At 41.5% G+C, this 55,034-nt stretch overlaps 1 protein-coding gene across 2 annotated transcripts; it reads left to right on the top strand.

The window, feature by feature from the left end:
- Positions 1-3,234: 3,234 nt before the first annotated feature.
- On the top strand, positions 3,235-54,038 carry CLIC1 (CLIC family member 1). Of its 2 annotated transcripts, none has more exons than XM_089514935.1 (6): positions 3,235-3,515; positions 49,067-49,176; positions 49,381-49,506; positions 49,625-49,731; positions 51,049-51,230; positions 53,693-54,038. In XM_089514935.1, the coding sequence occupies exons 1-6, from the start codon at positions 3,477-3,479 to the stop codon at positions 53,852-53,854; spliced, it is 726 nt and encodes a 241-aa protein (XP_089371061.1). In that variant the 5' UTR covers positions 3,235-3,476; the 3' UTR covers positions 53,855-54,038. The 2 variants fall into 2 exon arrangements, with proteins under 2 accessions (XP_089371061.1, XP_089371071.1); XM_089514945.1 differs by lacking the exon at positions 3,235-3,515 and adding an exon at positions 29,557-29,741.
- Positions 54,039-55,034: the final 996 nt, after the last annotated feature.

Raw genomic sequence — 55,034 nt, 5'->3', positions numbered from 1 at the left:
ATTATTTCTGCAATGTAGATGAGGCACTAGTCCTACACCCAAACCACTATATAATCATATCTCAATAAATAAAACTCTGACAAAGAATCTCTTTTTTACAAAGTCTTTTTATGTCCTGTTCAGCCACCCCACTTTTCCTCCTCATCCTCTGTCTAGTTGTTAAGTTTTTAAAAATTAGCATCAGCAGAGGGAAGATGGTAAAGGAGGGATGGAGAAACAAACTTTCAGTTTTGTGTTGCAGGAGTGTGTCTGCAATAAACAATACAATAAAGCTGGAGGCGGGAAAGGATGGGATTCTGCTCCAGCTGATCCTATTGTAGCTGTGTGCACTTGCCTACATGGGACGAAATAAACAACAGCTTCCTCCAGAATCCTTTACCCAGAAAATACAAACTGCAAAACAGAGAGAAAAGGGGAAAGCAGGGAAGCCTACCTTAATAGCTACCCTCAGCATTTTAAAAAAGCGTAGATCTATAAGTCTGGCCACCACAATGAAAATCAAGGGGAAAAGGTAGAAATTGGTGAAAGAAAAAAAAAGGTTGGAGAAGTTTTCATGTGGTCTCTAGAAGGTTCGAAATATTTTTGTTTACCCAAGCAAGGCTCACCTGATTTGATTGGGTTTTTTTACGTATGTATATTGTTAGTTTTAAATAAAAGGTTTGCTAGAACATGTTGAACCATTCCTTTTTTCTTTGCTGATGCAGGAACCCGTTCCTATTCCTTCCATGTTATTTCAGGTCCAGGAACACATCTGCTTTGTTAACTGAAGTATACCCGTACTAGAGAACCAGGGTAGCATAGAGGTTTGAGGATTGGACTATGACTCTGGAGACCAGGGTTCAGTTCCCAGCTCAGCCATGAAACCCACTGGGTGACCTTGGGCAAGTCATAAGCTCGTAGCTTCAGAAGATAGCAATGGCAAAAACCCCACTGAGGACACACCCCATGGTAGGGTCTCCATAAGTCAGAAATGACTTGAAGGCAAACAACAACTTGAAGGCAAAAAGTGCACTGCAGTAATAATCCAGTTTGAGACTCAGTAGAAGGCAATGGCAAAGCTTTTCTGAACAAATCTTGGCAAGACAACTCTATGATAGGTTCACCATAGGGGTGCCATAAGTCAGAAATGACTTGAAAGCACACAACAACAATATGTATACTACTATGTTGGCTGTCTCCACCTCCATACTTTCTCATAGAACATCTATAGCAAGGTATGGCTAAGTAAAATGCAGTGTCCCGTATGTAGTCAATGGTAAGGAGTTCTGAATTTTGTAGATTGCCAATACACGGGGGGCTACACACTTTGTGCACCTTTGTGCTACATCAGGGCTGGGAAGATGTTGCTTCACTCCAACCATCCCCCAAACATCTATGCCAGTGGTAATGAATAATGGGAATAATAGTCTCTAGCCAGGGTAGTGGTGTGGTCTGAGCACTGGACTGTGACTCTGGAGACCAGGGTTGGAATTTCTGCTCAGCCATGGAAACCCTGTGGAAGACCTTGGGCAAGTTGCACTCTCTCAACATTAAAGGAAGGCAAAGACAAAGACAAATCCTGTCTGAATTTTTTTTGCCAAGAAAAAATAGTAGTTTTTGCTGCTATAAGTAGCAAACAAACTGAAGGGTCACAACAAATTCCTTCATGATCTATAGGGTCACAAGTTCCCCAGTCTGGTATTACAGGATTATTTACCCAAAATATACCTTATGAATAATCACATTGGCAGCCTTTGGATTAATATACATACCTGCTCCTGATGAGACTGATCCACTCATGTATTTTAGAGACCCTGAGACAGGTCACAAACAACTGTAGTTGAAATGGTAAGTCTGCAAGACTGCAATGGACCCTGAAGAAACTGTTAAAAGCGACGAACAGAGAACCATCACTTCTGACTGGGAATCACCTAAGTCTCAGCCCCAAAGTGTTGCTTCTGGACAGACAGGTTTCTCAAGTGTGAAGTTGAAGGCTTTCAAAGCTGGTATCCATAGTTTATTTTGTATTTTTGGGCTATGTGGCCATGTTCTGGAATAATTTATTCCTGGCGTTTTGCCTGCATCTGTGGCTGGCATCTTCAGAGGATGGTGGCATGAAAGTGAGTGGGGTATATATACTATGTGACCCTTGGTTGGGGGAAAATGATTTAATTGTTAATATGTGTGTCCTGGGCCCAGTACTGTTCAACATCTTTATCAAAGACTTGGAGGAAAAAATTGGGGGAATACTTATCAAATTTGCAGATGACACCAAATTAGGAGGAATAGCTAATACTCCAGAGGACAGGATCAAAATTCAAAATGACCTGAATAGACTAGAAAGCTGGGCCACAGCTAACAGAATGAACTTCAACAGGGAGAAATGTAAGGTACTGCACTTAGGGCGAAAAAATGAAATGCACAGATATAGGATGGGGGACACCTGGCTTAAGGAGACAACATGTGAAAGGGATCTAGGAGTCCAAGTAGACGATAAGTTGAACATGAGTCAACAGTGCGATGCGGCAGCTAACAAGGCCAATGTGATTTTAGGCTGCATCAATAGAAGTATAGTGTCTAGATCAAGAGAAGTAATAGTGCCACTCTATTCTGCTTTGGTCAGGCCACACCTGGAATATTGTGTCCAGTTCTGGGCACCACAATTCAAAAAGGATGTTGAGAAACTGGAGTGAGTCCAAAGGAGGGTGACTAAAATGGTGAAGGATCTGGAAACCATGCCCTATGAGGAACGCCTTAGGGAGCTGGGGATGTTTAGCCTGGAGAAGAGAAGATTAAGAGCTGATATGATAGCCCTATTTAAATATTTGAAGGGATGTCATATTGAGGAGGGAGCAAGTTTGTTTTCTGCTGCTCCAGAGACTAGGACCCGGAGCAATGGATGCAAGCTGCAGGAAAGGAGATTCCAGCTCAACATTAGGAGGAATTTCCTGAGAGCAAGGACTGTTCAACATTGGAACAAACTCCCTCGGAGTGTAGTGGAGTCTCCTTTAAGCAGAGGCTGGATGGCCATCTATTGGGGATGCTTTGATTGGATTTCCTGCATGCAGAATGGGGTTGGACTGGATGGCCCTTGCGGTCTCTTCCAACTCTATGATTCTTTGCTTCTCCTTAGCAGCAGCATCCCAGTTTGGCTGGGCCAGCGCCCTCCCTTTGCCTCTCCCTCCTTTGCCTCCTCCTCCTCCTCCTCCTCCTCTGCCCCATCCTCTGCTCTGGGTGACTCAGAGAGAGAGAGAGAGAGAGAGAGAGAGAGAGGACTCAGTTCCTGGGCGGGGCCCAAAAGGCTGCGGAGGGAAGTTGGTCGAAGTTGCAAAAAGAAGAAAAAGGAGAAGCAAAAAAGGAAACGAAAAAAGAGAGACTCTCTTGTCTGCTTGCCTTCCTCCTCCTCCTCGCCCTTCATCTCTGGGAAGCCCTTCTTTCTTTCTTTCCTTCCTTCTTTCTTTCTTTCCTTCTTCCTTCCCTCCTCCTCCTCCTCCTCCATGGCCGAAGAGCAGCCTCAGGTCGAGCTGTTTGTCAAGGTAAGGAGCTTTGCTTCCCCCTTTCCCTCTCCTTTTTTGGTTTTAGTGTTATTTGGGAGAAGAGGAGGAGGCAGATTTTGGGGGCAGGAATGAAAGAGCTGCCAAGTTTCTTAAGGTCCAAAGCCCACGGCAGAAATGAGCCAGTTTCTGCATCCACACTGGAGAAGTAATCCGGTTTGGCATCGCTTTAACTCTTTGTCTGGCTCAAGGCTATGGAATTCTGGGAGTTGGAGCGGAGCTCCGCTCTGGGCCCCACAACAAACTCCCAGAATTCCAGACAAAGAGTTAAAGCGGTGCCAAACCGGGTTACTTCTCCAGTATGGATGCAGCCAAAGACACCCAAAAAATGGAGGCGTGAGGAAAAAGCTGCTTTTCTTTGGCAAAGTTTTGCCTTTTTCCCTTAAAAAAGGCCTTCCTCCTTCCTGATGGTGGGCTGTTTTCAGCCTCAGGCTGCCAGTCCTTTGCTCCCCCAACTTGGGCTGCATCTGCACTGCAGGAATGATCCAGTTTGACTCCGCTTTAATGGCCACAGGCTCAATGCTATGGAAGTCTAGACATGGTCGTTTTGGGAGACTTTTAGCATTCTCTGTTAGATAGCGCAGAGGCCACAACAAACTACACATCCCAGGAATCCCCAGCATTGAGCCATGGCAGTTAAAGTGGTGTCAGAGTGGATGATTTCTGCAATGCGGAAGCAGTCTTGAGACTGGCTTTTGAGGAGGTATCTTTTGGGCTGGGGCCACACCACAGAAATGTTGGCGTTTTCTCTGAAGATGCCAGCCACAGATGCTGGCAAAATGTCAGGAAGAAACTCTTCTAGAACATGGCTACATAGCCTGAAAAACCCACAAAAAACTATGGATGCCGGCCATGAAAGTCTTTGACTTCATAATCCATAGATTCTTTGTGGGCTCATCTACAGTCAAAGAAATAATGCAGTTTGACACCACTTTAACTGCTGCCTCCATCTGACAGAACCCTGGCATGTGTAGTTTGGTGAGGAGTCTTTGGCATAGACGCCTAAAGACAAACTACACATCCCAGGATTCCACAGGATGGAGCTGCAGCACTTAATAGTGGTGTCAAACAGCATTGTTTCAACAGCGCAGATGCACCCTTGGTTAGCCTGGCCTGTTAGTCATGCTTGGAAATGACTTGTTGAAATCAGAGGATTAGGTTAGTCATTCATGACTTGTCCCATTGATTTCAGGAGCTCGGCTTTAAAAGTAACTATGGGCCCAAACAGACAGGCCCAAATAAAGCTGCTTTGGGCCACTTTGGAAGTGTGCTGTTTAAATGATGCATGTGTCCTAAGAAGCATGTGTCCTAAGGACTGGAGTGCAGCTTTGGCACTGCTTCTGGCCTCTTAAGATGTGTGTGTCATTTAAACAGCATACCTCCAAAGTGACGTGAAGCAGCTTTATTTTGGCCTGTCTGTTCCAGCCCTATGTCTGGGGAACCTAAACCCTAATATGGTTTCTTTTGGCTCCCAACCCTTTGGTTCCAGCCCTGAATACTGTGTTTCTTTTGGTATAATGAGAATGGAAAAGGGTTTCAACACTGAAGGCCCAGGAAAAGCGGCCTGTCTGTTGTAGCTTCACTGAAACAAAGGAACATGTGGTGTTTCTGAAAAGGGCCGTCAAATGGTGACAGCTTGTCCAAACGGTTTCCTTGCTGCTTAAACAAATCTACCGTTTCTATGGTTTTTCCTCTCTTTTCTTGTTGTTGAAATGGTGACAGAGGTTGATAGTTTGAAGTGAGACTTCAGCCACTTTGGCAATTAAAGAGAAACTTTCTCAGATTTTCTCTCCCATCCTCGATTTGGGTATGAATTTGAAGGTGATATTAAGTTTAAACCAGACTCTTCCACCATGGTGAGTTTTGGATAGGTTGGACAGCAACTCCTATTATTCCTAGCCACATCAACAACATTGTAGGCTTGCATATGTGGCTGCTTCTTATAGAATCATAGAGTTGGAAGAGACTCCAAGGGCCATCCAGTCCAACCCAATTCTGCCATGCAGGAAGACACAATCACAGCACCCCCGACAGATGGCCATCCAGCTTCTGTTTAAACAACTCCAAAGAAGGAGACTCCACCACTCTCTGAAGGAGTGTCTTCCACTGTCTAACAGCTCTTACTGTCAGCAGGTTCTTCCTAATGTTTAGGTAGAATCTCTTTTCCTGTAACTTGCATCCATTGCTGTGGGTCCTATTCTCTGGAGGAGCAGGAAAGAAGCTTGCTCAATGGCACGCCTTCAAATATTTAAACAGGGCTGTCATATCATTATGGTGGGATCTTCCTTCCCTCCATGTGTCAGTGCCTCCAAGCTAGAATAAGAATACTGCCTCCTCCCACATGTGCAAGTAACTTTTCTTGCAGTAGCCATTTGTTCCATCCTGGGGCCTACTGGCACACACTTCTCTCTGTGTACTTGGTCTGTTTTTCTCTGTGACTCACCTTGAGTTGTGAATTGTCCCCCTGTGGGTGCTTGGAAGCTGACTCTAGGCAGACATTATTGGGTTGAATGGATGGGAGGCAGACAGAACATCCAAAACTATCAGTTTGCCTCCATCCCAAGCTGGAGCCTGTCCAGAGGAAGGCAACCAAAATGGTGAAGGGTCTGGAAACCATGCCTTATGAGGAAAGGCTTAGGGAGCTGGGTATCTTTAGCCTACAGAAGAGATCGTTAAGAAGTGATGTGATAGCCCTGTTTTAATATTTGAAGGATTGTCATATTGAGGATGGAGCAAGCTTGTTTTCTGCTGCTCTAGAGAATAGGACCCAGAACAATGGATCCAAACTAGGAATAGAAATTCCACCTAAACATTAGGAAAAACTTCCTGACAGTAAGAGCTGCTCAACAGTGGAACACACTCCCTTGGAGTGTAGTGGAGTCTTCTTCTTTGGAGGTTTTTAAAGAGATGCTGGATGGCCATCTGCCATGCATGCTTTGATTGTGGGTTCTTGCATGGCAGGGGGTTGGACTGGATGGTCCTTGTGGTCTCTTCCAACTCTATGATTCTGTGATTCTAAATATGGTCCTGCCCTGATTCCCTTGGACCAGTCAAGACCCAACAATTAAGGAAGGAAGGGAGGGATGCCCATGTTATTACATGTTGTAAGTCTTCGCTTATGGCAGTGATGTCCAAACTCTGGATGTCCAGGTGTTTTGGACTTCAGCTCCCAGAATCCCAGACCATTAGCCAAGATGGTTGAGGCTTCTGGGAGCTGAAGTCCAAAACACTTGGAGGGCCAGAGTTTGGACATCACTGACTTACGGTGACCCTAAGGTGAATCTTTCACAGAGTTTTCTTGGCATTTTTCTTCAGAGGGGGTTTCCCATTGGCAAAGAGATGCTCATGGCACTCCCATCCTTTCTTCTCATACTTACACAGGCATGCTCAAGGGAGAACTTTTCCTCTTTCTTGAGAAGGGCAGGCTGGGTGAGCAGTGCACTGACTGAGCCATGGGTTGAGTAGAAAACTTCCTCCAATGAGAAGCAGCTGGTTAGGTGCTTGAGTATCTTAAAGTCGCCTCTGACTTAGGGTGATCCCATGAATTTCATAAGATCTTCTTAGATAAGGAATATGTAAGATGTTTTTGCCAGTTCTTTCTTCTGAAATAGAGCCTACAACAGCACCTGATATTCATTGGTGGTCTCCCATCCAGTACTAACTTGCCTATCCCTTCCTACATCCAGGAGGGGTAGCCTTTGTTCTTTCAGATGTTTTGGACTTACCAGATGACCCAGTTAGCATGGCCAGTGGCAAAGAATTATGTGTGTTATAGTATAAAACATCTAGAGTGCCCAAGTCTCTTCACTGTTCTCTTGAACCAGGGCTGAGAATCATGTGATCCTCCACATGTTCCTGTATTGCAGGTCCCAGCACCCCTCACCATTCTTTATGCTGACTAAAGCTTCTGGGAGTTGTAGTCCAAGCACATGTGGAAGGTCACCTGATTCCCAACCTTGGCCTGAAGGAACAAATTGTCAGTGTTTCAGAAAAAGATATGTGGACCCTTTTTCCAGTTATATCTCATAACATACTGTTTTATTGTTGTTTGTTGTTCCTCCAAGTCATTTTTCAGGGATCAGGGATTTGGCAACCCTAAGGTGAACCTATCATAGGGTTTTCTTGGCAAGTTTTTTCAGAAGGGGTTTGCCATGGCCCTCTTCTGAGACTGCAACTTGTCTAAGGTCACCCAGTGGGATTTTATACTTGATCAGGGATTTGAATCCTGGCCTCCAGGGTCCAATGTGCAAAATACTGTTTTATACCAATTGATAATGGGATGACAGATGATGAGCTAGAAGGGGGATATTTGTGTATTAGTTGTGATGATGAGTCTCTTTGTTGTGCTTTCTACTTTTGCACGAATTGGAGGAAACAAGTCCTATTGATTTCAGTTGAAAGTGATGTTCTCCTTCTGGGAGAGTAAACTGACCCTTTGTGTATGTTCTACATTCATAGGAGAGAAGAGAAAGTGACTTCCTTGCTATTAAAAAAGCACCAAACCTGAAAGCACACAACGATTATGCAATATTTATACAATAATAATAGGGGCTTGGCCATCACTCCTCCTCCAGGGTAGAGAGGTGATACTTTAAACAGCCTTACAAAGTGTAATTTCCAGCTCTAGTTATCGCTGGAGGCTAAGACAAGCCAAAGGGGAGTACTTTGGTGTTGCTTTGTGGTTAACCCACTTTCCTGCTTTCTTTAAAATCATCTGATAATAGTATAAGAAAAAGTGTTAAGAAGTGAAATAATAATCATATTCTGTCTTTCCAAATATCAGATACCTTTCATTCTGTTAATCTGCACATTTCTTGAATGTGACTTCCTCTTCTTGTCATTTTGTGATCCTCCTGACAATGAGCGGAGGGGCTGAGAGGTGTTTGTCAGAGCTTTCTGCCTTCCTCTTATTCCTAATTTGTGCAGCCTTTTTGAGACAACCCAAATATGTAGTCTCAAAGGTTTACCATCTTTGTCTCTATGGATAAAAATGATGGGCTACTACTCCTGGTGGCTGGTTCTATTCGTCTATAAATGACCAACAAGTAGTATGGGAGGAAGAAAATAGAAGTACGGAAAGTGGGCTCTTTTGTTGCCCCAAGCTGAGACTGGTTGTGGATTCCAGTCTCAAGCCAGAGCTTGGAAAAGTTACTTTCTTTGGACTATAATACTTACAGTCTCCTGGCCATCAGGGTCTGTCTGCTTCTTTGGCACTGTAGTATGAGATTGGCTATGTAGTTAACATCCCCAATCTCATACATGAAACTTATTGTCTAGGCAAAGCCACTGGTTCTTCTACCCCACGGAAAGTGTGGTTTTTCAGATATTGTTGGACTTCAGTTCACATTAGCTCTAGCCAACATAGCCAGTGGTGAGGGACCATGGGATTTGTCATCCCCTACATCTTCATGCCTAATCTACATACTATCATGTATGTTGTCCTACTGTTTCCTGGGACTGTCTGAAATCTCAAGCTTGGTTTTACCGTACCATTGGTTACCTGATGCTGCTTTTAGCTGAAGATGCTGGGGATTGAATTTGGGGCCTTCTGCATGCAAAATGTATGCTCTGCCACTGTGCTGTGGCTTCTCTTGTGACACACTTGCTGAAAAGGGTCCCTGTTGGACCCTTCTTCTTAAACCAGTCTCTCATGGCTTTCTGTCTTTTGGGACTCTTCCCAAATTCCTTTTCCCCATTCCTAGCAATCCCCATGCTGCTGAATAGGTTACATCTACTCATGTATAGCAGCCAACTCATTATGCAGACTTGCCATGTTAGTGTGTAAATAGCATCCTGCTAAGGAACTATTTTTATTTACCTTTTTATTTGCTCCATAAAATGCTACATCCTGAGTAAGTATCGCAGCTCACTGAGATTGAAAGCTGCTGAGTTTTATGTATTTGGAGAGTGCTGTTTTCAAAAACTGAAAGAGAAGAGCCTGGGTGGGGCAGCTAGTAAATGAGAAACACATTCTTCTGTGCTGCCACTGGTGCCAAGCAAAGCCACACTTGTTCCTGTCTTATGGTCAGCCTGACTTGGCTCTTTCCATCCTAATGGCCAAAATTCTTATTGTGGTCTACATTATGTATTGTTGGTGTTCTGTGCCTTTTTTCTGACTTACGGCAACCCTATCATGGGATTTTCCGGGAATGTGTTATTCAGACAGAGTTTGACATTGCCTTCCTCTGAGGCTGAGTGTGTGTGACTTGCTCACGGTCAACCAGTGGGTTTCCATGGCTGAGTGGGGAATCAAATTGTGATCTCCAGAATTGTAGTCCAACACTTAAGCCACTATGCCATGCTAGGCTCTCTCACCCAGCTCGATACATAGCAAAGGTACTAAAAACTTTGTGAGTGAATTGTGAAGATGTGTAACAAGATACTAGCAAGAGTGTCCCCATGTGCATTGGGCTCTACTCATTCACATCGACACTCCATAGCCAGTGTTCCAATGTACATTGGGACTGATGCACATCTGTTTAGTTCAGCATCAGTTGCTTTGCCACCTCCCTTATGTAGTAACATAACAGTAGCCTCTTACTGGGTACAGATGTTGCAGAACTGCCCAGTTCTAATCCTCACAGCTATAAACCCAATGTGTCCAAAGTATGATGGCCTCAGTTTAGTCATCTTGGCTTCCAGAGAGAGATCTGCTCTAGAGTCCACGTGTTTGCCTTCTTGGCCATCCCTGGTATTCTCAGGCCCTGTACAGATGGGCCAAAAAGCACATACTCAGTACATGCTAGGGTCGTCCACAGTTTCCCACCAGCTCTTTTCCCAGTGCTCTTTTACGGTGGTGGGGAAAGTGTAGCCTTCCAGATATTTTGAACTTCAGCTCCCACAGTACCTTGTCATTGACAGTGTTGGGTGTGGCTGATAGGAATTGTGGGCCATCTGAAGGCCCAATGTTTCCTATCTCCCTCTTCTTCATGCCTTCTCTGAATAGCTCCCTCATCTTCTGGGGTCATTTTTTGGGGAGCATGGGATAGTCTGGTGTTCTTCCATTCCCTTTGTTTTAAACATCATATTATTGCTCTGCAAGATGTCTCCCTAATTCTATCCACTGTATGACCAGTCTTGTGAATGAACAATTAAATGGACTCATGTGCTAGGTGTACATGCTATACGTCTATATATGTGTGTGTGTGTGTGTATAGGGGTGGGGTGGGGTGGGGTGGGGTGGGCTCTGTGTTTATAACAATAGATATAAAAAGTCATCGCCATACTTTTATTTTACACATTTTTGTTTCTGTCATGTGTTTTTGCATTCTTTCATTTGTTGCTTGGTTTTCTGGTTCTATGTGCACAATTTTTTAGAAGTGTTATAAAAGATTTTTGAAACAAACACTGATAAACTTCCCCTTTTTTTGCAACTTCATCTTTATGGTATCTAAATGATAGACACCAGAGAGTCGCCCCCCTCCCAGCATGATCATTTGAAGTTGGATCATGGGAGCTATTGTTTAAAAAAACTCCTCAATTTTTAAAAGCTCTTAAACATTTGCTGATGATTCTCCTTCTGAGAATTCTTCACTTCCCTCTGAAATTTGAAGAGACAACTCTGTTGTTTTTGTTCTGTCTTGAATCACTGGGTTGCCAGTGGGATTCCCCTTCCTTGCTCGGTCAGGGAGGCTGCTGGTTATGTGTTGTGATCATCCACAGTTGAGGATGACATGTCATACTGCTGATAAGGACTGCAGAAGTCATTTAGCCCAAGCTTCAATTCAGCACAGGATTTGCAGTACAGAATTCAGTGACAGGAGGAGTGGCTGCTCTGACTCTCCTGATGTTGTTGAACTGCACCTCCCATCATCTCTCCCTATTGACTCTGTTGATTAGGCTCCTGAAGTTGCAACCTGACATCATCTGGAAGAGGGAACAACTGTAAATCAGACAGAGGCATATCCATCCTCTGTTTAAAAACCTCCAGCAAGGAAGAGCCTCCTCAGACTATTTGTTCTGTTATTGTATGGCTCTTATCAGGAAGTTTCTCCTCATGTTTATCTTCTAACATGTAAACGTCTGAAGCTATCCTATTCTGTATCAGATGATCAGTCTTCCTCTCCCTGTGATGTCTGCCTCAGGGATGCTTTTTTCAATCTGAAAGCAGAGTTCAATTTCAGAGAAGTTCTTGGGAGGTGCATTCCTTTGGTGGGCAGCGACAAAGAGTAGGGCCAACATTTCAGAATATTTTTGCTTAAAGCACTTACTGTTTAATGAAATGTAAAGAGATCTTGTAGCACCTTTGAGACTAACTGTGAAAGAAATTGTAGCATGATCTCTCATAGACTGGCATCAGATGGCATCTGAGGAATTAGACCAAGTCTGAAAGCTTATGCTACAACTTCTTTTTCACAGTTATTCTCAAAGGTGCTACAAGATCCCTTTGCATTTTGATATTCCAGAATAACATAGCCATGTTTCTCAATTCTACTGGCATGTTTAAATAAAAACTCATTCACACTACATAGTGATATGCTTTAACTGTCATGGCACCATCCTATAGAGTCCTGGGATCAGCAGTTTAATGTGTGTGTTTGTGTGTGTGTGTGTGTGTGTGTGTGTGTGTGCCTCCCTTCAAGTTGCTTGTTGACATACGATGACCCCATAAATTCCATAGAGTTTTCTTAGGCAAGGAATACTCAGAGGTAGTTTTGTCAGTTCCTTCCTCTGAATATAGCCTCCAGCACCTGGTATTCATTGGGCATCCAAGTACAAACCAAAACTGGCCCTGCTTAACTTCCAAGATTAAATAGGATCTTATGTTTTTAGGATATTTAGGAAAAGCATTTAAATTTATCAGCCAAAGAACTCTAGAGCCTTATCAAACTAAGAATTCCAAGATTATACAGGATGCAACCTTGGCAGTGAAAATGGAATCATAGTCTGTATTTGTGTAATATGAAAGAGAACTAAGCCTTAGGAGGACTTCAGTCTGTAAGAATGGGAGGGGCCTCTGATAAAACCTGGGAAAATATCCTAGGATTGTAGAAGCAGGTGTGGCCAACTAGATAATATCCAGAGATCTGGATTGGAAGCCCAGGAGAATGAGATTTGGCCCCAGGGTCTGAGATTCCCCAACCCAGGTATGCTGCAAGGTGTTAGGTAGAAGGCCTTTTCCATCCCAGTATCTAAGCTATTTTGAATGGAGAATGGGATTCTTTATCAGACACAGATTGTTCTCGTTTGCTACTCTACATGTAGTGTCTCTTCTTCACATTACATAGATCTGGCTTTCCTCTTGCTCCAAAAATTCCTCTCTTCTCAGGACAGTCCCTCTAAAGCTACCTTTATATTTGACTGCTCTCCTGGTCCACATAGGTACTGCAGGATTGGTGGGAAAGGAGTGGGACTGTTCTCCCTGTCCTTTGTCACTTTTTTGGGGAGAGAGCAGTGTTCCCCCCCCCCCCCCCCCCCCATTTTACTCACCCACTAAGATTATAGTAGCCTGTGTGACCATACTGCCCATAGTAGATCTGGGTTTCCTTCTTATGCAGCCAGCACGGAAAGGAAATACAGAGTACTGAGTACTTTGTCAGCTAATACATCTATTTCTAAGTTGTTGAGTTTTGGGGACTTATGTACCAAACTCACTTGTGGTGTTGTTGTAGCCTCTCACCTGTGTTGTGACTGTTTTTGGTTGTTGTTTTTTTGTTTAATTGTCCCAACTTACTCTAGAATTGGGACTCAACAGAACTAGCATTACTTCCATGTTATATTCTTATTACCCTGTTGCTGCCTTGTCAAGGGGGGATACAGTTAAAACAAAGTGGTTTAGTTAATGTGTATCTTTTCTTAGCTTGCAGTTTCAAAGCTTGTTAAAATTTAAAAGTTTTGGTGCTTTGGGAGTATATTTAAGAGCACACTGGCACACAGATAGTAGTGTGCCAGTGTGTTCCCCAGTAGCATGGTTTGGGAAGTGATGACTACAACTCCCATGTACCCTTACCAGCAAGACGAATGCTTATACTGATAAGAGGTGGAGTTTCAAACAATGTGTGGAAGATGCACCTGCTGAAGAAGGTGATGATGAAGAATAATAGTATCACTTTATTTTGCTTTGATCAGAGATCACCTGGAATATTGTGGCCAGTTCTGGGCACTACAATTCAAGAAGGATGTTGACAAGCTGGAATGTATCCATTGGAGGGTGACCAAAATGGTGAAAGGTCTGGGAACTATGATTGTTGGTCCACTTTACTGCTGCATTGCCTGTGCATGTGCATGTGACAGTGTTCCTCTGTGGGTTTTGGTAGACGTCTTTTCCCATGCTACCTGGAGGTTGCTAGGGGGTGAATCTGGGGCCTTTGGCACATGAGACAGACATTCAACCATTGTGTTGTGGTCTACTCTCTAAGGTTGGGGATGCTCATCTGTCTGAGCTCACCAGTTTTTATGCCTTACTCCGAGTATTTTCATACCCTCAACATATTCCTAGGTTGCCTTTGCTACCAGTTTATCCTTATTCAGATGTATGCTATTGCTTACTGTATATACTCATGTATAAGTATCGAAATTTAAGTCAAAAAATTGACCACAAAAACAGAGTCAGTTTATCCACAGGTCAATGTTAGTACTGTACTTTAACTCTTATTTTAAAAAAGGCACCATCCCTTGGTGAAAACCAAGAGTATAATCTGTCCTGGAAGCACTGGCCCTGCTCTATTCCCTCAACCATCCAGCCTTTAGGATGAGCACAAACAGTTACGCATGCTGGAACTCTATTAAGTTATTTGGCATTGTTTTCCTTTGCTTCATCCTTTAGATCCTTTGTTACATGGCCCTAAATTTGACCCTTGACCTATCCACGGGTCACATCAAACAACACAATTTTGGTCCCAAAACCTGCCCTTGACTTATACATGAGGTCGACTTATAGTCGAGTATCCTTTGGTAGGGAAAACGTCCTTTGGTCCCATCCCGTGATTAGTGCTGGATGGTTGAGGGAATAGAGCAGGGTTGATTACTTGGGATTCCTGGAGAGATGTCCATGTCAGCAGTATATCTTTGCACTTGAGGATCTTCTCTAGTTCCTTCATAGCTCCCCTTCCAAATCCTGGGTTCCATCTTCAAAATAATCTCATTATGTGTATGCAAATATTTCAAAATCCAATAAAATAAATTTAAATTAGAATTAAAAAAACAAACCCAAACACTTCTGTTCCCAAACATTTTGGATAAAGGAGTCTCAACCTGTAGTATGGTGTCTTTTGCATACCTTAAACTGTTACATTTACTATTACTTGTTAATGTTACTATTTATGATAGGCAGAGAACATTAATTGGTATTTGTATGCTTATTCTAAGAACCAGCGTGGTGTAGTACTTTGAGGGCACCACAATTCAAAAAGGATGTTGAGAAATTGGAGTGTGTCCAAAGGAGGGTGACTAAAATGGTGAAAGGTCTGGAAGCTATGTCTTATGAGGAACGACTTAGGGAGCTGGGGATGTTTAGCCTGGAGAAGAGAAGGTTAAGAGGTGATATGATAGCCCTGTTTAAATATTTGAAGGGAAGTCATATTGAGGAGGGAGCAAGCTTGTTTTCTGCTGCTCCAGAGAACAGGACCTGGAACAATGGATGCAAGCTCCAGGAAAAGAGATTCCACCTCAACATTGGATAAATTTCCTGACAGTAAATGCTGTTCGACAGTGGAACACACTCTTTCCTCAGAGAGTGGTGGAGCTCCTTCCTTGGAGGTATTTAAGCAGAGATTGATGGCCATCTATTGGGGTACTTTGACTGAAAGTTCCTGCATGGCAGGGGTTGGACTGGATGGCCCTTATGGTCTCTTCCAATTCTGTGATTCTATGAGTGTTTGACTATGACTCTGGAGATCAGGGTTCGATTCCCACTTCAGCTTTGGAAGCCCACATGCACTCTGTCCCAGAGAACCCTGTGATAGAGTCACCATAGGTTGGAAATGACTTGAAGGCACAAGAGCATAACAAATGCTTGTTCCGAAACCAAATGAGGAGGTAGCCTATACAAAAATAGTATGGCTTAGTTTTGTTTTTAAGAAAAGGGGAAGTTGCTTCCCCCTTGGCATGAGCACAGTGCCCCATTGCTCTCTTTTCATTAGCATTTGGTGCTAAAAATCCAGCAATATTGTGTTCTTGTATGCAGTCAAGCAGCATTCCCCAAACTAGTACCATCTGAATGTGTTGCACTATAAGCCTCAGCATCCTCAGCCACTATGTCCATTGTAGATGGGGTGGTGGTGACATGGTAATTCAATATGCTTTGAAAATGCAAGTTTTGGGAGAGGTTATTTAATTACACAGGCCTAGAATGGGGAAAAAGCAACAATTTTCTTTCTTTTTTTAAAATAATCTTTATTGAAGTTTACAATATATACACCCATCAAACATTGCTTTTCTATAATCTTGTTACATAACCATCTTGGATGAGTACCACGCAGAGGAAGATGCTAGGGTGGAAGAGGTCACTTGCCAAACAGAGGAGGCAGACAGCTGGAGGAATGTCACAAAGAGAAGTAAGCCGAGAAGGAATTGTTCGGGGAGCTTGCAGCTAGAGAATCGATTCGAAGCTCTTTCCCTTATCAAGGAGGATGAAGAAGAGCAGCATGGACAGACTTCAGGGACGGAGCAGGGGAGCCTGAGAGTCCCACCCGAGGGAACAGTCGCTGCTAAGCCTCGGAGGAGGCGTGTGGTCGTAGTGGGGGACTCCTTGCTGAGGGGTACAGAAGCAGTGATTTCTAGGCCTGACAAGATGTCTCGAGAGGTGTGTTGTCTTCCAGGTGCAAAGATCCGTGATGTGACAGAGAGGCTGACAAGACTGGTCAAGCCTACTGACCAATACCCCTTCCTTTTGGTCCACGTGGGAACTAATGATACTGCAAGACACAGCATTCAGAACATCAAAAGGGATTATGAGGCGCTTGGTAGGAAGCTGAAAGGAATGGATGTACAGGTTGTCATCTCGTCTCTTCTGCCAGTCGAAGGGCACAGTCCAGGAAGGGAGAGGAAAATAGCGGATGTGAACAACTGGCTTCGCAGATGGTGCCGCCAAGAACAATTTGGATTCTTTGATCATGGGCTGCGGTTCCATGAGGAGGGACTTCTTGCAACAGACGGGTTGCATCTCACGCCAGTTGGAAGAAATGTTTTTGCCAACAGTCTCAAGAACTTGATCAGGAGGGCTTTAAACTGAGTTCCGTGGGGAAGGGAGACAATATTAAGGAAGGCGAAAGGGCTGGAGAAAATAGTCAAACTGACATAGAGGAAACAAGAAAAAAAGTGCAAGGACCCAACAGTGGGATGCAAAAAAACTTGCACAAGCAGCAAGTAAAAGGGAACCATGGTCTGCGATGTCTCTACACTAATGCACAGAGCATGGGAAATAAGCAGGATGAACTCGAACTCCTAGTACAACAAAGCAAATATGATATAATAGGCATCACTGAAACCTGGTGGGATGAGTCTCATGATTGGAATGTGGAAATAGAGGGGTATAACCTTTTTAAGAGAAATAGGCCAAACAGGAAAGGAGGAGGAATAGCACTATATGTCAGAGATATTTACAAGATCCTGGACATCAATCATGGAAGCCAGGTGGAGAGCATCTGGATAAGAATCAAAGGGGAGGGAAACAACAAGGATGTTACGGTGGGAGTCTACTACAGACCCCCAAGTCAGACTGAGGAATTGGATGATATCTTTCTATAACAGATGACCACACAGTCAGAAAAGAGAGATGTAGTAGTGATGGGCGACTTCAACTATCCTGATATTTGCTGGAAGTCAAAGTCAGCAAAATCCTCAAGGCCTAGCAAATTCCTCACTTGCCTGGAAGACAATTTCATGGTCCAAAAGGTGGAAGAGGCAACAAGGGGGTCAGCTATTTTAGATCTTATCCTAACTAACAAGGATGACTTGGTTAATGGGGTGCAAGTGGTGGGATCATTAGGTGGAAGTGACCATGTTCTCCTGGAGTTTGTAATACAGTGGAAAGGAGAAGCCAGGCATAGTCAGACACGCATCCTAGACTTTAGGAGAGCGAATTTCAGTAAACTTAGAGAAGTATTGAGGGCGATTCCATGGTCAGAAATACTAAAAGATAAAGGAGTTCAGGATGGATGGGAGTTTCTCAAAAGAGAGATACTGAAGGCACAATTTCAAACAGTTCCAGTGAGAAAGAAAAACGGGAGGTGTCTCAAGAAACCAGGATGGATGACTAAGGAACTTTCAACTGAGCTAAGTTTGAAACGGAACATGTATAAGAAATGGAAAAAAGGGGAAATCACAAAAAAGGAATTCAAAGAAATAGCAGGCATGTGTAGGGGTAAAGTCAGAAAAGCTAAAGCGCAGAATGAACTCAGGCTTGCCAGAGAGGTTAAGAACAATAAAAAGGGCTTTTTTGGATATGTCCGCAGCAAGAGGAGGAAGAAGGAAACGGTAGGGCCACTGCGTGGAGAAGATGGCAAAATGCTAACAGGAGATAGAGAAAAGGCAGAATTACTCAACACCTTCTTTGCCTCAGTCTTCTCAGAAAAGGCAAAGGGTGCTCAACCTGAGGATAATGGAGCAGAGGACAGAATAGGGGAATTTCAGCACAGAATAAGTAAAGAGATAGTAGAGGAACACCTTGTTAATCTAAATGAATTTAAGTCTCCGGGACCAGATGAACTCCATCCAAGGGTATTAAAAGAACTGGCAAAAGTAATATCGGAGCCATTGGCAATCATATTTGAAAACTCCTGGAGAACAGGAGAAGTCCCAGCAGACTGGAGGAGGGCAAATGTTGTCCCCATCTTCAAAAAGGGGAAAAAAGAGGATCCCAACAATTATCGTCCAGTTAGTCTGACATCAATACCAGGAAAGATTCTGGAGCAGATCATTAAACAGAGAGTCTGTGAACATCTAGAAGGCAATGCCATAATCACAAAAAGTCAACATGGGTTTCAGAGAAACAAGTCATGCCAGACAAACCTAATCTCTTTCTTTGATAAAATTACCAGCTTGGTAGATGAAGGGAATGCTGTGGATATAGTATATCTTGATTTCAGTAAGGCCTTTGACAAGGTTTCCCATGACATTCTTGCAAACAAGCTTGTAAAATGTGGGCTAGACAAAGAAACTGTTAAATGGATCTGTAATTGGTTGACCGGCCGAACCCAAAGGGTGCTCAACAATGGCTCCTTTTCATCCTGGAGAGAAGTGACCAGTGGGGTCCCACAGGGCTCTGTCCTGGGCCCAGTGCTATTCAACATCTTTATCAATGACCTGGATGACAGAATTGGGAGCATACTTATCAAATTTGCAGATGACACCAAATTAGGGGGAATAGCTAATACCCCAGAGGACAGGATCAAGATTCAAAATGACCTGAATAGACTAGAAAGCTGGGCCAAAGCTAACAAAATGAAATTCAACACAGAGAAATGTAAGGTATTGCACTTAGGGCGGAAAAATAAAATGCACAGATATAGGATGGGTGACACCTGGCTGAATGAAACTACGTGTGAAAGGGATCTAGGAGTCCAAGTAGACCACAAGTTGAACATGAGTGAACAGTGTGATGCGGCAGCTAAAAAGGCCAATGCTATTTTAGGCTGCATCAATAGAAGTATAGTGTCTAGATCAAGAGAAGTAATAGTGCCACTGTATTCTGCTCTGGTCAGGCCCCACCTAGAATATTGTGTCCAGTTCTGGGCACCACAATTCAGAAAGGACATTGAGAAACTGGAGCGTGTCCAAAGGAGGGCGACAAAAATGGTGAAGGGTCTGGAGACCATGCCCTATGAGGAACAACTTAGGGAGCTGGGGATGTTTAGCCTGGAGAAAAGAAGGTTAAGAGGTGATATGATAGCCCTGTTTAAATATTTGAAAGGATGTCATATTGAAGAGGGAGCAAGCTTGTTTTCTGCTGCTCCAGAGAACAGGACCCGGAGCAATGGATGCAAGCTACAGGAAAAGAGATTCCACCTGAACATTAGGAGGAACTTCCTGACAGTAAGGGCTGTTCGACAGTGGAATGCACTCCCTCGGAGGGTGATAGAGTCTCCTTCCTTGGAGGTCTTTAAACAGAGGCTGGATGGCCATCTGTCAGGGATGCTTTGAATTGGATTTCCTGCATGGCAGGGGGTTGGACTGGATGGCCCTAGTGGTCTCTTCCAACTCTACGATTCTATGATTCTATAAATACAGCTATAGTTCCCCCTCCCCCTGATTGATTCCCGCATATACTTCTTAACAGCTAATCAAAGATATTCCTCTCTTAATCAAAGTCACTTTGTAACTACGATCCTTCCTCACACACTATTTGTGTGTATGTATTTTTCTCCTCTTGAATACCAAACTAGAGATTGCGCCTTTCTACAAGGCTTTCTTCGTTATACCATAGCCAAACTGCTATACAGTGGTACCCCGGGTTACGAAATTAATTCGTTCCGCCGCCGCTTTCGTAACCCGGAAACTTTCGCTAGCCGAAAAGCCCATAGGCGCTAATAGCGAAAGCCGCGATTTCGTGCGAAATCGCGCCGAAAAGCACCAAAAAAATTTTCGTAACCCGAAATAACCTTCGTAACCCGGAACTGTTTTTTTCAATGGATTTTTTTCGTAACCCGGAAATTTCGTAAGGCGGCGCATTCGTATCCCGGGGTACCACTGTATTATTCTATTTACTACTTTATACGGAAAATAAAATATTATAGATTGAGATTACACTTAAAATTGTGTTTATATTAACCATCTGTCTTTACAAAACTTGATCAATGGATCCCATATTTCTTTTGACTCTTCATTTTCTTCTTTTTCTTTTAAGGCCATTGTAATCCTGTCCATTTCTACTATTTCCAATGATTTATTTAGCCAAGTATCTATCGTAGGAACTTCTGAATGTTTCCACACCTTTGCTAATGACATCCTTGCTGTTGTTATCAAATACAAAATAGGTTTTAGATTTTGTCTAATTTCTTTGTTGTCTGCCATATTCAGCAAAAACAGCTCAGGTTCCAATTTCATATCAGTTTGATACATTTTTTGTATGATTTCTCTAATCTTACACCAATAATTTTGCACCTTAGGGCAAGTCCACCACATATGAAAGAAAGACCCGACATTACCATTACATCTCCAACATGTACTCAAACAGTTTCTGTGAATTTTGCTTAATCTGGAAGGGGTCAAGTACCATCTGTGAATCATCTTTATCAAATTTTCTTTTATATCCATACATAATGTGAATTTTAAATCTTTTCCCCAAGCTTTTCCCCATCTTTCCAGATTTATTGTGTGTCCTACATTTTTTGCCCAACTGATCATACAGGATTCAATCCTTTATTTCTCCAATTCTAATTTGAGACAGAATTTATATAGTTTTGAGATCAGCCCTTTCCTTTTGTCGTCTTGAATAATCAGATTTAATTCCGTTTCTTCCCCATTTACTCCTGGTTGCTTATTATCTATCCTATATTGTTCGCTTAGTTGTAAATATGCAAACCATTGAATTTTGATACCATTCTCTTCTAATTCTTTTTTGGATTTCATTATAATTTTCCCTTTTTCTATTTTTAAGATATCTTTGTATCTCAACCAGCTTCTTCCCTCTGCAGGCTAGGCAGGTCCCAGGGAACCCCTTTGTAGTCTTTTTTTTTTTATTCTGAAGGAAACCTTGAATTAATTTTCAGGTCCCAAGGGACCCCTTTGTAAAAATGGTTATATCTACAGCTAAAAAAAAGTTTTATTTTTCCCCCCAGTCACAATTTGTCATGAAACCCCAGGGCTCCAAGGAACCCTGCTTGAGAAACCCTGTCCCAGAGGTCCAAAGAGTAATCTGGTCCCCCAGTTACCAACTGCAAATAGTACTAGTTCCCTAAACCCAAACCAGAAGTCTATTTTGAGTTTATAAAGCCCCTTTTGGGGGCAGATTCTGGGGCAATGGAGATGCTGCATAATATTTTAATTAAAAAAAATATCTGCCCCTGGATATTTCCAGTAACAAAATTATCAGATTTTTTTTAAATAGGAAGGCTTTCTCTTGTGCCATGATTTTAATCAGGCAGAGACCTCCCCGTATTAATTAATTGTGAAAGAAAAATCTTGCACTTGGGGGCAAATTACAAAACAAATGACCTATATTTTGTTTCTAAGAAGCTCAGTGTAAGTACAGTGAGTGGGTCCTTGTTATCCACTGGGGTTTGGTTCCAGGCCTCCCTGTGGATAACAAAATCTGTGGAGGCCCAAGTCCCATTAAATACAACGGCATAGTAAAATGGTGCCCCTTATATAAAATGGGAAATCAAGGTTTGCTATTTGGAATTTATACTTTTTCGGAGTATTTTCAAGCCGTGGATGCTTGAATCCATGGATAAAAAAAATATGTGGATAAGGAAGGCCAACTGTACAAGTCATCTCCTTCCTCTCCAGCTTGAGGATGAATGAGCTCCAAGCCACACTGAGTGATTGGCCTAAGATGCTGTCTTGCAAGAGAATCTTCATAAATATTCTACTTATTCAAGTGATGTCACTGTTCTAGAAATAGCAGAACTAGAATTTTTTCTGGACATTTTATCAGTGTTCTAAATAATGTTTTTTAACATAATAATTTGCTTTAAATGTTATATTCAAATATGTTAAAAGCTTTATGTGGAGTTTATTTTATTGGAATAATAATGCAAAGATAACATGATGTATTTCTTTCATATTTAACAAACAATAACTACACCTGAAAGACCTAGCCATCTTAGTCTGGAAACTCAATATGCAAAGGAATCTTGTAGCACCTTTCAGACTGACTGAAAGAAAGACGTTGGTAGCATGACCTTTTGTATACATGAGTCTACTTCCTCAGATGCCCCTGAAAGAACACTATATTTTTAAAGGGCATATCTAAATAGAGCTGTACATGATACATCCCACACCAACAGTTTAACTTCTTTTCTGCTGCTGAAGAAGCACTGTACGGATACCACAGACTGCTAAAAAGACAACTCAATGGGTATTAGAGCAAATCAAGCCTGAAATCTTCCTAGAAACCGAGATGACTAAATTGAGACTGCCTGCTCTGGACATATGAGAGGATATGGCTCCCTAGAAAAGACAATAATAAGGTAGAAGGCAGTGGGAAAAGAGGAAGACTGTATTACAGAAGGATAGACCATGGCCCTGAGTCTGAGGGACCTAAGCAGGGCAGTTGATGACAGCATGACTTTGAGGTCCCACATTAATAGGTTCACCATAAATTGAAATTGACTTGATGGCAGTTAACAACAAATTACTATAGTACTTTCAGCTTCATTCATGCTCTTTATTAATCATTTTAGTCTGTGTGTATGGTGTGCATTTTTTTCATAGAAAAATGGTAGCATTGGAAAACTTTCCAGAAATATTTCAGAACAGCTTTTCATATTTTCAGATCTCTTATTCAAGAAGAAAGTTTTACAGTACAATATTGACAAACAATGCAGTTTCTCTGTGGGAAAATGAAGGTTAGTTCAGCTGTAAAACAATCACATGGTTTTGGGCATCATGAGTTGTTGACAAGAAGGGAGTGGACAGGATATGCTCCATGTTTTAATGTAAAGCTGGCCAGCATAGAAGTTATTTATGTTAACCACAGCCAAATCTGAAGGCTTGGAGTAAGCAAATATAATATGACCCTCCTCATAATAACCTGTGGCAGTAAGCATTCCTTTTTTTTAATGCTATAGATGCAGAAACTGAAACTAAAAGATAATTGGTGTCCATGGGCATCTGCTGTGACTAAGGCCGAATGGGAAATTTGTCCCGTTGTCCTCAAATACTGTCCTCCTATCTGGAATGTAACAGGTGGGAAGGAACTGAGCAATTGTTTACTGCAGGGTATTGCAATGGAAAACCATTTTTCTCCTTGACAGTGTTTCAGATAAGTCTTTCCTACAGTTTCATACAATATTGCAACCTAAATTGGCCATAATGTTGCTGACTTTTAAAAAAGGCTTTTACCAAACATTGTAGTCTGTCTTCTCTCCTGCAAAGAGAGAAGCGCTTTTGAGACTAACTGTGCAAAGGAAGTTGTAGCATAATTTCCCTTTATAGCCCTCCCATAAACTTAACTGGTACCATCCTCGCCTCAAAGGGAGAGAAGAGGCAGGCACTGCTCCAGCATGCCTAGCCCCAGAAGCATCGGGAGACTCTCCCTCCACCTTAACTGTCATCACCCTGGCCTTGGAGGGAGAGAAGAACTGGCAGTATCTGTTGGACTTGATCCCCTTCCCCACAGTCATTTCCTTCTCCTTTTGTGTCATGTCTTTTTAGATTTTAAGTATGCCTGAAGGCAGGGAACTATCAAATAAACAATCTGTAAACCGCTCTGAGAGGCTTTGCAGCTGAAGAGTGGGGAGTAAATACTCTAGATAAATAAATATATAAATAGCATAAGCTTTCATAGACTTGGTCTGCTTCTTCAGATGCATGATTTAGGATTGATGTGATTTTCTATCTTTTGGTAGCTGATTTCTTCATCTGAGCAAGTAGACTTAAATCTATGAAAGCTTATGCTACAATTTATTTTGCACAGTTAAAGGCAAAACAGATGGCCCCAAAGCGGCAGCTTGACACCACCCCCTTCAGCACTGGATTGGGCTGCAGAAACCGCATGCCACGGGCCTGATCTGGTGCTTTGCTGGTCCTAAAAGAAATGGCAAAATGCTGCTCCTTTTGGAGCCAGAAAAAGGGCGCCTTTGCCACCATAGTGGCACTTTATGGCGCTCCTTTTGGTGTGCTTCATCTGAATGCCGTGCCAAAGGAGCACTGTAATGCTGTCTGCCATGCAGTTGGTTGGGCAGCATGAAGGCGGCTTGGGGTGGAGTTGGGGCGACTCCACATCCCCACTCCACCCTAACACCAGCCCTTTTGGATGGTCTGTTTAGCCCTTAGTCATAAAGATGCTACAAGATCCCTTTGCATACTGATATTCCACACTAGCATGGCTTTGTCTCTGTCTTTTCTCCAGTGAGCCCAAGGTTTTATGTGTGGCTCTTTTCTTCATTGTTTATGCTCACAATGTTTATACTCACAGAGAGGTAGGATATGCTGGAAGAGAGCGAGAGAGAGCATCTGACTGGCTCAAGGTGACCCAGTGAATTTCATAGATCAGTGGGAGCTTGAACCCAAATCTCCTTAGTCCATTGCTCTAACCACATCACCATGCTAGCTCTCATGTTGGTTTTTCTGCTCTCTTTGTTTCCTGAGGCATCTGCTTAGCCACTGCTGTAATATAAGCTTGGCCCAGACAAACCTTCATCTGGTGGAGCAATATAGTTCTTTGTCTGCAGACTGGTTAATTTGCATGGTGAACCTGTCCTTGGATTTCTGCAGCCAAGAATTAATGTCGTTTGAAGAGGAATCCCTTCAAAACAGTTGCCCCCTTCCCCAAATTAACAGCGGTCAGAGATCACCTCTCTGTGGGACCCCTTCACCACTTGGGGAGGACCATGTGCATTATACTATAGAAACTTGCCAAGACAATGAATCAGGCAAGCAAAAATGTTTACTTATGCTCGAGCTGATATAAAAACAACTACAGAGGCTTTGCTAAGAATATCAGTGAATATGGTGTGGGAATCAGTGTGGGAGAGTCTGTGAATTCATCATTTCTTGGGCGTCGGGCTGGCTACATGAGTCTGCTTTCCCAGTCATTGCCCTCCAGACAGGGCAATTTTGATTAAGCGGTGCAAAAATTCTGTGACTAGAGCTTGAGGAAGTTCCTTTCTTGGGCAACAGCTTGTCATATTTCTAAGCCAATGACTGTTCTGGCTGGGGGATTCTAAAGGTTGTTGTCCAAAGAAAGAACTTCTGGCTCTTCATGTGATTATTCCCTGGCTAGCTTTCTGTTGGAGAGCCAGCATGGCATAGTGGTTTGCATGTTGGACTACGACTCTGGAGACCAAGGTTTGATTCCCTGCTTGGCCATGAAACCCACTGGTGACTTTGGGCAAGTCACGTTCTCTAAGCCTCAGGGGAAGGCAATGGCAAACCTCTGAACAAATCTTGCCAAAAAAACCTCCATGATAAGGTCACCTTAAGTCAGAAACGACTTGAACACACAACACCAACAAATCTTTCTGTTGAATCCATGTGTTCCATTTTTGGCAGAAGATTGTACCAGTGTTGCATCATAACACTGGACATTTTGCAAATAAGAATAAGAACAGTGTTTTTTTCCTCATACTGGGGATCACTATTTCAGTACCTCCTACTTTATGCATTTCTTTTCTGAGCAAGGGAGTTGATCTACATAACCTCTGTGGTCCTTTCTACCTCTGAAATTCCATGGTTCTGTTACATGTCACTGTGAACGTTTCTGTTCCTGCTGATAATATTTATTTACATTTCTCCTCTGCTGCATCTGCACTGCAGAATTAATGCAGTGTGACATAATTTTAATTGCCATGGCTCAATGTTATGTAATTCTGGGATTTGGAGTTTTGTGAGCTTTTTAGCCTTCTCTGTCAGAGTTCTGGTACCACAACAAACTACAAAATGACAGTTAAAGCTATGTCAAACTGCATTAATTCTCCAGTGTGGCAGCAGGCTTAATTTATTCTGTTCAACTGATGCATGAAGTGAATTGACTATAATTTGTGTGTGTGTCCTGTGGTTTTTTTTTTAAAAAACCCTAGTGCTATACCTTTTACCATGGAAAAAGGTGCTTTAAACCATGCAGAATTCAGAAATGTTACTTTGTTGAACTGCAGCTCTCAGACTCTCCTCATCCACCATGAAAGAAGTGTGTGTACATAGACGCATGTTATTATTTCGTTGTTACAGTGTTTTTTTCTCACTGAAGCAGTATTTCACTAGTATTTTAATACTTTCAAAATAGGTAAGTGCTTTAGTGTTTATTTGAACATGACTTTGAGATCCTCAAAAGGATACTGAACTGTGCTTTTCACACAGGAGCAGTGCCATGCTCACTGTTCTAAGCAGAGTTTAGTGAAATGAACAAAGAAAGAAGGCCTCATTTCCTCAATAGTGGGGGAAATCCGTTGCATTGCTTCCTGTCAAAGAGCAAAGATTAGTAACCACCTCTTTAGCACACCAGTTGTAAGAGTTCTAGAAACTGATGAAATAAATAGAGTGAGGAGCCACACATCTAGAAGCAGTGCTAGCATAAGGGGGTACACAGTTGTACAGTTTAAAAAAACCCTGATTTTGCCATATTATGTATGGGATACCATTTTATTATCCACTATTTTTAATGGCAGTTGAGCTTCCACCTTTTTTTGTATCCACATGTGTGTGTCTTGGAAACAAAGCTCAGCAAATACCAAGGGTCCACTGTATATAATAATATCATTGTAAAAAAAATGAACTATTCTTCTTCCATAGAAGTGTTTTCCAGGGCACTGTGCAAGCATAAAATTATATATTAATGATATCTTAAAAGTTAAGATACAGTAAAATACCAGCCCTAAGCAGAAAGAGACAGAGATAGACTATCACTAGCCAGCTGTAAATCAGCTAAAACAGCCTTCCTCTAAACCTTGCACAGTCTGTATGTTAGACTAAATCTTCCACTGTTCCTCAGCCTACGTGAGATAGTACTAGATTGTGGAAACCTAAGATTAAAGCTTTACTACAACTGTCACATTGCACAGCAGGGGCTGAAGTCTCTGTTTTCCATCCAAACACCCCAATCCTGTCAGCAAACATCTGCTGTTTAAAGACCATGACAAAGAGGTCTCTGTGAGGATTTTGACTGATGAAAGGTTCAGTTCCAGACAAGATGTCCCCTCCTGCTAAATTATCTGTCTGCCACCATTTTCCAGCTGGTGTCAGCCCAAGTGATCTATGGCTGCCTTCTGGAAATGTCTCAGGTGGGCCCTTTGTTTTCCTAGCCATGCGGTGGAAAAACAGCACTATTGTGATGACTGAATGAGATGACCAAGGTGCAATAATGCCTAGCTAGAAGCTATTTTTGTGCCCTGGAGTGAAGCAAGAGATTAGTGTTAGCGTTTTGTGGGACTGAAAATAAATCAGCAAGTAAGACACTAGTACCAGTATGTCAGTCAACTGGGATATCTAGGTTTAGCACACTGTGTGCAGTTTGCATAGAGCCCATATGGCATTGTGAATAGAAGAGCCTCACTCTATTTCAGATTGAGTCCACCAAGAGTTTGGTAACTGCTTCTTGCTATTGTTATTATTGCTAATGTTCTCCTCTTTCCCAGTAAACTCACAATGATCTATACAGTATGGCTGTGCAACCCTATGGATTGCATAGGGTTTTCTTAGGCAAGGAATAGTGAGAGGTGGTTTTGCCAGTTTCTTCCTTCAAAATATAGCCTGTGGCACCTGGAATTCATTGGTGGCTCCCCATCCAAGCCCTAACCAAAGCTGACCATGCTTAGCTTCCAAAATCAGAGGGTATCTGGTGCCTTTAGGGTATTTGGCCCCCTATATATGGCTCTACTGTTCCTCATTTTCTCCTTACAACAGTTACCCTGAAAGGTAGGCCAGCCTGCCAGAGATAAAGTAAATGCCTGTCCCAAGGCCCTCAATCAGTTTCCTGGTTGAATAGGAACTAGAATCTGTGTCTCATAAGCCCCTTATCACAGCTGGACTCATCATTAAACAGAGGGAGGCAGTTTCCTCAGATGGCAGATGCTATGGTGATAGCAGCAGTGTGCTGGAGGACAAAGGTATGTGCCACAATTTGTCCAAACCCCTTAAGTTAGCCTACAGATCCTGGAGGACCCTGTCCCATTATCAATGTTGAAGAAAAGATTCAGTTGCCAGTCCAGTGCACTTTTGGATATGGAATGAAAGGGGGCACCATATTATTCCTTGCCTCAGACAGCTGAATATTTTGGTCCCATTGTGTTCTTCTTTTTGCTGACGTGAGGCAGACATTTCTGGATGGTTATAATGGAAATGGTAGTCCAAACTACCATTCTGGAGAGCAACAATTGAAGAATACATTGATTTCATGTTGAAGAAAATATGATGAGAGGGGAGATTTGAAGTTTTTTTCATCTCTTAACCATTGTCATCCCTTAGCTGCTGTTCTACATCTTTACTACCATAAAGAGACCATCTCTCCATTATGGAGCATGTGTGTTGTGTGTGTAGCATGTGTAGAACAGCCTAATTTCAGTTTTTGGTATCTGTGGTCAAAAGCATGTCAGAGAAGAAGTCTGTTCTTGAGACCACAGAGAGTTTCCATTGTTCACAGTACATATTGGTATGCTTACTGTCAATGATATGGTCTAGTATAATGCCTATTTTTACAAATTTCATGCTGACTGAAACATAATTGCATTTATGAGCATATTTTTATCAGCTAGTGTTTGTTTTCTAGCATTGCTTAGAAAAAGACTGAAAGTTCCAATTGCAAAATGAGAAAAACTGAGCCATCTCTTAGCCACCTTAGCATGTTGAGTGTCTTCAGGAACAATATCACAATACTGTTATAGTGCTATTATATCACTTTAACTGCTGTGTCTGACTCCTGTGGAATCCTGGGGTTCCTAGTTGGGTGAACTAGTAGAGCACTCTGGCTGAGAATTATAAATGCCTCTCCCTAAACTGCACATCCCAGGATTCCACAGGAGGCAGCTATAGCAGTTAAAGTGGAATAACAGCGCTATAACATTGTAGTGCGGTATTGACAAGAATGACTCCACTGGATTGGTTAGCATCTACATAATCAGATACTTTTAGACATCTATTGCAAAATATTCATGGAGCTGCATTTGGGAGGCCCCAGAAAGGGGAGGTCAAATCGCCTGGCTAGGATAGCCAGTGACCATGTTGGCCATGGGATTTGGAGAGTTGGGTAATAGGGTCCCGATAAGTCAAAAATGCCTTGGAGGCACGCAACAATAGTTGGCCCTCCATATCCACAGATTCTGTACGCATGGATTCAACCATGCACAGCTTGAACATATTTTTTTTTTAATTCTGAAAAGCAAACTTTGTTTTGCCATTTTATGTAAAGGACAGCATTTTACTATGCTGTTGTATATAATGGGACTTGAGCATGTACAAATTTTTGTATCCACAGGGGTCCTGGAACCAAACTCCAGTGGATACCAAGAGCCCACTGTAGTACAAAAATAACATTTCCAAACTTTGGAAATAGATTCAAACTATCAGCTAGCTTCAGAAGTAAGACACGGTCTGACCCAAATCATCTTGCTATCTGAGGCAAAGAACTAATATATTAATCCTAATCTACCAACAGAAAAATCTTGACCAACACAGGTAAGGTGATAAGTACCCTCTGGCACACCTCTGGGTAGCAGGCCAGGCCTCCTACTGACTCATAACATTGTCTTGCAATATACCTTGCTGCTCCTCTCCACCCATAGCCTCCACTAAAAACTGGTGAGGAGGAGAAGGCAAAGGCCACATGGAATACCCTAAGGGCTGCATTACTCCAACCTCTGCTCTAGTATTTATGGTATGCTAAATCAGTATACGTATCAATGTTTCAGTTTCCCTAGAATCCAAAGGGTAGAGCCTTAAGGCAGTGGGGATTACTATGTATTATCCTTCCAGCAACTGAAAACTGTATCAACTCTAAACCTTGATAGCGCCAAAGTGACAAGTTACTTTGGATGGATAGATCCAATAGATAACTAGCACTCCGCCTGCGTATGGTGTGAGCGCGCTGTATTTTGCATGTATACCCTCTAACATTTAACAGATGAAAACTAGGAAATGTGTAGCTGAGCAACTTCAGACTGTGGTCAAGATGGCACAAATTATTCATGTGGAAGAATAGCACATAAACTAGGAAAGGCTGCAGCAGTTTGCTTTTGCCCAAGCCTACTGCAATGGGCAGAGGCTACTCCTTCTCTCTGCTGAGTTAATGGAGTCCAAACTACTTTTGTACTTGGAACTCACTTTGCAGTGAGGGCCAAGGAGAAAAGTGGGGGAAGAAGAAACTGACATTTTTAAAACTGCTGAGAAAATGGGACAGCAAAAGAGTAATCAGGATTGTTCCTACCAAACTGCACAGTTGGAGAGTATGTGTATGGGGGCTGCAGCTGCATACTGCTGATACAGAATATATATATTTATGGATATTTATGCTGTGCTGAGGGGATGTTGGATTATGCCACAGCATGCCACAGAGCTATGGGCTAGTGCTAGTGATCAAAAGGCATTGTATATCATTGTGTATCATGTGGACCCCAATGGCCTGGTAACCCTAATTTCATCTTACATTTTCTAGAATGTTTCACAGTCTGCATAAGCTAAGATCAATGAGCAATTCAGGTTCACTACTTCAGTGCTTGGTTTTATATTTACATTATTTTCACTGCATGTAATAAAACAGTCTGTTTTCTGTTTCCTCCTCCTCGGTTACCAGAATAGTTCTCTCCAAATTAGTATGACATCATTCTGTTTCACTTTCCTTGTTTAGTGTGCCAGTTCCTTTTGGTTCCTGGCTTCTTTATGAGGAGGGAGGGAATGTGTTTAAATCTGTGCCTCTGATTTGCTTCTGCATCTTTCTTCAATCATCCCAAAAGCTATGGCTCAATCAAGCTGGTGAAATGTTGCTTCTGGTTGAACTGTGTCACAGCCAAGGAGGCTGACCTTTTGAGCAGGAGTCTTGGGTACTTCTTGAGAGGGAGGGATGAGATTCATCTTCCTCAACTTGGTGACCTCCAGTTCTTTCATATTGTAGTTCTCATCATCTGTTATCAAGGTCATGCTCTCTGAGGCTTTGGGATGTGAAGGTTGAAAACATCTGGAGGGCACCAGTTTGCATATACCTGTGATAAAGATAGCAAGGCCATTAGAATAAAAAGATGAAAAACAATAAGAAGCCTGCTGAATTGGACCCAAGCCCTTTCTGGTTGAGCATTTGGTTTGCTGAGTGGCCAACCATATGGATCTGGGAAGCTCAGAAGCAGTGCAATAGTATCCTCCTATTCATCTTCCCACTTACAGATGTATGTTACCTCTGATACTAGAAGAATCTGTTCATAGATACAGCTCTCTTTCATGACAAATGTTCACAGTCTCTGCGACTGCCTAGTCTCTTTTCACATCTTGCTAAGATGGCTACCTCTTGTGTTGGCAAATCCCACTATTTATGCATTGTGTGAAATCCAAAAGCCACCTTCTCTTAATACATTTTCTAGGACTAACCAAAACGTGAATACACTTTTGAATACCAGAACACTGGTCAGACATGATGAGGAACAAAAGAGAAGGTGTGGGAACAACCAGTAAGGGCTGATGTTTTCACTTGTCAGTTTTGTTGTTCTTAAGATACAGGAAGCATCAGTTAGACTTAATTAGATTTTTGCCTCAATTGGGTACAAGATAAATTGAAGAATACATACAGGTCTGTTAGAATAAAGCATAATAATGGTGATGTGTATGTTTCTTTTTGAAATAATAAGATCTAGCACTATTTTAATATTGCATATCTGATTTGATGACTATATCAGCAGATGTTTGGATGCTTACATGCTCCCCAAACATCTACCATTTGGCAAAAACAGGCTATGGCACTCACCTACGTTCCTTTAAAATGCTGAAGAGATGGTGTGAGTGGGGCAAGGCTCAATGGGAGAAGAAAGGAAAATCCTCAGGTTTCCCCCCCAATTTTTTAATATATATATATAATCTATATAGATATAGATTATCCTTTTAAAATTTTCTTTAAAAGCATTACATCTTTCCAAATTTTTACCTTAACCACATGAAACTGCATATGTAAATACATTTAGACTATACATATGAGATACTGTAATTTAAAGGTATAATTTTATTTTTGCTAGTTGTTTATGTCACAACTATTACCATTATATTTAGTGATATATGGGAATTATGATTTTTGAGTAACATTATTACAAAAAAATTACTAAGGATTCTGTATGGTGTGGTATGGGAGGAGGTAAAGCCATGAGTTATTGCACTGAGTGACACCAACACTAGTGATGCCACTGTTATGTCACCCTAGATACAGAATCACTAGAAGCCCATATGGGTAGAATAACCTAGTGGCTGGTATCTTGTTTTAGTTGGAGTTTGCTGAATTTGGCATGTTCTAAAGCTACTCTAATTCGTACCCCCTCACCCAAACATCATGTGCTAATAGTTTTCTTGCATGTGTCTAGATTTGGCTGCATATGTGTGAAAATTTGTTGCTATTGGTAGTTTCCTTCAGCTGAAATATTACTGATGACCAGGTCCGAGTTTTAGCAAAGTGGACGCTGATGGACTTCCATCTATGCCAGTAATATGGTCTTGGATACACACTTACCTGGAGGGAGTCATTTTAATTTCCCACAGTGCTTGCAGAAGAATACAGGTTGAATATCCCTTATTCAGAATTATGAAACTGAAAATCCTGGGCCCATTTAGACATCGCAACTTTAATGTGTTCTTCTTCCATCTCTTGGGCCAGTAATAGTTTATAAAATTTAGCTATTTTTTTAGGTTTGTTTGACAAAAGAATGTCATCTAGTTCCGTTTTACCAATGTCCAAGCCAGGATTAATTTTATCTATACAAAATCTTTCTTTTATTTGCCTATAGGTGAACCAGCCTATGTTCAACCCTTCTTTAGTTAGTGTTTCCAGAGTTTTCAAGCTTATATTGTTTGTTGATTTATCTATTGTCAAAAGGTGGTGGTAGTTAGCCCAACCTTTTGGTATGAGATCATAATTTAAATGGAATGCTTCAATAATTGAAACCCAAAGAGGGATTTTAGGAAATAGTCTAGGTTTGAGTTTTTGCCAAGTTGTTATTAAGGCTTTTCTTATACAATGATTTTTAAAGTCCTGATTTGCTTTTAATTTCTCATAAAAAAGATAAGCGTGCCAGCCGAAGACATTGTTGTATCCTTCTAATTGTAATAGGGGCTTATTATCAAGTGTACACCAGTCCCTTAGCCATTTTAAACAGCACACGTAGAAATAGAGTTTTAGATTCCATTCTCACCGCTATCCTGCATTTCTTTAAATCTAACTCTTGCCTTTTTCCCTCCCCGGATAAATTTAGATAGGTCCTTATGCCAGATTTTAAAAGGTTTTTCGTTGGTTAGAATAGGGATGTTTTGAAACAGATAAAGAATACGAGGTAGAATATTCATTTTTATTGTGGCCATTCTATTCATCCATGAGAGGTCTATTTTATCCCATTTATCCATATCTTTTTTAATGCTTTTCCAGGTACTTTCGTAATTGTTTTGGGAGTATTGTTCACATGGGTAGCTGAGATAGTGACACCTTTGGTTTCTGATGGTTCGGTATTCAAAAACTTGGTTTAGTGCACAGGCTTTTTTTAAAGTGCTACTGTATGTACAAAATTATCTTCAGGCTATAGGTATAGGTTCTATGCAAAACATTCAGTAAATGCATGTTATGTTTACACTAGGATCCTGTCTCCAAGATATCTCATTATGTATATGCAAATATTCCAAAATCCAAAACACTTCTGGTCCCAAGCATTTCAAACAAGGGAGGCTTGACCTGTACTTTGTTAGTGGCATTATAGGGATTTAAAAAGGCTTCCTACTTCTGCAACCATTGAGTAAACAGTTCTGGTATACCTTGGCATGATAATAACACTTCAACAACTGCTCAAGAATGACTGGCATTGGGCCTGGCAGTGGCTTCATATGCTTGTTGCCACTACTCTAACCAGTTCTACTTTCCCATTTTCCCTTTATTACAACTCGGTCTTCCTCCAGGATAGTATAAGAAGTTCATTTTCTCCACCTATTATCCCCACAACAACAGCCCTGAGAGGTGGGTTAGCATAAATGTAGTAACTGGCCTAAAGATTGCCCATTGAACTTCAGTGAGCTCAGTGAGGATTTGAATTTGGGCTTCACTGGTTTTATCCCAGCTCAGGAGGGAAGGACTGGGAGACCCCATTGCCACAGAAAGAGAGGGGGAGTTGCCCTACATGCTTCTCTTGGAGGATCTGGACTTCCCCTGTCTGGTCATGTCATTGGGTTCTGGGCAATGTGTTGAAATAGACCTGAATTAGGAAAAGTTAAAAAGGAAAAAATTGAATTGTGTTTCCTTGCCAGTGTGGCGGAGTGGTTTGAGTGTTTGACTCTGGAGACCAGGATTTGATTCCCAGCTCAGCTAACCTTGGCTGACCTTGGGCAAGTCACATGCTCTCAGCCTCAGGGGAAGGCAATGGCAAATCTCCTCTAAACAAATCTCGCCAAGAAAACCCCATAATAGGTTTTCCTTAAAGTCACCGTAAAGTCAGAAACGACTTGAAGGAAACCCCCCCCACACACACATATACCTTAGACTTAGACCTTGAGTCCCTCCTCAATAATCATGCTTGCTGAATGCTAAAGTAATATTTCCATTCTCTGACCAGATCTCCTTAGCAATGATAGCCATAGGCTGCTCAGATCCCCTATATGATACCATCTAGCACCCAGGGGAACTTTAACACTTATGGCTATCTGAGTTTGCTGTGACATCAGTGAGATCTCAGCCAATTGTAGCTGTATAACATGCACTGCCTGAACATGTGCAGACGTGTTGCTTTCCCCCTGATTTTAATGGTGGTGTAGTGAGGCACAACTGATAAATATTCTGTTGATGGATGTGGGATAATCAGCCTTCTCTGGAGTTCCCATGAAAGAGTTCAGGATGGAGACTGGAAGAAGAGATTGAGATGTAACTGTTTCCAAAGTGGTGGTCCATTACAGCAAAGAACACAGAGTCATCTTAAGGACTAACACATCTATTATACCAGGATTCTGGCCCACATTCTTGTCACTGTGGAACGGATTCAAATTTCTGTGATGGTTGTGAAAGCTAGGATAGTGAAGAAAGCTTATCGGAAGAGAATTAACTCATTTGAAAAAGGGTGCTGGAGGGGAGTTGTGGATATCGTGGAGTGCTAGAAGGACAAATAAATGAATATTAGAGCAAATTGGACCTAAACTCTCCCAAGAAGCCAAGATAACTAAACTGAAATTGCTGTACTTTGGGCAGATCATGAGATGATGTGACTCATTAACAAAGACACTGATGATAAGGTGGAAGGCAGCTGGAAAAGAGGAAGGTCCAAAATACACTGCAGAAGTAATTCAGTTTGAGACCTCATTAACTGCCCTGGCTCAATGCTAGGGAATTCTGGGAACTGTAGTTTTGTGAGACATTTAGCCTTCGCTGATAGAGAGTTCTGGTGCCACAATAAACTACAGTTCCCAGAATTCCCTAGCACGGATCCAGGGCAGTTAAAGTGGTGTCAAACTGGATTATTTCTGCAATATGTTTTGGACCTAAGATCACATTGCAGGTGGATAGACTCAATCATGGAATCCACAACCCTGAGTTTGCTAGACCTGGGCAAGACTGTGGATGATAGGATGACTTGGAGGCCTGTTGCTCAGTCATAGGGTTGCCATAAGTTAAGGCCGACTTGATAGCAATTAACAATAGCATCAACAGTCCACATTTTGCTGTTTTAGTTTACTTTTTTTTAAAAAAAGGATATTTTATGTGTGCTTAAAGCTGTACTGCTCCAACCTTCATCCTGGTTAGAAATGTAAATACATAAATATTGAGTTAGAGTGAGGAAGGGTGCCAAGATTCTAGTCTTTAAGAGGAAGGTTCCGGCAAAAGGTGGAGTCTGAGGGCAAAGTGCTCTCTCTCTCTCTCTCTCTTTCTCTCTCAGCATGTGTCTGAATGTGCATACAATATGTGAAGTGAGCCAGAAATTGGCATTCCTAGCTTCTATTAGCTATGCCTATATTTCATGTGCAAATTTCATCTTCAGAAATGCTTCTGTCATTAAAGTTCCTCCTCCTCTCCATGCACTTAGGACAGGCTTCTCTCTAGCTGGGGATATTAAAACCCAGTAGGGTGTTAGGTCCAAGTATTTGTACAGTTCAGACTCATGTCAGGGTGGAGCTCCCTGGGTTGCCAAGCAGAGAAGTTAGCTACAACTTCTCCTCCTTGTCAGGTAGAACTGCCACGTCCCGAGCCTGGCAGGGCATCTGAGTCTGGAAGAGGCACTGCTAAAGGGAAATTTCCACCACAGTAGTATGCACGCACACACACACACACACACACACTGATTGAGTCTCCCTTATCCAAAATCCAAAATATTCTAAAAGGTGAAACCTTTTTCATGGGCTACTAAGATACTAACACCTTTGCTTTCTGATGGTTCAGTGTACACAATAGAAGTTTTCTGTACAAAATTATTTCAAAAATACTATATAAAAGTACTTTCAGGCTATACACTTGTCCCTCCATATTTGCTAGGGTTAGGGGCAGAAGACCCCCGTGAATATGGAAAAACCGCAAATAACAAAAACACCATGTTTTTATTGAGAGGACACCTCTCTAGGTATCTCTAGGTATCTCTAGGTCCTCCAGTGCAACTCTGTGGTTGATGTCCGACAGACACTAACCATAGAACTGCCCTGGAGGAGCTACAAAGGCCTAGTAGAGTATTATCTCTAGGAATCTTTAGGTCTTTCAGTGCAACTTCAAGTTAAAGTTGACCATAGAGTTGCGCTGGAGGACCTAGATATTCCTAGAGAGATCATATTAATCAAATCTGTGAATAATCAAAGCCGCAAATATCAAAGCCACAAATATGGAGGAATGACTGTATATATAATATGTATATGAAGCATACATGAATTTTGTTTTTAGACTTGGGTCCCATCTTCAAGATATTTCAATAGTATTTATCTGTGAGTGCAGGTATTACAAAATCCAAAATTTTTCTGCCCCAAGCATTTCGGATAAAGGAGGCTCAACCTGTATATATTATTTATTTATTCACTGTGCAGTGTTTAAAGGATACCATTTCAGAATCTTAAACCTAGCACCCTTCAGAGATTACCCCTACCATTTAGAGCAGTGGTCCCCAAACTGTGCCCTTTAAGAGATTTTGGATTTCAGCTCCCAGAACCCCAGAATATGAGCATGGCTGAGGCTTCTGGGAACCTAAAGAGCAGTTTTAAGACCACTGATTTAGACTGAGGTAGCCAGTGTAGGTGTAGTGGTTTGAGGACTCTGACAACCAGGGTTTGAATTCCTGCTCGGCCATGGAACCCAATGGGTGACCTTGGGCAAGTCACACTCTCTCAGCTTCAGAGGCAAAGGCAAGTCCCCAAAGAAATCTTGAAAACCTTGTGATAGAGTGGCCTTAGGGTCACCATAAGTCAGAAATGACTGGAAAGCACACAACAAGAATACTGCTGCCGGAAACAGGTGTTTCAGTGGGGAGCGTGGTAGCCCCCTGGCTATTTATCCTGAGGTGTTGGCAATCTTCCACTTGCTGTGTATTAGTTTGCATGCACAATCCCTGGCATCTCCAGATCAGGATAGGACATAGTCCTGCTTGAAACCTTGGTGAGCCGTGGGTGCCAGTTAAAGTTAACAACATTGAAAGGAGCAAGGTTCTGACTCAGTGTGAGGCAGCTTCCTGACTTCTTAACTGTCAGTCTCTTTTGATTTTGAGCTAGGCAAAAGCAGCCATGTTAGTCTAAGCCGTGTTAGTCTCTTGCAGCATATAAAGGAGGAGGGGGGAAGACAAAAAATCAGTGGAAGTTCATGAAAATAAAAACCAGTTAGTCTTAAAAGTACTGCCGTGCACCCCTCCCTTTAATCTTTGCTTCAGATAGCATTCAGGCACCTGTGTCTGGGTGCCAGGGATCATGTACAGTATGTTCAAGAGAGGATGAAATATTGGGAAAGGATGTTTAGTCCTTTTAGCTAAATCCTGTGAGGTATCAGGAAAGGACATAGTAAAGAGATCTACTTTTCTAGTTCCAGGTGTCCTAAACAGTCCTGCTGCTGAATCCTAAAGGTGTAATGGAGACAATGGCAAGAGTAAAGACTGTCACAGAGTGGAATGGCCAGATTTATTCTCTGTTGCCTCAGAGGGTAGGACCAGGTCGAATGATATTAAGTTACAGGAGGTAGATTTAAGACAAATTTTAGAAGGAGCATCTTAATAATAATAATAATAATAATAATAATAATAATAATAATGTTTATTTATAGCCCGCTTTTCCAAAAGAGATCAAAGCGGGTTACAACAAGGGTATAAAAATTATACAATTTGAACAAACAGTATATACACATCATAAAAACATCTTGGATTTGTCTTGAATTTTGAAAATGTAAAATCTTGAATTTTAGAAGGAACGTGGTAAGAGTGCTTTGGCAGTGGAATTAATTGCCTAGAGAGATGGTGGGATGTCTTTAAAAAAAGGCCGGATAATTACCTGCTGGGGGTGCTCTAGCTGATGATCCTGCTTTGAGCAGGGGATTGACCTGCTGTGGCCCATGAGGCCTTTTCCAACTCTATGATTCTGTTATTCAAATCCAACAGATCACTTTAGAGGAAGCATATACAGTGGATCCTCCACATTTGCTCGGTTAGGGGTGTAGAGCACCTGTGAAAATGGAAAAACTTGCAGTTAAAAAAATAAAAACCACTATCTTTTTAAACCTGAGAGAATACCTCTTTAGGTCCTACAGTGCAGCTCTGTGATCAGCATCTGCCAGATGTTGGCTATATAATTGAGCTGGCAGACCTACAGATGCTTAGAGGAGTGTTCCTTGAGCACAACTCTATTGTCGGCTTATGGCAGAGTTGTGCTGTAGGACCTACTGTATATACTAGACTATAAGTCAACCTCATATAAGTCAAGGGCAGGTTTGGGGGCCAAAATTATGGATTTTGATATGACTTGCTGATAAGGGGAGGGTAAAACTTAGGAACATGTAACAAAGGATGTAAAAGATGAAGCAAAGTAAAATGATGCCAAAAGCTTACAAAATTCTGCTCACCCTAAAGGTTGGAAAGATGAGAGAGGGTTGGTGCTTCTTTTAGGTGCTCCCAGAATGGACAAAGCATTTGCCTTTTTCCTCTCGACTCAGAGAAAGGAGGTGACTATATATGTATATGTATATGTAATATATATGAGTTAAAGTACAGGACTTACATTGACCCATGGATAAGTCGACTCATGGTTTTGGGGTCAATTTTTTGACCAACATTTCTAGACTTATGCATGAGTATATACAGTAGATATACTTAGAGAGAACATATTAATCAAATCTGCAAAGGTCAAGGCTGTAAAAGTAGAGAACTGACTGTATTTGACTCACACCTGCATCTTGCAGAACAAAATGCTATCCAGGAATGAAGGCTGTGATGAGTCAAAATGAAGGCCAGGATTTCTGAGTTCCCTATGGATGAGTAGTGGAACAGACTAGCTATTTAGAGTGGATCAGATGTATATGATTGTAGTGGTTTCTAATGGGTCCCATGTTGCTGCAGTGGTGAACCCAATCTTGAGTTTTAGTATGAATGTTAAAGGAGTGATTCAAAGTGCTGGGCAGAGTTCAGAACCTTGGATAAATCCTTCAAAGTTCAGACAAAAACCCAGAGCAGATTCATTGCCTTACTGACATGGAAGTCAGTGCTCTGTCAGTGCCTATGGCCAGATCCTATGGGTTATTTAGGAATGGCTCTGGCATGAATGAAGACTTCTGTATTCTTTTCCAGAGTGGAATGTAAAGATAAGCAAAAGGGCAGGGTGCATATGTAATTTCTCACTGCCTCCAATGGAATTTCCTTTCAGTTGCTTGAAGGCTGCACTGAAAGCTGCCTGGCAAAGTTTTTAAAGTTCACAATGACATCAGCTTGGGAACTCCCTTCCTCACTGCCACTCTCAACTCACACTCATGTCTCCTTTCCCTGAAAGCTGGTTATCATTTTTATGGCTCATTCTTGCTTGATCTTGTTCCCAGGAAGGACATATTTTCTCCATATATGGGTTTGTGGAGTTTTAAAAATAACAACTGAAAACTGGTAATGACTGAAAGGGGAGGATCATGGTTATAATAAGAACACTTAACCATGGCAGGGAGGACTGGTCACTTAAAGGAACTGATGGTTGTTTGGGTGGTGATTGTTGGGAGAGAACACAAAGGAGTGGGGAATCTCATAGCTTAAGAACAGAAAAGGAAGGAAAAATAAAGATAACACCACAAAATAGCCACTTGGAAATTAACACTTCCAGACTGTCTTTACCATACCTTGCATTATGAAAATCCAGAATCCGTTGCTAGAATGCATATTAAGAAAAAATGATGGAATTTGTTTGGCTAGCAGCATATATTTTTGCAATTTACGTAAGGCTTTCAAAGTATTGCAAGGGAGACAAAAAGCAAACAGAAGGAGTAAAAAGGTCTGGAATCTGAGATTTGTTTGAAATCTCAGGCAGGAAACTCTGAAGATATGAAAAGGAACACTGATTAATGCCTTTCTCTTTTTGTGCTTGTAACAGACATTGTCGTTGTTGTTGTTATTTTTGTTGTTAACTGCCCCCACGTTGGCCCCAACCTACGGAGACTCTATGAAAGAGGCATCTTCTAGATTCTTTATCCTGAACAGCTCCTCTCAGGTCTTGCAAACTCAGGGCCGTGTCCTCCTTGATTGTGTCTATTCATCTAATATGCAGTCTTCCTCTCTTGATAATAATAATAATAATAATAATAATAATACGGTAGTAATATTTATTTATATTCTGCTTAATCTCAGGGAACCCAAGCGGATTACAGCAGTAAAATTTTCCTACTGCTCTCTACTTTTCCAAGCATCACCATGTTTTCTAGTGAGTCCTGCCTTCTCATGATGTGGCTCAACAGCCTTAGTTTGGTTATCTTGGCATCTAGGGAATGTTCAGGCTTGGTTTGTTCTAGGAACCATTTATTTGGTTTTTAGCCATTCACAGAAAATCTTTCCCCCATTTTCTCTGTGCACATAAAGGCTAGAAATATGCTAGAATTTGATATATACAGGTATATGTGTATATAAGTAAATTTATTACAATGATGATTACCTTTTCCATTAAGAGATTCCTATGCTTGAATGAAAATCAAGATATGCAGAAGAGATACCACAAAGACTGTGTAAAGAAAAAACAACAACAGTGGTACTAATACCCACGGAATGGTTTTGCACGTATTTAAATTGGGTGGAGGAAACAACAAAAGGTGTGTGTGTGTGTGTGTGTGTGTGTGAAAGAGAGAGAGAGAGAGAGAGAGAGAGACCATGTAATTCAGTGAGTGGCATACTTTTTGCATACTGCAAGTCTTGGGTTCAAATGTCGGCTTGGGAAGACTACCACTCTGTAGCTCTCTTGTTGTAGATAGCATTGAGGTAAATATGCCAATGGTTTAATTTAGCATACTGCAAATTCATAGCTTTGTTCATGCCTTTGATCATGCAAGACTACTGTATTCAGAATGAAAAGGTGTGACACTGTTTTTGGCCTTTCCCTTCCAAAGAGCGCTGAGATCTTTTTTCTTTCTTTCAAATTTTGTTTAAAGGTTTCCAGATATAAATCCATCACAGTGTCTAATATACAAATAACAAATAGAAAAAAAGTATTGGGGGGGAGTACAAACACCAGTATAGAAAAAGAAAAGAAAACTAGGAAAAATAAAAGTGACTTCCAGTCTTTTCTTCCGCAGTTATTAAACTATATTAAACTAAAAAAATCCAGCAATATCTCTCTCATACAAAACATCAACCTCTTTTCTATATATTACAAATATTAATCCTTCAAGTGAAATATTTTACAACAAAATTATAATCCCTAGCAGTAAATCAATCAGATATTAATATATATTTATTACTAAGTATTAGTGAACTTTTTCATCTGTTGGTATTAGTCTTTCCCTCATTTCAATCACCTCTCAAATACAAATATTGTCAGCCCTCCACATCCAAAGGATTCCACATCCATCGATTCAACCACCTACAACTTGCAAATATATTTTTAAAAAATCCAAAAAGCAAACTTTGATTTTGCCATTTCATAGAAGAGACACCATTTTATTATGTCATTATGTATAATGGAACTTGAGCATCCATGGATTTTGGTATCCACAGGAGGGGGTGTCCTGAAACCAAAAGACAGCAGATATCAAGGGCCCACTATACTTCTATTAAACTCCTCTAATTACCCCTCTCAATTTCCCTTTTACTACCTGTCTGACAAAACATCATCAGCTGTATCTCCCAACCAGTCTCAAAGAGAAAACAAATTACAGGTTGAGTATCACCAGAAATCCAAAATCAGAAACACTCCAAAATCGTCCACATGGGTGGTTGGGATAGTGACCCCCTTGCTTTTTGATGGTTCAGGATACATCTGCATTGCAGAAAAAAATCCAGTTTGATACTACTTTAACTGTCATGGCTCCATCCTATGGAATGCTGGGATTTGTAGTTTGTTGTGTCACCAGAGCTCTGACAGAGAAGTCTAAATAGCTCACAGAACTACAGATCCCAGAATTTCATAACACTGAGCCATGGCAGTTAAAGTGGTGTCAAACTGGATTATTTATGTAGTGTGGCCAAAGCCTTAGTATACACAAACTTCGTTTCATGCACAAAATAAGTCTTTGCCTTCTTTTATATTGTTATTTTCTATTTTCTATTCCTTTTTCTTAATTATTTCTTTTTACACTCCTGCTCAAATTCCTATCCCTTCTACACATAAAAACCCTCAAAACTAATACAATTCAATCTTGGTAAGCTTTATAAGTAGTTTCCTAAATCATCAGATTTTGTTTTATGACCTATTCTTTTACATTAAGTCAACCACAAATAATGAAACCCTCATTGAAATCTTAAAACAACAACATATAACAAGACCCATAGTGACATCTTACATCCAGAAAAGCTAGCCTTTGTCTTTTTCTATCCTGCCTGAACTTAAGGTAGTTTAAGTTGGCATTTTACCAAATCTCTTCTGTTCAGCAAAGTGGCTGCCTTTCATCTGATTGCACAGTACCAATAAACAAATAATTCTATTGAAATACTAAGGTGAAGGAGTTTAAAATCACATTGAAACTTGAAAGGGATAAAAGTATGATGCACCCCAGTAAAAAAAAAATCTGTCTGTCACAGCAAGTTAAAAGCCAAAGGTCTGCTTAAAGAAAAAGGCTTTTTTGCTTGTCAGTGGAATGAGAGGGACAGCCAGACCTTCTGTGGGAAGTGTTCTAGAATTTGGGATTAGGCCTTTCTCAAGATCTTAAAAATAGGGCAGTGCTTACTTCCAGCAAAAGAGGCAGTGTACCTTAGGACATCAGTTGCTGGGGAATGGAAGATGGGTGTGTGCATGCGATTTCATTCATGTATTTCTTGTAGTCTTCCCATAGATACCTGATTGGGCATTAAAGTTGCTAGAATGAAAACTGGAGAAAGCTTCTGTACTTTCAATGATTGTGTAGAAGATGGAATTTCAGCAAGTGTTGTCGGTCATGCAACCAAGTAACATGCAACACCTGCTAAAAATTTCCTCCTCTACACAACCAGTAAAGGGACTGGAGCCCTCTCCAGTTCTCAGCATGACAACCCCATTGGCCACTGTGTCTGAATAGAGTGCTGACTAGGTAGACTTTTGCTGCGATCCAACATGGTTGTGGTTCTGTTGCTATTCACCTGTGAATAATAAGGTGTCAGCAGATTTGAGAAACCCTCAGATCTGACTTTTTAAAAACTTCAGATGAAAAAAACTTATGAGTGATGATGACCCAAAGTAACACAGTGATGACTGAGTATGGTGCTCATTGAGTAGATAGGAATAAAATGAGTAGATACCGTGCGCACATTGCAACATTTAGTAACAAACTTGATTTGTTTCTCTAATTGTGAACTAAAGTGTTTTAAGTGCTGATCGTACATCCATTTGGAAGCTTGGGCTGCTAAAAACATAAGGTAGCATATTCTATATATTTGGCATGCAGTAGTGTGATGTTTATCAGTTAAAAAACCAAATAATTTTAACACCACATCTCTGCCAATACAGTGTGAAAGTGATTTGTGAGGTTTTGGGATATACAGAATGTTGAAGTGCTGCTTAAACTGATAAAAAAACAAAAACCTAGAGATGTGTAAGATGGCTTGCTCAAAAAGCTAAAACCTTGTAGAATACTACAGGGATTAGGGTTGCCAGAATGAAAACTGGAGATGGCTCCTGGACCTTTAATGGTTGTGGAGAAGGAGAAATTTCAGCATGTGATGCTTGTCATGCAACCAGGAAACAAGAAACACTTGTTGGAATTCTCTCTTCTGCACAACCTTTAAAGGTACAGGAACCCTTGCCAGTTGTTATTTTGGCAACCCTAATATAGATGAACAACAGGGTTGAGGAAATATATATCTTGAGATCCTGAAAGTACTCTTCCTTGTGTAAAAGCAAAGCATTGTGGTTCAAGGCTTGTTGCATACATTTGAGTTATTTCTGCCTGATGGCGGTGAAAACACGGCCATTTTACTAACATCTTACACAGTTATTTCAGTTTTTCAGCACGGGAATGGTTAAATAACATTTATTCCTACCCATCAGCTTTTCTTAAACCTTTTAATGTAATAACATTTCCCTCTCAAAGAAGCTGATGCAACACATAGTTCTGCCTGCTCTCAATTTTTTTTTCTCTGCCTACAGTAGGCTTTCCATTTATTTGGGCCGCTCTGCTGAAAATAGGAACAATTCATCCAAGTCAGGCAGCTATCTTGCTTTCCAAGTGACTCTGTGCAACATTTTGCTTGGGCATTTCCATAGCAATGCTTCTCTGTGTACCCGCCAGTGAAGTGACTGATGCAACAGTTGCTGAGTTGTGGAAACGGCTCTTGGCTGTCTGAAAATGAGTCTGTGGCAACAGACTTTGTGCAGATTTGAAGGAAAGCAGTCTGTCCCCATAGTAACAGGTTGGTGGCTGTAGGCCCCTTGGAACAGGCTCTGCGATTGTAACATCACAATAATTGTACAGTTGCTAAGGCATGGATCCTCCTTTCTATGGCACAGGGACGTAGCCAAGGTCTGGACCCCCCCTTCCATTAGAAAAATAAATGGTGTGTGCTGCTGCTCAGCCGCACCCAAGCCCCATTATAATGGTGGCACTTAGTCTGGACCCCCCCTCCCCCTCCCTAAAACCCTAGCTACGTCCCTGTGTGGCAACTCCGCCCTCCACAACTGCCATCTGCTGGCCTGAGAGGGAGTTCATCAGGCAGGTCCAGCTCCATCAGGACTAGCCTGGAAGAAGGAAGAGCCCTCCCTCCAATCCATCTGCCTTGGTCCAGGCCTCAGAGGGAGAGAAGAACCACTGGACCTCATCCCCTTTCCCTCCATCATTCCCTTCTCCTTTTGTTTCGTGTCTTTTAGATTGTAAGCCTGAGGGCAGGGAACTGTCTGATTAAAAACAATAATTGGAAGCCGCCCTGAGAACCATTAGGGCTGAAGGGCGGGATATAAATACCTAAATAAATAAACAAACTCTTGCTAAGAGTTGCCATATTATCTCCACAGCCATAAATGTTCTCAGGAGTGCTGACTTGTAGCACAAATAATTGGAGAATTGACAAGCAAGGGTTTGGTTTGGTTCAATCCCACCCACCACCCACCCACCCCGCAAAGTTATTGTAACTAGGAATAGACCAGAATTTCATTTCAGTTTGTTGTGGATAAGAATTTGTCAACATTTTCAAATTTGATAATATGCAGGAGGGCAGGATTAGGCAGAAAAAAATTGAATGGGCAAGAAAACAAAAGTGACAGTCTTGCCCATCAAGACAGAGCAGCAAACACTTAGCTCCTAAAAATCTGGTTTTAATCTGTGTGTTCAACTATATTTGTGTTGAATTAGGGTTTCTGTTTGTCCCATCCAAGCAGGAGATTCCTAACCTTTGACACTTACATCGCAGGTAACTGGGACACGATCCTCTTCATGCTGAGACTAGCCGTATCTCTTGAATTTTCCCTGATGTGGGGAACTTTTTTTTATTTCACTTTTACTAAGTGTTTTTTTTTTAAAAAATAAACCAAACAATTCAAACATTTTTCAATACTGAGGATGGAAGGAACTTGAGCTTTTAAAAAGCCAAGGGTGGGAGAGAGCAAAGCTGGCAAATTGATCCATCTTGAACTGTATCAGTGATGGTGAACTGTCAGCCAAATGCCAAGTATGAAATGGGGCCACTTGGATTCACACAGTAACAAATATTGAACCAGGGTTAGGTTTTACTTCTAGTCAGCTGAACATAGGAGAGGTGTTGTATTCCATTTAAGGTGTGCCACATACTTCCCTTGTGTATGTCTTTTCTGACACTCATGTGCCATAGACTAGTTGCCCATGCTGTATGTCAGCAACAAAGAGTGGCTTCTATCTTTGAGTAAGTCATCAATCATTTTTTTTCTGGACAAATTAGAATGTAATTGCTCAGTTTAGATTTGCATTTTATGCACCGAGTTAAAAGCTTTTTTTAAAAAATTCAGATTGTGCACTCACAGTATTCTGTGTGGTTCAATTTGTGATTCAAAAATTAGAAATTAGACTTCATCATCTTCAAATGCGATACTACTTTTGTAGGGGGTGTGAATATTAATGAGACATTTGCTAGGGATGTGGGACATAGAAAAGGTTGGGAACCACTGCTCTATGTTCTCTTTCAAGAACTCAAGAATCTTAAAATGATGCATGCACACTCCCACAACCATTGAGGATCCAGGCTCCCCTAAACTTTCCTATGACAACTGGTACACAGAGTCCAAGTGCAGGGGTACTTGCATTAACGAAGTACTGTAGACGTGTCCCTGAATATTACTTAACAGAACTTTTGGTACCAGAGGCAGAAATAACATGGAAAGAAAGAAGAACAGTTTGATGCATTTCAGCAAACTTTTTATTCAAAACTGATATGCACATGTGAAATGAAACATCCAGATCAATGATGACCCTTGCATAAGTAAACAAGAATGTTTCGAACCTTCTGAGACACTTGAAGACTGATAGCAAAATACATCAAGGGATGACTTTTTCTTTCACCAGCTTCCACTTTTCTTATGATTTCCTTTTAGTACCCAAATATATAGATCTGTGCTTTTTAACATGTTAGGAGGAGCTTATCTGCTGTCCCCATTTCTCTTTATTTTGCTCTTCACATATACTCAGTAAGGGATTCTGGAGGCAGTTGCTTGTTTACTTATGAGATTGCTTATGGTAGGCACATACAATTACAGTAGGATTGGCTAGGGTAAAATCCCATGCTTTGCCAGCTAATGCTTTGTTTATTGCATTGTTTAATGCAAACATGCTACTGCAACTGAACAACAAAAGTGTGTTTCTCCGGCCCTTCTCCACCATCCTACTAATGCAGATACTGCTAAAAAAGACTAAAAAGGAACTGGATGCTGTGTTAATTGATGTATGCCTATGCATGTGATATGGAATCTCTACTTTATAGGAAGTAAATTGTATTCTTCCAGAGTGAATTATAATTTATATCCCATTCTTCTACTGTACAGTCGGCCCTCTGTTTTTGCAGGGCATCCATTCCAGGCCCTCTTGCAAAAATGGAAACTCGATGATATTCAAGTCCATTGGCTTGAGTGATGGAGCAGGCGCATGCACTATTTTGTCCCCCTCCATTTGCCGCCGTGAATGGGTAAGGGACATGAATTTCAAGTCTGCGGAAACAGAGGGATGACTGTATTTCACTTCTGAATAATTGTGAAGAGTGTATTATATTAAAAACAACAACAACAACAAAACTTACATCAAATACAATTATAAAAAAATAACTGTTAAATAAAAACCACCACAGTTGAAAACTATTCCCTTAAGCCCTGTTCTATTAAGTACAGCCCAGTTTACAAATCTGCCCTTCCTCTCAGCTTAGTTCCGGATAGACGTTCTCAACCTTAAGCCTTCCAGAAGTATTGGACATCAGCTAGAATGGCAAATGATCAAGGACTCTAGGGAGCTGAAGTCCAAGATACTGGGCGGCTTAAAGGCCGGCCAGGAAGCTGCCCTGTTAATAAACAACTTGTTTTGTTACCAACACATATACAGAGTGCAATTCAGAGGTCAGGTTTCAGCAGACAGTGCAAACAATTCCTATGCTTCCTAGCCCTGCAGAGTACACTTAAAGCCATGGAAAGTCTTCCACCTAATGCCCAATGGTGAAATTGACAGCCACTTTCCTAACAGGACAGTGTGGTTTCAAGAAGTAGGTGGCTTGATCTTTGTAATACAAACAGGTAATATTTCAGTGTGACAACCTGTATTGTGGAACTTCCCTATTATCTACTTTCTCCATGCTATGAAATTTTGGGAATTGTAATTTTGCCTTCCTTCTCTGTCAGAGAGCTCTGGTACCACAACAAATTACAGTCCCCAGGATTCCTTAGCATTGAGCCATGGCAGTTAAAGTAAGGTCAACCTGGAATATTTCTGCAGTGTGGTTGCAGGCTTAGAGACTGTCAGTATCATTTCCCTGTGACATTTTTCCAGATCAGGGGAAGGGTGACACCCACAGGTAGGAGGAAGGGATTTCTATTGCAGCTGCTTTTGGAAGATGAGAGTGAAATACCAAGACATCCACTGTGCCAAGTTTACTACCAGTTAATCATCTTTTGGGAGAAGATTACACAGCCCGTTGCTATGTTATTTGGAGAAATGGATTCTTATTACAGAATATGAAATAACTGTCTAGTGAATTATGGGACATATAAACCTTGTTGTGTTTGTGGTTTTTTTCCAGGCTGGCAGCGATGGAGCCAAAATTGGGAATTGTCCCTTTTCTCAGCGTCTCTTCATGGTCCTTTGGCTCAAGGGAGTGACCTTCAATGTAACCACAGTGGACACCAAAAGGTGGGTGAAATATTCCTAATGGTTTATGGGGTATCTTCCCTTTCACTATTGACTGCCACATGAACATGAAGAGATGAAATCACTTTTGACTGTTGAGATGTACTTTGGACTCTTGTCCTTTTGGCTTTGGTCAGTATCCTTCAATTTAACACCAACTACGCCAAATATAAACAATGTTTTCCCCCTGCTTATCTCTCTTTGTAGGAGGACCGAGACAGTGCAGAAGCTCTGCCCTGGAGGTCAGCTACCGTTCCTAATGTATGGGACAGAGGTCCATACGGACACTAACAAGATTGAAGAATTTCTGGAAGAAGTTCTGTGCCCTCCCAAGTACGAGCTAAATGAGGCCTTGGGAAAGGGAATATTTTCTCCTTCTGGAAGGAGCTGTAAGATGTGCTGCCACCGAGTGAGCCTGCTTTATGGTAGATTTCTGTTTCCTCTTTGATAGGTACCCCAAGTTGGCTGCCCGTAACCCTGAGTCCAACACAGCTGGTCTTGATGTCTTCGCCAAGTTCTCTGCTTACATCAAGAATTCAAACCCTGCACTCGACACCAGTAAGTATCTTGGCGCCCAGATTCTAACTGACTGTCTTGTGCAAGATTCTCAGTTATTCACTTTATCTTTCTCATTATATTGGCCACTCCTTTTTCCTGCCCTGTAATAGTTTGACTTCCTCTGCTTTGTCATTGATCCTAACTTTTTATATGCTGCACCCAATACTATCTTTTCACTGGGCAGTCTTTCCTCTTCCCCCATCCCTCTGTCCTTTTTCACCTTGCCTCTTTCAGTTCATACTCATTTTGGGTCCCAGTGGGTTGTTGGCTGTATTAACTGAGTGATTATTGTAATGCAACCCAAACTGCATGAACAAGAGGGATCAGCATGTTTTGGGGAATCCCAAAGTTTGCAGAATTATCAAAACCAAACTTCAGAAAAACAGACAAAACGGGAGGGTGACTACCACACAAAAATCCCACACGGTAAAGACTGAGCACATTTACTGGCCACAGAAGAGGGTGGGCTTGTTGCAATAGCGAGTACATTTCTATACTGCTTATCAGTGCACTTAAGCACTCCCTAAGCAGTTTACAATGTGTAAGCTAATTGCCCCCAACAAGCTGGGGACTCATTTTAGCAACCACCTCGGAAAGATAAAAGGCTGAGTCAACCCTGAGCCCTGGCTGGTACTGAACTCACAATCTCATGGTTTGTGAATGAGTGGCTGCAGTACAGGTATTTAACCACTGTGCCACCAGGGCTTGTTGGGGAAGAAAATGATGGGTGGGAGGGGATGGAAAAGAGTATCAGAGACACACTTTACCCTGCTGCAGAGGTGACAGGTTCGTCTTCTGGTTTCTTGATGGGCATTTCTTTGCTGTTTTCTTATTGGCCATTTGTTTCTTATCACTTTCTCTCAAGCTTGATACTTTTCTTCTCTCTCTCCCCCACCTCCTGTCATCTCAATGTTCATCCAGAAAATATTATCCCAATAATTTCTTCCTTCTTATTGGCTGTCCCTTTCTTTTCATTTCCTTTACTTTAATTCTTAGTGGAATCCTTCCTGCTAGTTAACTGTTCCTGGTTCCCCATTAGTTTCTATGATGCCCCCCCCCGCCCAATTTCTCATTCTCCCTAATTTTTTTGTAAAGTGGGGCTGTTCTCTTCCCTTCATTCTCATTGGTTCTCTTCTTTTCTGACTTATTTCTTCAGTCTTATTACCCTTTTGCCTCAAATCCCATTGGCTCCTTTTCAAACATACTACTTGTCCCCATCCAGATGTTATGCATTATCCCTTGAATTTTCATTGGTTCCACATATTCCTCCTTCTCCTTCCCACCCCCACCCCCTGCAACCTCTCCCTCATTTCTTAGACCTTGAGAAAGGTTTGCTGAAAGCATTGAAGGTGCTGGATATGTATATGATGACACCACTCCCAGAAGAGGTGGATGAAAACAGTGCTGAGGACGAGGGCCAATCCAACCGCAAATTCCTTGATGGAGATGAACTCACTTTGGCTGACTGCAATCTGCTGCCCAAACTTCACATTGTCAAGGTGAACATCTCTCCTCCTGTGGAGGCTGTGTGCCTCTCAGTTTACCATTTTCTGGGGAACAACAACAACAGGGGAGGGCTATTCCTTTCAGGGACCAACTTAAGGGCTTCTTACAGGCATTTGGTCAGTCTTTGTGGGAAACAGGATAATGAACGTGTAAACGTACATGCTAATGGGTTTATATCAAAACTTAATACCCATATGATAAAACAATAAATTTAGAATATTAATTTAGAAGACTGGTTGCCGATCAAGTTAATTAAAAGGATTTTAAATTGCTAAGAGTGGCCAGAACACTCCCATTGGCAAAGATCATGCATAAGTACATATCACAAGTGCTGTTCTGCACCTTCCCACCACACAGCAGCTGTAAAGACTCAAGAGGGGCCCCTGCTGCATTGCTTACTGGTGAGGAACAAAGTGATTCAGACCATGGAGAAGCAGCTGATCTGAACTCAACTGGGGAAGGAGAAGAAATGAGGTTGCACTCTCAGACAGAGTGCATCCATCTTTTCCTCCCTCACAGAGCAGCTGGATCTTCATGAGTTGAATTGCTTCCAGTGGTGTACCTAGCACATTTGACAACCAGTGTGGATCATTTTAACACATACACACCCCCAAATTATTTTCAGTAATAATCATGAAATGTAACAATGAAGTTTCTGTCACTGCTGCAGCTGCTTCCTATCTCTTTGGGGTACCAATGACTCCCAAAGAGATGGGCAGTAGCGATGGCAGCACCAACTCTACGTTTCTGCCACCACCTCACTGCTTCCTCTTCTTCTGCCTCCCTTTCCCACCTGCCTGGCAGTTTCTACCAGGTCTGGAAATGCTGCTGGCCATGTGGGAAAGGGAGGTGAAGGAACAGGAGGAGTCCATGGCCACTGAGGCTCAGTAGGTGGAGAAGGAGATGCTTGCCTTGATCACTGGTAGTGACTGCAAGCAACTGTCTCCTTTCTTTGCCCATTGAGTTGCACCCCCACCCCACACCTTCAACATTTAGGGAGAGTAGAGTCACCCCACTTAGGATGTCATAAGTAACACATTTTGGTTTCTGAAATTTTTGATGAACTAGAGGTGAGAAATTAATATTTAATGAATTCTTTCAACGATCAAAAGCCTAGATAAACCTTTGATCTGAGCCAGCTGGGCTGTGCTTATGTTCTTCTGTCATTCTTCTTATATTCCTACAGTCTTTCTCACCTGCTCATAGGAGATCTAGCCCTCTCTTATGGCAGGTTTGTATGGAATCTGATAGTAATTATGAATGTAGGAAGCACAACTGGACATTTTTTACCCTTTCTCCTTCCCTTAAGATGAATGAGCTCTGTTGTAATATCTGTTGTAATATTAGACTGACCCCCTTCCTGGTGAATGTCTGTTGCTTGAACAACTGTAGTTTTAAATGTTGATGGAGGAAATGACAAAGGACTATAGACTAAGGTTTCACATCAGATCCTATGATTTAGTGCAACACCTTAGAATGGAGGCTGCTCACATATACTGCCACAAGGCACCAGCCGACATGAGGCCACTCTGCTTTGTTGTATTATTGAGGGATTTATGTCCTCGGGGAGCATGCCAACAAGTGACAATCACAGAGGGATTTTAAAATAATCTCTACATAAAATCTATCAGTCCCTGCCTTGGATAAAATGGTTTCTCTCACCAAGTTCTTCAGAATACCCTTGAGGGTTTATTTTCCAAGCCAGTAGCTATTGAAACTGAAACCTGTCTAAATATCTTGCCCTTTACTCTGAACAACTTTCCTTCTTTTAATTTTGCTGTTGTTTTGTGTCTTCGAGTCATTTCTGACCAGGCGACCTTCAGGTGAGCCTATCATGATGTTTTTGGAGTTGAGAGTGTATGACTCACTCAAGGTCACCCAGTAGGTTTCCAGGGCCAAGCAGGAAATCAAAAATTGATCTCCAGAGTCATAGTCCAATGCTCAAACCACTGCATCATGCTGACTCTTAATTTAGCTGTCCTTAATCTCAAATGTCTGGATTTTAGTAATGGAGAACTCAGTGTGGATGCTCAGAGGTCCTATGAGCTCAGGTGTAGAAATGGATTCTGGGTTTATATCCTGAGAAAAATTGCATGAAATGTTGTGTGTTTGTATTTTAAAGAGTGGCATTTGAACTAAATGGTTTCAGCCAAGATATTAATATGATAAGTAGGAGAGAGGAGCAGAGAATTCCCTGATGTGAAGCTATTAGTTACACAGCATTCCTGGAAATTGCTCCTGGATTTTCAAACAGGAAGTAGCCTATACTGATGCCAGCTATTGTTTCCATTTGCTGCCATTGTTCTCATTATTAACGAAAAACTACACATACACAACATTTTGAAGGAAAATGTTGCAAGATTCTCAACTGCAATAAATAATTCCAGTTTGTACGTTCCCTTTCTTTTTCCGTAACCTATTCTGTTTTCTCTTTGTTGTGGGACAATCCTAATAGGTGGTGTGCAAGAAATACCGTAACTTTACCATCCCTGAGGAGTTCCGCGGTATCCACCGCTATCTCAAGAATGCTTATGCCCGCGAGGAATTTGCCAGCACCTGCCCAGATGACGAAGAAATCGAATTAGCTTATGAGCTGGTTGCAAAAGCTTTGAAATAACAAACTTCTGAGCATGGAAAAGGGATGTGGAGCTTCCGTGGCAGGGATTGTTGGGGTTGGGTCGATAAGAGGGATACTTTTTATGTATGTGTGTGTCTTTCAGCAGCAGCAGTGGGAGGGGGGATTTCTATTTTCTGGGAGGGACAAAGTGATTTGAATTTAAATATGAATAAAACAATAAAATAACATGTTTTTAAAAATACCAGACTGAATGTTTGATCTTTTCCTTTCCCAAATAATGGAGAAACTATCAGAAATTACATAGTGTGTTTCAATTATGAATTGTTAGATTAACATTGGGTTGCTTTCAATTCATATTAAGATACTACAAGTCCTTAAGGAGGCCTGTGGCAATAACCTCTGAATTATTGCAACTGCAGGGTGGGATTTAGAGGCCCCCTCATAATCTGAGTTTAACTTCACTTGTACATCAGTCCTGTACTGTTTGTATAGTTTTGAAGTATTCCAGCAGGTAGTTCTGTAAAAGTGTGGGAATGCGTTTGCTGCCATTTGCGTATTGAACTTTTGAGTGGTGGTTGTGAAACAGAGGTAGAGAAATCAGCTGATTTCTGGTCTGCACCCTTTTTGGTGTATTCTGTCTCATTTTTTGTATATACACTAACATGTGCCATTTTAAATTATGCATACACATACCTCTCCCCATAGCCATTTCCCACTTTTGAGAAACCTTGATCGGTTCAGAAGGGAGGGATGAAGAAGATTCATAAACTGGTCTGCAGAAGACATTTGGCCCTTTAAACTTTTGGGACAGTTCTTCATTGGCTGTGTTTAGTCATGTACTGTTAAGGTGTTACCAGAATTAGGGAATATTGTGGTCCATTGGAGATGAGAATTGTAGTGTTCTAGCTAAAAGTCATCCAATAGACTCCAAATATAACCCCCTCCCACTTAATTCTATACCTCTACTTTAGTTTCTGAAGCATCCTTAAATCTTCCTTGAAACCCTGCAATGAGCTTTTGAAGCTTTGCTTCCCTTTCCAAAGTATTTTTCTACCTCATTATTGGCTGGTCATAAATAACTGGGCCATCGTTCTTGAAATCTTACTGTAATTTCTATCCTGGTGGTTGTCACTGCTATTAGTTACTTTTTAGAAATACAGTTCAGAATCCCCCTGCCAAAACACTACACAGTTTCACACCACTTTGTTTACCATGGCTC

This window comes from Sceloporus occidentalis, unplaced genomic scaffold (genome assembly GCF_023333645.1).
Source record: "Sceloporus occidentalis isolate IW3139 unplaced genomic scaffold, rSceOcc1.0.p SCAF_1, whole genome shotgun sequence".
In the NCBI taxonomy this organism is placed as follows: Eukaryota; Metazoa; Chordata; class Lepidosauria; order Squamata; family Phrynosomatidae; genus Sceloporus; species Sceloporus occidentalis.
The sequence above is the reverse complement of the archived record's forward strand: the minus strand, read 5'-3'. Positions and strand labels throughout refer to the sequence as shown.

Coding starts and splice junctions, on each gene's coding strand:
- CLIC1 (XM_089514935.1), top strand. CDS start 3,477: ATGGCCGAAGAGCAGCCTCAGGTCGAGCTGTTTGTCAAG. Junction 49,507..49,624: donor GAAGTTCTGTGCCCTCCCAA/GTACGAGCTAAA, acceptor CCTCTTTGATAG/GTACCCCAAGTTGGCTGCCC. Junction 49,732..51,048: donor AAACCCTGCACTCGACACCA/GTAAGTATCTTG, acceptor CTCATTTCTTAG/ACCTTGAGAAAGGTTTGCTG.